The 71,882-nt window shown below is 44.3% G+C and overlaps 1 protein-coding gene across 5 annotated transcripts; it reads left to right on the top strand.

The window, feature by feature from the left end:
* Positions 1-17,127: 17,127 nt before the first annotated feature.
* Positions 17,128-68,686, top strand: Slc17a5 (solute carrier family 17 (anion/sugar transporter), member 5). 5 transcript variants are annotated; one of them, NM_001276452.1, is made up of 11 exons: positions 17,128-17,299; positions 26,466-26,662; positions 27,988-28,143; positions 30,436-30,523; positions 34,065-34,151; positions 44,367-44,485; positions 46,004-46,162; positions 47,584-47,716; positions 52,092-52,239; positions 64,184-64,274; positions 66,874-68,686. In NM_001276452.1, exons 1-11 carry the CDS (start codon positions 17,206-17,208, stop codon positions 67,009-67,011), a joined length of 1,410 nt encoding a protein of 469 aa, NP_001263381.1. In that variant the 5' UTR covers positions 17,128-17,205; the 3' UTR covers positions 67,012-68,686. The 5 variants fall into 5 exon arrangements, with proteins under 5 accessions (NP_001263381.1, NP_766361.1, XP_011241039.1 ...); NM_172773.3 differs by having other exon boundaries at positions 27,910-28,143; XM_011242737.3 differs by having other exon boundaries at positions 17,133-17,299; positions 27,910-28,143; positions 30,401-30,523.
* Positions 68,687-71,882: the final 3,196 nt, after the last annotated feature.

Here is a 71,882-nt window from a genome sequence, read left to right as displayed (position 1 = left end):
GGTCCAACATCCTAGATTCTCCTTAGGCTTCTCCTTAGATCACTCGGGGTAGAATTGATTCCATAGCCCAGTGGTTCTTAACCTGTGGCTCTCTCCACCCCTTTGGGGGTTGAATGACCTTTTACAGGGGTTGCCTAAGGCCAGCAGAAAAAACAGATATTTGCATTATGATTCATAACAGTAGCAAAATTACAGTTATGAAGTAGCAATAAAATAATTTGGGGGGGGGAGAGGTAACCACAACATGAACTGTATTAAAGGGTCGCAGCATTAGGAAGGTTGAGAATCACTGCTGTAGACCATAGTTGCAGCAGCCTGTGCATATTGACCCCTGGAAAACACTTTTTGAGCAGGGAAACTTCCCGTGATGGTCTCATTTCAGGCTCCTGAATTTGCATTGTCACAAAATGGAGCCTCTCATGATTGGAATCTTTCTCTCGTAACACCTTTCCTGTCATCCTTGTGTAGTGTAGAGCACCAAATTTCTCTTTAATGGTGATAATCTAATAGTTACCACTGCTTTCAAGGCTGCCTGGTGTGAGGTTGAACGCCTTTACACACGTTTCCTTTCCAAACTGCACAGCTTTTCATGTCTTTCTGCTCACTTTTGGCTCTTCCACTGCAGACCTGACTGAGAGCAGCAGGCAGGCCCCACGCCACAGCCTTAAGTCTGTTATGCCTGTATTCAACTTTGCTCAAATTCTCGAGACATGGGCATGTAACAAAACCTTAGAGGCCCCCACACTTTAGCACAACTGGTTCCATGATAGGCCCCCACTCAGGCCATAAAACTGACCACGTAGACAACAGACACCTGCCAAAAGGAAAACAAAGACCTAATCCATCAAAGTCCACAGTTCTGGGAAAGTCTACCTAGATAGAAGCTTCTATAGTTCGGCTTCTGGCTAACTGTTCCTGTTAACTGTCAATTTTTGTGATACATTTCCTGATGTATATTTTGATATAGTTTTTGTGCTTAAAAGCTCACCATGAGAAAGGCTTGGGATTACAGAGGGATCCCACACACCCAGTGTAGTCACTGGCAGGCTAATAAAGACTTTTTATTGGTTTAAACCCATATCAGCGTGGTGGTCTTCTCTGGTGGATACCCCACAACAGGCAGAAATCCAACAGATTCTTCCCCAGTATATCATACAAATGACCTCTAGCCTAGTTCCTAATACAGTTATTACTCCCCTCTAAAACCTCATGAGAGAAGTTTCCACTGTCTATATTTCTCTCAGCATTCTGGACTTCTGAACTCACAATAGAATGGCCTGTTGTGGTGGTTTGAATATGCCTGGCCCAGGGAGTGCCATTATTAGGAAGTGTGGCCTTGCTGGAGGAAGTGTGGGGTGAGCTTGAGTCCCTCTCCCAGCTGCCTGAAAGCAATCTGCTCCTGGTTCCTTTAATGAAAATGTAGAACTCTCAGTTCCTCCTGTTACATGCCTGTCTGGATACTGCCATACTCCCACCTTGATGATAATGGACTGAACCTCTGAACCTGTAAGCCAGCCCCAATTAAATGTCAAGAGTTGCCTTGGTCATGGTGTCTGTTCACAGCAGTAAAGCCCTAACTCTAAGATACCCATTAAGCTCTATATACAGCATCCTTGGGCTTTCTAATCTCTAATTCCAAACTCCTCCACATCCTTTCTGAAAACAATTTCAAAACCCTTTAAGCCATATAGTACAGTTAACCCAGCAGCCGCCACACCTTTCGGTACCATTCTTTTAGTTAGTTGTCTTGTTGTTGTAAAAATAAAAACAAGAATTCAAAGCTGACAGAAGCAACGTAAGGAAGGAAGACTTGTTCTAGCTCACAGTTTGAGGGTGTCGTCCATAAAAGCATGGGTGTCATGGGGACTGGAGTAGGAAGCCGGTGGTCACACTGCATCGGTCGTCAAGAAGCAGCTACCCAGTCAAAGAGCATGTGCTCAGTCCAATCCTTCCATTTGTGATTTTATTTTTATTTATGTGTGTGCCCTTGTGCCCACAGAGTTCTGAAAATGGCATCAGATTCTCTGCTGCTGGAGTTACAGGCAGTTGTGAGCACCTATGTAAGCACCAAATATAGGTGCTGGGAACCAAATGCTGGTTCTCCTAACTACTGGGCCATTTCTCTGGTCCTGTTTCTCTTTTATTCAGTCTGGGACCTTGGCCCATGGAACGGTGCCACTCCGTGTTTAGGGTGTGTCTTCCCACTGTGATTGACATAATCTAGAAACCTCTTGTAATGACTGCTTTTTTGTCAAGTGGACACAAGCTAGAATCATCTGATGGGAGGGAGCCTCAACTGATAAATTGCCTCCATAAAACTGACCTGTTGGCAAGCCTGTAGCGCATCTTTCTTAGTTAATGGTTGACGTAAAAAGGTCTGGCCAATTGTGGGTAGGTGGTGGTACCTCTGTGCAGGCAGGCAATCACGACTTGTACAAGAAAGCAAACTGAGCAAGCAGTGTTACTCCATGGCCTCTGCTCCAGTTCCTGCCTTCAGGTTTTTCGCATTTGGCTTCCCCCAGTGCACTGTGAGCAGGCATAGTCATTTAAATAAGAATGGCTCCCATAGGTTGATGATATATTTGAATACTTGGTTCCCAGCTGGTGATGCTGTTTGGGAAGGGTTAGGAGGAGTGGCTTTGTTGGAAGAGGTGTGTCACTGGAACTGGGTTTGAGTTTTTAAAAACCTCCAGCCGTCACCAGTACTCTCCTGCCTCAGACTTCAAGGTGGCCGTCACTAGCCATCCTGCTGTACTCTAAGCCTCTGAAACAACAAGCCCAATTAAAGGCTTCCTTGTGTGTGTTGCCTTGATCCTGGTGACTTATCCCAGCAACAGAAAAGTAACCAAGACACCCAGTATTACACCCTGTATGACCTTTGCTCCCCAAGTGTCTTCTGGTCATGGCCTTTATCACAGCAGCAGAAACCAAACTAAGGCAGCTCTCTTACAGCTACATCCAGAGGTGAGTCTCCTGGGTGGTTCTCAATCCTGTCAGGTTGGCAGTCAATACCAACTGTCACATTTTGACAGAATTTCACATTCTTCCCAAGGGTGCAAGACTAAGGATGCAGGCGGATTTCTGAGTCCGAGGCCAGCCTGGTCTACAAAGTGAGTTCCAGGACAGCCAGGGCTACACAGAGAAACCCTGTCTCGAGAAACAAACAAACAAACAAAGACTAGGGATGCTGTCACCATGAAGTGTAGGAACTTAGAAGTGAACTTGGGAAACTTGGAATGTGAACATTTTCCCTAAATTCTATTCCTTAAAATTAAACTTCACACGATATTCTGCTGATAAAATATGTACCTACTGGGGCTGGAGAGATGGCTCAGCTGTTAAGAGCACTCACTGACTGCTCTTCCAGAGGTCCTGAGTTCAATTCCCAGCAACCCCATGGTGACTCACAACCATCAGTAACAGGACCCGATGTACTCCTCTGGTGTGTGTCTGAAGACAGCTGCAGTGTACTCATATACATAAAAATAAATAATTTTTTTAAATATGGGTATTTATTAGACTAATGCTGTCTGAAGTTTCTCACCAACCCTGGTCTGCTTTGTTTTGTGATGGAGATTCATTTCCAGAGCTCTGGACCGGAGCCTAATTGTGCTTGCTCACTTAGCGCCCTCTGGCTGCTGCTCTCCCTCCTGGGTTCTGCTCTGCCCACAAAGCACACCAGCCACTGTTCTTGTAGTGTGCCACAGGCACAGTAAGGACACCATGGATTGCTAGATGATCTGTCATCCCACTGCTCCACCAAACTAGTCTTCTATATAGTGTCTGACACAGAGATGCCATTCTTACGTTAGACAAGTTTAAAGGTGGATATTAATGACTACTTCATGATACATGCTGCTCTCAGTGCCTGAAATAATATATTAGTGTACACTAACATCTGTCTTTTTTTTTTTTTTCAGAAAATTATTTATGTCCAACCCATGAATCAGATACCACGGGATGTTTTTCAAATTCCTAGCCCAGGATGACATCTAAGAAGGAAGGGAGGGAAGGAGGGAGGGGGGAGAGGAGAGGAGGGAAAGAGGAGAGAGAGAGGGGAGGGGAGGAGAAGAGAGGAGGGGAGAGGAGAGAGGGGAGAGAGAAGGGGAGAAGGGGAGGGGAGAAGGGGAGAGGAGAGAGGGGAAGGGAGGGGAGGGGAGGGGAGGGGAGGGGAGGGGAGGGGAGGGGAGGGGAGGGGAGAAGCTAGGACCCTAGAGGCTATCATGTTCAAAGCCAAGATGCAATCCCTAAGCTTCCTCTCACAGAGATGCGAGAGCAGAGAGAACTATGGAGTAGGAAGTGGGCCACGTTCCTCAGTAGTGCTTGGAAAAGCAAGGCAAGCATAGGCCTTAGGGAGAAAAGGCATCACAGCTCTTCTGGCCGGCCCTTCTTTGCGCTGGTGCAGATAGGGGCTTGTTGCTAAGGAGATCTCAGGGAGCCTGTCCGTGAGGGTGGGGACGTCTTGAAGAGAGGGCTTTACAGTCTATATCGTTTCCTTCCTTCATTGTTTTAAACTTAAACACTAGGAGCCACGTAACAGGTTGACCTCCTCTTTGTAACTTCCCTCACTAGATATTTGGTATTGTCCGTGGAAGCAACATGTAATTTGTTATTGATCTTTACAGTTAATGTTTTCACTCTCTTTTTATTTTATTTTTATTTCATGTGCATTGGTGTGTTGTCTGCATGTGTGTCTGCGTGAGGGTGTTGGAACCCATGGAACCTGAGTTACAGACAGTTGTGAGCTGTCATATGGGTGCTGAAGATTGCACCTGGTCCTCTGGAAGAACAGTCAGTGCTCTGAACTGCTGAGCCATCTCTCTGGCCCCCAGTGTTTTTTCTATTAAAGCTGGGTGTATTTTCATGTCTTGACTGCCGTTCTGTTGCAGGAGTGAGGAGGCACAGTGTTTGTTTTTCAGACAGTGTTATTTATGTATCCCAGGCTGGTCTCACACTTGCTATCGCTGAAGATAGCCTTGGACCTCTGATCCTGCTACATTTGGAGTGATGGATTTACGGGATTGCATGTGCTACCATGCCTGGTTTTATATGGTCCTGGACTTTGTACAACATAGACAAGCACATAGACAAAGAGAGCTTTGGCCCCAGCCCCGCCATTCTGCCTTCATCTCTCACGAATGACCTGGGGAATCTTGCATCCAGTTTATAATAGGTTGTCTCTTTCTCATGAATTTTTCAAAGATTGTATATTCTAGATTTTCAAATGTTATTAAGATATGTTACAAATGTCCAGTGCCTTGTTTTTGTTAATTCTGTCCCTTGTGGTACAGAAGTTTTAAATTATTTCTTAAGCATCAAATTCATCAAATTTTAGCTTAATGGGTCCATACTTTATATGTCTTCTTGGAAAAAAAAAAAACCTACAAGCACATCAAAATGTGTTCTCTATATTTCTATCAGTCTAAAACTGTTTTTTACATTTAATTTTTTGTTGTTGTTTTGGTTGGTTGTTTGTTTGTTTATCGTTTTTGGATGGAGCCTCACTGGCCCAGAACTTACTATGTAGACCATACTGTCCTCAAACTCAGAGAGATCCTCCTGCCCCTGCCACCTGAGTGCTGGGATAAAAGGTTAGCATGCCATGGGAGAATGTGCCCTGAAATTGTGGAGACACACATGGAGGCAAATAAATAAAATAAACACTTTTAAAAATAATAACAATAAAGCAAGTCTGGGCTCCTGGTATTCTCTGGAACTTTAGGTGAAAGAAACTAATAACTCATGTCATTGACTGCTATTTTAAGTTTTCTGTTTCTGAAAGAAAAAAAAAATGTGATTTCCATACTGCACTTATACTAATTTTCTATGTATAACCTCCCTTTTCTCTTTTGTTGACCTGTCATGAAACAAGGACATACTTTAATTCAAATGATTCCATTTTGTTTTTGTTTTCTTTTTTTAATTTTGGATTTGGATTTTTTTCTTGTTTTTTGTTTTGTTTGTTTTGTTTTGTTTTGTTTTGTTTTGTTTTGTTTTGTTTTGTTTTTTGAGACAGGGTTTCTCTGTATAGCCCTGGCTATACTGGAACTCACTTTGTAGACCAGGCTGCCTCAAACTCAGAAATCCGCCTGCCTCTGCTTCCCAAGTGCTGGGATTAAAGGCATGTGCCACCATGCCCGGCGTTTCATTTTGTTTTGATTTGATTTGTTTTTGTATTTCTACACAAGGTTTCTCTATGTAGCCTTGGCTTTCCTGGAACTTCCATAGAGATCTCCCAGCCTCTGGCTTCCACTGCCTGGTAAACGATTCAGTATTAAGTTTGGTATCTAATAAGGAAATCCTTCTGCCAATTTTGTTTTGGTCACTTGGTCAGTTGGTTGGTTGTTTGCTTGAGACATTGTCTGTCTGTCTGTCTGTCTGTCTGTCTGTCTCTCTCAGTCAGGGTTTCTATTCCTGCACAAACATCATGACCAAGAAAAGCAAGTTGAGAAGGAAAAGATTTATTCAGCTTACACTTCCATACTGCTGTTCATCACTAAAGGAAGTCAGGACTGGAACTCAGGCAGGTCAGGAAGCAGGAGCTGATGCAGAGGCCATGGAGGGATGTTACTTCCACTGGCTTGCTCAGCCTGCTCTCTTATAGAACCCAAGACTACCAGCCCAGAGATGGTCCCACCCACAATGGGCCCTGCCCTCTTGATCACTAATTGAGAAAATGCCTTACAGTTGGATCTCATGGAGGCATTTCCTCAACTGAAGCTTCTTTCTCTGTGATAACTCCAGCTTGTGTCAAGTTGACACAAAACCAGCCAGTACACTGTCTCACTTCGTAGCCCTGGCTAGCCTGGAACTCACTATGAAGACCAGGCTGGTCTTGAACTCACAGAAATCTACCCTCTTCTGTCTCCCAAGTGTTGGGGTCAAAGACATGCTTGACCACATGTGTCTTCTAGCAATTCTTTCTCAAAATTGTTTTCAGAGCAGGAGAGATGACTCAGTGGTTAAGAGCACTGGCTGCTCTTACAGAGGACCCAGGCTTAACTCCCAGCACCCACATGGCATATGTAACTCTAGTTCCAGAGCACATGACAGCTGTCTCTTTTCTAGCCTCTGGCCACCAGGCATAAATGTAGTGATACACATACACTCAGACAAAATATCACATGCATAAGTCAGTCTAAAATAATAAAATTTAAACTTCAACTCTCTTTTTTTAAAGTAAGCAGTTTGGGCCTTAGGTGCTGGTATTGGAGCCTAACGTGAAACATAGAAACAACACTAACAAAGAAAGCAAAGTTATCATTTCAACAAGGTTACAACCCAGCACAGGGTGGGGCAGAAGGAGGAGGAGAATAGAGGGCACATGGGCTAGGGTGGCAACAAATGAATGGACTCTCCAGGAAGCATCAGCGACAGTAACTAAATGATAGATACATCAGTCCTATGGCAATCATTTGGGGCAAAGCAATTTGTGCCAAAAGTGTACTTTTGGCCAATCCAAAAGTTGTTTTCTTTGGGTTGAGATGTTGGACTTCAGGAATGGAAGCAAAGCAGAAAGGAGGAAGACAAAGAGACAACTGGGTCTGAGTTCTCACGGGCTTGGAAGCCAATTTAGGCTGAACCCACCTGACAGTGAAGAAGAGAAGACTTTTGTATTCTCCAGGAGCCATCAATATCACACTCCTATATCACATTATGATTTTTAATCACCACTCACAGAATCTCTGGTGGTTTTGTTTGGTTGGGTGAGTTTTTTACTTTCATTAAGTGATCAGAGTTAGATTTCAGAGAGTGTTTGGTCTCTGAAAAATACTCAGACTTTCAGCAGGAGGATTTTCTTAGCAGGCTCCAAACTTTATACTGAATCATTTACTCTCACTCACTCTTTATGAGTACTCGTTATAGTGTGATCTCTTTAAGTTCTAGTTGTCAGTCCAGGAGCCTGAGCTCTAACGTTAAGGAAGGAAACAGTTCTTTTATCGACAGTCAGATCTGTAGTCTGTATTTGAATGTCTAGAAGCAGAAATTAGAAGAAATTTGGAATGTAAGCCCAAATGAAATGACAAACACTTGAATTCACCCAAACTTTACATTCCAGATCTGGTGAAAACAAGCAGGTGATTTCAGCCAGCGGATCATTCTGCACCAACCTGCCACCTAGTGCTCACAGGAGTTAGTGCAGCATTTTATCAGCATCGACAAACTGCAATAGAGCATCGTCCTTTTCTATACCTGAGTCCTGCTTACTGGGAAAAAAATCAAGGAGGAGGGGAAACACTCTGTTACAATGTAGCTTGAGCCATTCCAGATGCTGTAACAGACTTCATGGCATAAAAACCTGGAAATTTATTTCGCACAGGTCTGGAGATTGGGAAATCCAAGATCAAGGATGTGTGAGGTTCTGGGTCCCATGCTTAGAAGGAGAAAAAAAAAACTACTCTTTATAAGTTTATTCTCCCAGTAATTATAATAATGGAAACGTAGATAGCACGATCCCTCTACATGTGGGCTGGAACTGTATTTTGGTTCCCAGCATTTGGTATTTTTAAAAACACAATGTTGCTGGGAGGTGGTGGCACACGCCTTTAATCCCAGCACTTGGGAGGCAGAAGCAGAATTTCTGAGTTCAAGGCCAGCCTGGTCTACAGAGTTCCAGGACAGCCAGGGCTACACAGAGAAACCCTGTCTCAAAAAAAAAAAGTTACCAAAAGATTTATTTTTAAAAAATTATGTGTGTGCACATTAGTGTACTTACAGAGGCCAAAAGATTTATAGAAGCTGGAGTTATAGGTCTGCAGGGCACAAGGCTTGCTACATACATGAGTGCTACGATCCAAACGCCCAGTCCTCGTAACTACACAGTAAGCAGTCATAACCACTGAGCCATCTCACCAGCCTGCCTGGCTTCTACTTTCTTGCGGTCCCATTGACTCTGTGTCAGCCCAGAGGACTTAACAATAGAAGCTGCCCTGCTTAGTTGTAGCCTAATGTACTCTCTAGCCCATCATTGAGTCTTCATCCTGAAACTCTTCCCACTGACAGCAGGTTTAAGTGATAGACCAGCAAACTCCTTAGCTCCTTGCGCATGGAGATTCGTAGACTGGAACACAACTTGGAAAGAACATGGAATTACAAGTCAAAGAGACACAGATTTGGCTTCGGTGCTCGAGTGATCTCCCCTCAATGACACTGGGTTTCCTCAGCTACAAAATAAGAATGAGGAGCTAAAGAGATGACTCAGCAGTTAAGCGTGCAGGCTGCTCTTGCAGAGGACAGGTTCAATTCCCACAAACATGTAAGGTGACTCACAACTGCCTGTAACTCCAGCTTCAGGGACTCCAACGCCCTCTTCTCGCCTCACTGTATGTGTACCACACTCACATGCATGCACGCACGTGTGCGCGCGCGCACACACACGCACACATTTTTAAATAATAATATTCTTTTAAAAATAAAAATTAATCTAAACCTATGAATATTTGGAGAAGTGACTAGCATGTCCGACACATATATTACATGGAATGAATGCATGCTTTTACTGTGAGTTAAAGCTGTTGGCTCAGCTGCTTTAAGAAATTAATAACATCAAATTTTAGCCGTAATATGGTTGTTTCTTCTCCATCAGGTAGAAATCTCCCCACATGGTGCTTTTGCTAGGGGAAAATCTATAGCGAACAAAAAGGAGCTATTTTTCCTTATCATCTCACTGAGGGTTTTCAGAAAGATGTTGTACTGGGTGTGTCTCTGCTGACGTCACAATGAAGCAACAGGACTACTAGGCAGTTTTTCCAGATAAGCATAGACCTATGTAGAGGAACATGCAAAATCTAACAGATTAAATAATTTTGATTGCTCTATCCTTCAAAATATTTTTGGAACTTACCCCCCAGAACTGTGCTCAAAACTTGGAAAGCTCTTTTACTGTCTTATGCCTACATATTGTAAGTTCAGAGATTACATGATATGCTTTCCTTTATGGGAAATGGTGTCCCCACACACACCATCACTACTTATGCACGTCACCATTGATAGTTCAACTGAAGGCTAGGAAGAGTAGATCAACTAAACATGCTCTCTAAACTACATTCTGAGTTTTGTTGTCAAGTTCTTTTTACGTTTATTTTATTATCCATAGTGATAGAGATTTGAGTCTGACAGAACTTTTTAAAATAGGAAGAAGTGAGTTGGAGGGTTGGGGGGCGGGCTGGATTTGAGACAGGGTTTCTCAGTGTACCCTTGGCTGTCCTGGAACATTCTCTGTAGACCATGCTAGCCTCAGAAATCCACCTACCTTTGCCTCCTGAGTGCTGGGTGTGTGTAAAGGTGTGTGCCACCATCACCTGGCAAAAGAAGTGAATTTTAGTATCCTGATTTAGTAGTAGAACAACATTATTAATTGGCACTAGATTTATAAGATTGCAATTTTTATTCCTAAAAAATGTAATTTAAAACATTACAGTATATGGGGGGACGGTGCATGCCTTTAATGCCAGCACTCAGGAGGCAGAGGCAGGAGGATCTCTATGAGTTCAAGGCCATTCTAGACTACAGAGTGAGTTCTAGGACAGCCAGGGCTGCACAAAGAACTAAGTCTCAAAAAATAAGTAGGTAGGTAGGTAGATAGATAGATAGATAGATAGATAGATAGATAGATAGATAGATAGATAGATAAAATTTCAATTAAACAATACCAGTAAGTTCTTGAACATACTGTACAGCATGGTTAGATATGGTGAGCTAGCTACTATACAGCATGGTTAGATATGGTGAGCTATCTACTGTACAGCATGGTTAGATATGGTGAGCTAGCTACTGTACAGCATGGCTAGATATGGTGAGCTATCTACTGTACAAGCATGGTTAGATATGGTGAGCTATCTACTGTACAGCATGGTTAGATATGGTGAGCTATCTATCGGTTTAAAAATGCAGATCCCTGGGCGTCAGAGATGGTTCAGAGATCAAGAGCAATGGCTGCTCTTCCAGAGGTCCTGAGTTCAATTCCCAGCAACCATATCGTGGCTTACCACCATCTATGATGAGATCTGGTACCCTCTTATGGCCTGCAGGCAAACATGTAGGCAGAATACTCTATACATAATAAGTAAATAAATATTAAAAAAAAAAAAAAGATCCCATCTTAAGTGTTCTGGCCACAGTGGCACTGAGAAATTTATGGATGTTACTTTGACTGTGAATGGTTTCATGGCTACTGGCATCTATCTACCAAACCCCATCAAACTGTATTCACTAAATATGTGAAGTTTGGGGTATAGCTCCGTGGTAGACTGTGCAGTCTGGTAGACTGCCGCCTAGCGTGCCAGAGGTTACGGCTTCCAGCTCAAGCACAAGGAGGAAAAAAGGGGGGGGGGGGAGGGAGACACAGAGGGACAAAGGAAATGTTTTTATATGTGGATTGTATTAAACAGCAGTGTTTTCCAGATTATATGATTTTTTTCCTTTCTGTTATATAAGTAATAACAATTAATTTATGAGCCACTACACTTTTCACTGAGAGGAAATTATGAATGTTGGTAGCTGTGAGGTTTTTCTACCTGGCCTTTTTTTCCCAGAATAATGACTCTTGAGACAATTAATAAATGTAGAGGCCATAAACTTTGGCTTGCTTCCCCCAATTAGCTTGTAAGTTACATAACCAGTTTAAACTATTCTATGTCTTCCACAGAGTTAGTTACCTCTCCTCAGTTTCATTCATCCATCTCCTCTAGAGTTTAGAACAAATCTCCTATGCGACTCTTTCCCAGAATTCTCTCATGGCAGAACTCCCACCTCCTATTTCCTGCCTAAGCTAATTGGCCATAGGTTTTTGATTGACAGGTGATGCTTCCACATAGTACATAATAGATTCTCTCTACAGAATGTAGATGTAGAGAGAATTCTGACCAAAATGGAAAGGCTGACACAGCAGGACTGTGGTTTGACACCTACCCAGAACACAGTTTACCCTTAATTATCTCATCTGCCAGAGTCTCTTAATTTTGAGTTGTTTTGTATGCACTTTTAGTTCACTTTTCAAACTCATTCTGTTTCTCCTATTTCCTGGGTGAGTCTCCCAACAGTTGTACTGTGTTCTCCACTGATTTTTACAAGATTTGCAGATTTTGATTTATTTTAATTTCTCTGAATTAGATAAAATTATATGTATTCTGAAATTTTTCATTCTAGTTAATTTTCTTAATGTGAATGAGTGTTTTGCCTGCATGTATATCTTTCTGTGCATCTTGAGTGCATCTAGTGACAGAAAGGCTAGAAGAAGGTGGGAAACTGTGTGGAGTCCTGATCTCCAGGTAAAATCCTGTGTGCTCCTGGACTCACAGGGCTGTGAGTACTTACACAGGAAATATATATATATATATGAATGTGTATATGTATGTGCATATATATGTATATATGCATGTATAAATGTGTATGTGTGTGTATGCACACACATATACATATACACAAACATAAACACATACTGTTTGTGTTCTCTGATGCCTCTAACCTTAGCACTTGAGAGGCAGAAGCAGGAGTATTCTGAGTTTGAGGCCACCCCGAGCTACATAAGACACTGTCTCAAAAAAATCAAAAGCAACAGAAAAAGGGACACAAAGCCATCTTATATTAAAATAAAAATAAATCAAAATCTGAGTATGGTATTACATCCTATATGATGGTTCAGAACCATAGGATGTGGTGGTGTGTGCTTGAGGTAAGCCCATGCTAGTGGTGGAGAAGAGAAGATTTGTCAAATCATCATTGGCTACAAACAAAGTTAGACCAGCCCGGGTTACACGAGACCTTGGTTTTTGTTTATTATTTTTTTACTTTTGGTTGGTTTTTGGTTTTTGGTTTTTTTGTTGTTGTTGTTTTTGCTTTTTGGGTTTTTTTTGTTTGTTTGTTTTTGTTTTGTTTTGTTTTTGGTTTTTCGAGACAGGGTTTCTCTGTGTAGCCCTGGCTGTCCTGGAACTCACTGTGTAGACCAGGCTGGCCTCGAACTCAGAGATTTGCCTACCTCTGCCTCCCGAGTTCTGGGATTAAAGGCGTGCACCACCACGCCCGGCTGTTTTTTTGTTTTGTTTTGTTTTTTGATTTTTGGGTTTCTTTGGGGGGTGTTTGTTTGTTTTAGGGAGTTGCCTCTTGAAAACATTCTAAAATGAACAAGTAAAAATGAAACTACAAAGTACTTACTTTAGGCCAGAATCAACTACAGTAGGGAGAAATAAACTCAGATTCTAGATCATTTTCCTTGGAGAAAAATGGGAGAATCTGAGAACATATGAAAGAAACCTAACCATGTATGCTTTTTTTTTTTTTCCTACCTTCTGTGGTGACATGGAGGCTTGTAAAACAAACAAAGGAACTAAGTTGCTGCCCACTGGCTTATATAGAACTCACATTATCTATGGTCTTTTTACACTATGACCTTTTAAAAAGATGTTTCCTCAGAACATGTGCGATGCTATGTTCTGCTAATGATTTCAGACTTATCATTAGCTTGGGAAAGAAAAAGTGTTGCTCAGAAATCACAACAATAAGCCTGCTGCCATGGTGATCACCTATCATCCCGTCACTTGGGAGGCCAAGGCAGGCATATTGCTCAAATTCAAGGACATCCTGTGCTTCATCATGAATAGCAACCCAGCCAGAGACTCTGCCTCAAAACAAACGATGGGAAACAATTAGCAATGGGAACAGGTAAAAGACTTACAGCCAAACTGAAAGAGCTCCCCATTACCAAAACTGTAGCAATCTGATCATCAAAATAAATAACATGGCTGATAATCTAATCAACAGAATAAGTAATGTGTTAGATTCTGAAATGAAGTATATAATAGCCAGGGGTTCATACTAGTATAAAAAGAGAAATCGGCGGAGAGGAGACAAATCTGCCTTATGAAAGAACTGCTCTTCAAAGTGTGCCCCTAACTCCTTGACCCGTAAGAGTAGGATGAACATGCTGGCTTTCTTCCAAAAATAAAAGCATAGAAAGAGGTAAAAATATAAATAAATAAATAAATAAATAAATAAATAAATAAATAAAAGACAAACTCTAAGACAGGCATCCAATGATGCCTACTGTCACCACCAGTACTAACCACCAATCACAAATTACACCATATCCAGCCCATCCCCTGGAGGCTAATGACAAGAAAGGCTCCCTACTCTGGGCTGTCTCCAAGACAATCCGTATCTTTATCTGGTTGGTTGGTTGGTTGTTGTTGTTGTTTGGTTGGTTTTGGGCTTTTTGGCTCTTAGAAACATTCTAAAACAAAATGAAAATGAAAACTGCCGGGCAGTGGCAGCGCATGCCTTTAATCCCAGCACTTAGGAGGCAGAGGCAGGCGGATTTCTGAGTTCGAGGCCAGCCTGGTCTACAGAGTGAGTTTCAGACATAGAGAAACCCTGTCTCAAATTTTTTTTTAAAAAATGAAAATGAAAACTACAAAGTACTGGTTTAATTACAAGGAAAACATTAGACAAACTCAGGTTGAGAGAATGTCCAGAAAAGCATCAGTATTCTATAAAACTGATGAGGTCAGCAAAAAGGAAGAACATCTGTGAGAGCCTAAGGAGATACAATAATGGAACTTAATATGTATCCTAAATAAACCCTGGAAGGGGGAGGAGGGTACAGGGAGGAAGACAGGTAAAAGGGAAAGAAGTCCAAATAAAGTATGATGCTCATTAAGTACCAAAATGCTTCCATAGCTGAAATAAATGTGTCATACTCTCTTAGATCTTGAAAAGGGGTCAAAGTTGGCACACTGTATAGAGAGCTTGTCAGGAGCCAGTGCTTATAGGCCAGGGCAGATCCATAACCCACATTGTCTGTCATCTATAGCAACCTGAGCTCTCAATCAGATAAACCCAGGATCTTGACTTCACTGCAGAAAAGAATTTCAGCATAGCCAGGATGGACAGGGCCCACATTTATTTTGAAAAGACTGTAAGCAAGATTTAAGCATTGCCATTAGGGAGAATGACTGGTGTTTGGGAAAAGAATAATACTCACCAAAGAAGTGTATTAGCAAAGGTGTGGTGTTCTCAAAGCTAAGTGAGAATTGCACCCAAGTGTCTCAGCAGCTACTATATATATGATTTTGGTGGCCTTTAAGTAACAGCTTAAAGTGTTGTTAAGAATCGCCCCACATACACACACACAAGCAGGGCAGGATTGATACTTGCCTTTAATCCCTGCACTGGGGTGACAGAGGCAGTCCTGGTCTACATAGTGAGTTCCAGAACAGCTAGGGCCTCACAGTGAAACCCTGTCTCACCACACACACACACACACACACACACACACACACACACACACACCCTTCAGTAAATGATGACAGGGTGCCTGTCAGTGCCGTGGATAAGACTGCCAGCTGATCCAGTAAAACCATGGATCATAAAGTTGCACAAGAGTGTACCCTAAGTGGGGCTTCTTGTCAAAGTCTTAGAAATCTCCCCAGGTTTACAAGTCTGGGAAAGGAGAAAGGTCATTCTGGAAGGATGCTTGGGCCTTACATATGGTCCTTCACAGCAAATCATGTTAATTGTGCAGAAATTCTTAGCTCAGCTGGCAGGATATGTCCCCCAGACCCGGGAGTGAGGGACTCCTTTCCCATGTCCCCACAAAGCCAGCCTTCCTATCCTACCTCGAACTCTGCGTACTGACTTTGCAACTTTTCTGTAACCTGAACCTTCTCAGGTAATAAGTGTACTTAAACATGGTGCTGCTGATTTCAAACTCCCCAAGGCTGTTGGAATCTGATTCCCTATGTTGGAAGATTCCCTTGGCTGTCCCTGCCAAAAAGGATGATCTTAGCAATAAAGGAGAGGAGATACAGTGTTGAACAAACCTATTGGCTCACACAGGATAGCAGAGGTGCAGAAAGATGAGAACCCCGAGGCTAATGAAATCTGAAGCCGTCTGTTGGAGGAGTTCAGGGGTGGGGGGGTGGGTACAAGGGGATGAGTTAGGGAAGCTGGGTTTGTTTGTTTGTTTGTTTTTGTTTTTTTGAGACAGGGTTTCTCTGTGTAGCCCTGGCTGTCCTAGAACTCACTCTGTAGACCAGGCTGGCCTCGAACTCAGAAATCTGCCTGCCTCTGCCTCCCGAGTGCTGGGATTAAAGGTGTCGCCACCACGCCCGGCTTGAAGCTGATCTTTTTGTTCTAATCAAACCTTCAAACAAATTGAAATCCACTCACATGGAGGACAAGCAAACTGACACATCAAATTAACCACACCAGAAGTGCTGTTTGTACATACATTTTATAAGAATTTGCCAGGCGGGTATGCACAAACTCAAGGGCTTTATCTCTACAGCTGTCTTTTTGAAAACTTGCCCATCAGCATTTACTGGCCCAAGAGTTAGGGATATCTTTAGTAAATCTCAGTCAGCCCTTCTTCTAGACAGGGGCCTCACCTGACTTTCTGAGCCTCTGCTCTTCCTTGGTCTGCGTGGAAATCTCTAAGGGCGTCTACCACATCTGTCTTTTCCATCGGTCTGCAGATATGGCTTTTATTACTCAGAGGCCCGATGGCCCCACCAAGGCTGACTGAAGCATTTTCCTAGTTCCTCTTTCTTAGAGTCAGCAGTAGGGAAAATCTGTCCAAATTAGATTTACAGAGAAAACTCCCCCACGCTCATACATCACGTGGCCTGCCCGCTGGGGATGTAGGTCAATGGTATGTATCAGCGTTAGTCTAATATGTGTGAGGCCCTGGGTACAATCAACAGTATCTTCCTAAAGAGAAAAGGCAGCTGCCTACATTGGGGTTCACCTCTGAAACAGTCAATTTCGTCGGACAAAACATGATTTCCTTTGCTACTTTTCAAAAGCCATATGCTGTCACAAAACGGACAAAGACTGAAAACTATTATAGACATTTAGAAGGCAAATAGTCCCTGCCCATTTCCCTAGCTCCCTATCACTGCGAGATGCAAACCCCATCGCCGCCTTCAGGCTGTCCAATGCCCGGGCTTTTACTAGTGTAACAGAGTCCTGGGCTCCCTACCGCTGGTGACACACATCTTGCACAGCGCAAACGCCACGCCCAACCCAACCCTGCCCACAGCGGGAAATTGCCCGAAACTAAAATGGCGCCTTAGGAACAGGCAACCAGATATGGGCGTGTCCTGGGGCGGGGCAATATCCTGCCCCGCCCAGCCAGCACGGCGAAGGGCTGTCCTGCCGAGAGCTAGGTTGGCCAAGCAACGACGCCGGCACATCTGCTCTCCAGGCGTTATGAGGCCCCTGCTTCGGGGTCCGGCGGGAAACGACGATGAGGAGAGCTCGGACAGCACCCCGCTCCTGCCGGGCGCCCGGCAGACCGAAGCGGGTGAGCTGCGGGACCACCGAGTGATTGCTAGTGGCAGCGTTCCTGGCGGGCGGGTGGTTCCCGGCCGTGGGCGCCTTGAAGGAGTGGCTGCGGGGTCGGGGGGACAGGTAGCCGCTGTAGTGCTGTGGGTCGGGACGGAGGTGCCTGTGGCGCTGGCGGGACTGAAGCAATTCAGGGTCGGAGGGGTACCCGATCCGAGTCAATAAGCAAAGGGGCCAAAGTGCTTCTTGCTCCCCTCCAGCGGCCGCCAGGTTTCCGCTTATGCCGGCCTGTAAACATGTGATCTGGTAGCGCCTTGTTGGGGAGGAGAGACAAAAACAAAACAACAACAAAGAAGAGTTAACAGCTGTTGAGTGTGCGGGGGACAGTTGCATAATCCCGCGAATATCTTGTGCTGTAAGACACCAAAATATTGCAGACATTTCTATTTTTTCCTTGTCTATCAGACTGCAATTTAAGTTAGGAAACAGGTTATTCTCAAGATAAGATATCTTTAGCACTCTAAGACAATATGCCGTACTAGAGGTCTTGCAGGTGCTACTTCAAAAAGCATCTTCATTGCGGGGGGGGGGGGGGGGGGCGCATGTTGCACAGAGGTATAGTCCTTGCCTGACAAGGTTCTAGTCTCCATACCCACCATCCCCCAAAACACAAGTATGTGTCTTCACTGGATTTCGCTACACTTTTGTAATGTAGCTTCCTGAAGCTACAGAAAACTAAAGGACAAATCGGCTTGGACACATTCAAGGATATAGGTGTGAGAAAGAATTGAACTGGAAATTTGCCTTTGTTGGCCCGGAACAGTCTTCTGTCGGTATGTCTTTTGTTGACATTACCAAAGAATTCTTTCGTAACTGTTTTAACCATCCTTCCCACTTGTGTGGGTAACTACCCTACTTTCTGACTTTATTCAGACTACTTCTGTTGGCTTTTGGGTGATCTGTTTTGGTTTTGTTTTTATTTTTAGAATAGTTTGTTAGGGAACTGGAAAGATGGCTCAGCAGTTAGAGCACTGGTTGCTCTTCCAGGGGACGAGGGTTCAGTTCCCAGCACCCACATGGAAGCTTACAACCATCCATAACTCCAGCTCAAGAGAGCCAACACCCTCCCTACTCAGACACACCTGTGGTACACAGACATACATACAGGCAAACATTCGTACATAGAACAGATTTTTTTTTTAAAATCTAAAATAGAATGTTTTATTTTGAAAAGTGTAAGGCATCAGTAGGTCAAACCTAGGACTTGCATTTTTTTGGTTGGTTGCTTGGTTTTCTTTGAGACAGGGTCTCATGTAGCCCCAGCTGGCCTCTATTTTGTAGCTGCAGGTGACTTAGTTCTCCTGACCTTCCTGCCTCCACCTCCTGAATGCGTGGTAAGCAAGCATTCTGTCCACTGATTCACACCTCCTGCCCCCTTGGCTTCCCTCTTGGGTTAGAATCGAAGTTTGACACTTTGCCACTGCTCTGGATTCCCTGTCCCTGTCCTCCGTCATCACATCCTCCTTGGTGCCACAGACACGTGGCACCGGAAGTTGCACGCAAGGCCGATTGCTCCGCCAGTTTGGTAGGGATATCTACCTTCCCGGCCGTCCTGTCTGTTCCACTAGGAGCCTCGTGCCCCACAAAGCTTAATTTCCCACAAATGAGAAATACACTTCTTAACACGTGAGCTCGATCTCCAGGATCCAGAGAAGGCAGTGATAGCAATTCAGTTCCTGAAGTTTCTGTGTGCTGAGTAGTGTTCTGTGTACTTTGCGGTTCATCTTCATCGTTCTGTAACAGGAGCTCAATACAGTAAGCGCTCGACGGTAATGTGAACTATTTGTTAGTAAACCAGCTCGGGGGAAGGAAGGTCCTATGTTCTCCCTGTGCCTCTCTCACATCCCTACTTCTGCAGGCCCTGGTCCTGCTTTTGCTAGAATGGCTGTGCTCACACCCACCCCACCCCCGCAGCTACCTGGCAACTTCTGCCCGTTGAGGAAGCCTCTGTTAAATATCCCTCTTCCAAAAAAGACCTTTCCTGGCTCGTCTCCCGAGATTCTCAGGCCTCCTTTCTCCCTTACATAGGTACGTAGCACTTTATTTGATTAGAAATGCTTTCTCAGAGCCAGCCAATGATGGCACTCGCCTCTCATCCCAGAACTTGGAAAGCAGAGGCAGGCGGATTGCTGAGTTCAGGACCAGCCTGGCCTAGAGCAAGAGTTCCAGGATAGACAAGGCTACACAGAGAGACCCTGTCTTGAACCCCCTCCCCCAAGCAAACAAACAAACAAACAAACAGAAAGTGCTTTCTCAGGTATGGAGATGGGGACTATGTGAATGGACACTGTGAGTCCCTGTGGTTTTTAATCCCCACAGCTCGGCTGATATGGATAGTCTCAGGGAAGCCTGCAATGTTAAACAGGCAGGGTTGTCTCGACAACAGAAGATGTGTATAACCTGTTTTCCACCCAGAAGGTTGGGAGTGGGTGTGGTTAATAGTCTAGTGACCTGTGCTATCTGTAGGGCCAGGCCACACCTGACTCCCCCAGACTTTTGTTTATTCCAGACTCTTCCTCTCCAGAGCTTTATCTCGGACATTGTTTCTCAATCGATAAGAATTCATCTTTATGGAAGAGATCACATGTACTTTGTAATGCCATAAGCTTCGTCATGCACACGGGATTGAGTTAATTGTCGCCAGGAAACCTTTTTCCAAAATTGTACTGTACTTAAATGTGCCTAAAGCAAACGGTCCTTCCGGGCGGGGTTTGAACCAACACCAGCTGCTGAACTGCGTGCATTAAGCCAGATTTCCTTCTTGCCTCACTTGTATCAACACTCTGCGGGCTGTGTTGTTGGCAGAGAACCCCACAATCAACGCTCAATATGAGGGGCTCAACCATCAGAGATGGTAAGAAATTTTTCCTTTAAATAGAAGCAGAAGGCAAGAATTCAGTCGTCTTGCCCAAGGAGTCAGGATCTTAAGTGGGAGAGTGCAAAGGATCATGGGTTCTAAAGAGTCCTCTGTGACAGAGAACTTTGTACAATTATTGAAACATTTGCTAAGACCCAGAGGAGGGGATGGAGTCCCACAACCACTCAGGCATCCCAGCCGGGAAGTCACCCATCTCTGTGCATTTGGGGCTCATTCTCCTGAACCGCCTGACTGGAACTCAAAGCCCTCAATCCACAGGCTCCTCCTGCTGCCTGGATCTGGGAGCTCAGAGCTGCTTAGTGTAACACCAGAGTTCCAAGGAAAGGCAGACAGGACTCCGCTGAGGCCATATGAGCTAGGTCTAGGCACCCCCAAGTTTAGCGTGTTTGGAATTTTGTTTGCTTTAGGGTCTCACTATGAAGCCCTGGCTATTCTAGAATTCATTCTGTAGACCAGGGTGGCATTGACCTCAGCTCCTCCTGCCTCTGCCTCCTGGGTGCTGGGATTAAAGCTGTCGTCACCACCTGCCACCATATGGCTTTTGATAAGGACAAGGAGCATATGTTTTATATACAGATTCCACATGCTCCACAAAAAATGATTGTTACCCATCCCTGGTTGTACAGCTCAGTGGTCTGACCTTGCCAATCAGCCAGGTTTTATTAGGTGTTTCTAAGCCATTGAACATTTTTAACTGACCTATTATATAAGTTAGCACATGATGGACAGAAATGCACCGTGAGTAGAAATCCGCCTACTTGAAAAGAAATGTTGCAGAAGGATTGTGAATGTACGGGGAGTGTAAGGGAAAGATGGAAACCTTTGGAATGGGGCCCTCCAAGGTGGAGTCTCAGAGAGTGGGAACAGATGGGACAAGAGCAACTCGGGGACAGAAATGGAAGAGAGAGACAGAAATGCAAAAAGGTTCCGTGGGCTCCTTCAGCTAAGTTCCCTTCCTTTGAAAATAAAACATAAATAAAAAAAGAAAAATCAATTCTTTTGAAACACAACAGTGATACTGAACTGCTGGCACCTCTGTCTCTAGAGAAAACAAGCAGCCAGGGGCACCCATGGCTGTTGCTGCTAGCAGGGTTGATGTGGTGTGTGCCTGTGACTGAGACTACAGGCGCAGACTCTGCTGATTCCCAGACACAGCGAGAAGCCATCCAGTGACTCAGCGCATCAGCAAAATAAGAAATTCAATCAATGGAGACTTTCTCTTTCTTTCTTTTTTCTCTATGTAGCCTTGGCTGTCCTGGAACTCAATCTGTAGACCAGGCTGGCTTTGAACTCAGAGAGTTGCCTGCCCATGACTCCCCAAGTGCTGGGACTAGGATCTCGAACCACTACGAACCCGGCTCAAAATGTTCAACACATTGTGGTGTGGTTTTGTTTAGTTGGTTGCTTGCTTTTTGCTTAAGATGTATATATTTTTATGTACAATGGTGTTTTGCCTGTATGTATGTCTGTGATCCTTTGGAACGTATGCCAGCTTCCCTAGAACTGAACAGACAGCTGTAAGCTGCTGTGTGGGTGCTGCGACCCGGGTCCTCTGGAAGAGCAGCTAATGCTCTTAATAGCTGAGCCATCTCTCCTGCCCTGGGTACATAGCCATGGCTGTCCCTGAACTCAGAGATCCTCCTGTCTCTGTCTCCCAAGTGCTGGGATTAAAGGCGTGCGCCACCACGCCCGGCTTTTTTTTTTTTTAATTTGTATTTTTGTACATTACAAAAATTTCTAAAATAACTATGTAAATAGGCTTGGGATGGATTTAAGAAGGAAAATAGTACATTGGAATAAAGTTTTTAAAAATATCCTATATAATACAGTGGCCAAGAAATGCAAACATAATTACATGTTTCTCAAACCTACATGTTTCTCAAACCTCCGTGGAGGCCAGAAGGGATTAAACCAAAAGTCCAATCAATAGCAATGAATAAAAGTTGGATTATTTTGAATTTTTCACCTAAAACTATTTTTGGTACAGCCTGAGAACTCCATTACATCATACTGTCTATAAAATGTAATAGAAACTAAAGCCTGCCATCAAGTTCTTCCTCCATGAGACTGTTGCGCTTGGGTAGGGTTCACAGTTGTATTTCGTTCACAGTGTCAGTTGTACTAATCTCTGCTTTCCTTGCCTAGGAAAACCCAATGGCTTTCTTCCTCAGAATTTCCTGTGATTAGTTCCCAGGTGCTGCTGAAAACCCTGTTACCTAGCAGGAGAGTCTTAAGCTCAAAATTAAAATGGACTTAAATTTTAAAGATCCTCTTTAGCTGGAACATTTGCCTTTGATCCCAGCACTCAGTCAAATCTCTGAATTCAAGGCCAGTCTGGTCTGCGAATGAGTTCCAGGATAGCTAGAGCTACACAGAGAAACCCCGCCTCAGAGAATGAATGAATGAATGAATTCCAAATCTTAAATTTAGCTTTAAATCTTTAAAACATAAAATCCATTGTTAATTAAGTGGATTTTGTTTGTTTTTTAGTTTTATGCTTGCCCTTGGTCTAATAAGTGGTCAGACCCTGGCAAGGGAGTTAGCAGAGGCTCACAAGAGCCTATCCTCTACAGAAGCCACTGTTTTGCACAGTATTGCGAGTTTCTGGTGCATAATTAGTAGTGAGTGTCTATCAGCTTGGCATTTGAAGCTACAGCTGTCTGTCTGGGACCCTCCCTGCTGTCAGGTGTGTAGAGAACTATGCTGGAATGTACTTCGGGCGTACACAGTACACACCAGGCATGCATTGGGCTCCTCCTCATGTTGTCCTATGATCTCTGGGATGCTGTCCTGTTCATATGCATCAAAGTGAGAGCCATCTGGGACTTTGTTCATTTTCTGGAAAGACATAAACATAACCTGTGACCTCATCAGTCACAGAATGCAGCCCGTGGTGAGACACAGGAAGCTAGGAGCTGCAAGGAGAGTCTCTAAGCCACATGTGGACTACTCTTTTGTTTGTTTATTTTTTTATTGTTGTTACTTTTTGGTTTTTTGTGGGCTTTTGTTTTTGTGTTTGCTTGCTTGCTTGCTTGCTTGTTTTTGAGGCAGGGTTTCTCTGTGTAGCCTTGACTGACCTGTAAATAACTCTGTATACCAGGTTGAACTCAAACTCAGAGATCTGCCTGCCTCTGCCTCCCGAGTGATGGGATTAAAGGTGTGTGCTGCCACCACCCAGCATCAATTAACTACACATGTTCTTTCTAGGACTCATTACAACTAAGAAATGATAATGGTCATGCTTACATTAGCAAACATTTTAAAGAATTTTACAGTTTCTGTAATATTAATCATGTTACTAAAACCCTTACAATCCACAGGGTTAAGCTGTGGAATGGCTCCATTAAATTCTTAATTGGCAAAAATTAGAAATAAAAGGGGCACACACACCCAATTCCCATAGACTGTGCTACAGCTAACTATGCTGACATCACTTTAGAGGATAATGCTTGTTCTACTGCCCAAAAATATTTTGCCCTAAAAGAAGACACAGCCTAAAGTAAGTGTGTGTGTGTGTGTGTGTGTGTGTGTGTGTGTGTGTGTGTGTGCACATGTGCAAATAGTTCTAGAAACTAATCAATAGTAAGGGCCCAATGTTGTTCTAACATCGGGTTCGGATCCAGGGTCCCAGATGGCTCCCACTTTGGTGCATATGAACAAGACAGCATCCCGGAGACCATAGGACAAATGAATCATCTAAAGATAGGTAACAAACCTATCAAGACGAGGAGTAAGCCAAAAGCTTGGGAAAACATCAAGATGTTAGCTCATCAAGTCTAGACTGGGGAAACGACAAGGATCCAGTACAACCAACCCCAAAACGCCGCTGCCTACATGCCCATTCTCCCGTGCTAGTGCAGCATCCAAATGCCTTTTGGTCACGGGATAAAAGACACACCTGCATTAGGAGACAGTGTGATGTTACGCGGTCATGCTAAAAACTGGTTTTAGGCTTTTTTATTGCCAGTCCCAGGAATAGTTACTGATACACAAAGAGAGGTCTCAAAGATGGTCTGTGTGATTAGCAAAACTACTAATATTACAGCAAAAAATCCTAGCAAAAATGAATCAAGGCCGGGCGTGGTGACGCACGCCTTTAATCCCAGCACTTGGGAGGCAGAGGCAGGCGGATTTCTGAGTTCGAGGCCAGCCTGGTCTACAAAGTGAGTTCCAGGACAGCCAGGGCTATACAGAGAAACCCTATCTCGAAAAACCAAAAAAAAAAAAAGAATCAAGAGATGGGTGGTTTGAGGAGCACAGTTTTACAAAATAGAGCTACTATAAATGATATGTTGCTCAAACATAAGCTTGGTTACCAACAGCTTCCTGGTATGCGTTGCTTTAATGTGTCATATTTTTCTCATAGTATTGATGGTCATATTAATGACTTACATAAAGAGATGCATGAGCGAAATCTCTCAAGTGACTTTTGAATGGTTACCATGGTTAAGGAGGCCTTCTCATTTGGTTCTCCGTTCACTAGTCTTGAAGTCCTCTTATGCTTGCCTATATTAATTAGACTAGCCACGGAGCCAATGTATTCAGCCACGGCCCCTGTTACAGCCACTGTTTTTTCCTTAAAATATTAGAAATGGGAAGATGTAGAGAGAACAAGGCCCTTGTGCTCAGAGACAAGCACGAGGGAAACCAGGAATGTTAAACACACGCAGGGTTGTCTCTTCAGCGGAAGGGGTGTATACCTGTTTTCCACCCAGAAGGCTGGGAGTGGGTGTGGTTAATAGCCTGGTGACCTGTGCTGTCTGTAGGGCCAGGCCACACCTGACTCCCAAGACTTGTTTATTCCAGACTCTTCCTCTCCAGACCTTTATCATGGGCATTGTTTCTCTGTCAATAGCAACTGTGCTCATGGGAGCTGTCATATGTACTTTATAAATGGAGCAAAACACACAGAGAGAGAGAGAGAGAGAGAGCTCACATTTTAGAACTGAAAACCTTGAGGATGAAAAGATTGTTATCTTCATTTATTTCATCTAAGTCACTCTAAACACAGATGCCCAGAGCTAAGAGTGGGCCCTGGGCCTCGCTCCCTCTCTACACGTTTGTTTGCTGTCACACCCACTCTACATTCCTGTGTGGATAAAGCACATTTCAGAGGCTGGCGCTTGTTTTGATGAGTGCTTTGTTCCGTCACGCAAGCTTGATCTTGCTTTGAACTCAGTGTGGTGGGTATCCAGTGGGCCGGCTCTCTGCCATGCAAACTTGTTTTACCTCGGATCACTTTCAAAGAGTATTCTAATTAATTCATAGGCACATTTTCTTTCCTTCCTAAAAGTATTTCTGGCTAAATGGGTTTACAGTCACAACCATTTTCATAAACCTGGCATCGATTTATTTTTCCTGTATCTTTTAAAACTTTGTAGTCTTGTATTTTCTGATTATTGATAGTACCTTAGAAAGGTAAGTTGCCTGACCGATATTTTTTAAATGATTGTCATTAATATTTTGAAACACTTTGCTCACCTTTACATTTTTTTAATTATTTGTTTTTGTGTGTATGAGTTTTGCCTGTGTGTATGTCTGTTCTCTGAGTGCATACAGTGACCATGGACGGGAGAAGAAGGCAGTGGGTTCTCCAGAACTGGAGTTTCAGACTGTTATGAGCCACACTCTGTGGACACTGCTCAGCTAACCCCGTCCAGTTTCAGACTGTTAAGGGCAGTCAGTGCTCTTATCCACTGAGCCATCCCTACAGCCCCTTGCTCACCTTTTAAAAACCCTTTATTTATTTAGTGTTGGGGATGGGAGTCAGAGGACAACTTTCAGAAGTCAGTTCCCCTCATCATGCTGCTCTCAGTGACTGTCAAGCAAGCACCTTGCCACTGAGTCATCTTGCCTGCGCTTTCTCCACCTTCCTTCCTCAGCCTCCAGACCCACATCTAGCTCACATGATAAAGGACTTATAAAGCCACAGCAACCAGGGCGTGAGGAGAAACGAACAACGTGCAATAAAAGGGGAACTATAAAAAAAATATTGCGATGGGAAAATACGATAAAGTAGCCAGGCAGTGGTGGCTACTTTAATCTCAGCACTCGGAAGGCAGAGGCAGGTGGATCTGAGTTCAAGGCCAGCCTGGTCTACAGAGTGAGTTCCAGGACAGCCAGGGCTACACAGAGAAACCCTGTCTTGAAAAACCAAACAAATGAACAAACAAATCTTTTTTTTTAAAATTCCTCTCATGATTTAGAGATCATATAATTTAAAGTTTTCTCTCCATCTTAATTTCAGCTCCAGTGTGCTGCTCTGCTCGGTACAACTTAGCGATTTTGGCGTTCTGTGGTTTCTTCGTTCTCTATGCCTTACGGGTGAACCTGAGTGTTGCGTTAGTGGACATGGTAGATTCAAATACAACTCTGACTGATAATAGAACGTCTAAGGAGTGTGCGGAACATTCTGCCCCCATAAAAGTTCACCACAATCACACAGTAAGTGCTGTTTTTAAACAAAAATGGGATATACTTAAAAACTGAAATACTTAAAAATAATGACAAATATCTGCCTTTATCAGAAAGATACCAAAATATTGGAGTTTTTGGTTTGGTTTGGTTTGGTTTGGTTTGGTTTGGTTTGGTAGTCTTCCCAGGTCAGGATCTTTTTCTGTCTTCTTGGGAGTTAATTGAACAATTAACTTAATTATAACTCATGCCCCCACATCTCTTGATCTGTTTGGAAAGTAATGTTTCAGGTTCCTGAGGAGAACTTGAAGACATTTCATTGGTACATCACAAGATTTGGTTGTTTTAAATTATTTTGGCTATCCCAGAACTCACTATGTAGACCAGACATACCACGGAGAAAAGTCTGTCCCTGCCTCCCCGAGTGCTTGCATTAAAGGCATGCGCGCCACCACAGTCCAGCCCAAGCCTGTGGCTCTATTTTGAACCTTCAGAGTCAAGGTTGTTCCACCTCCACAGTTCCTCCCATAGAACAGCATCCTAGACTGGCACACTTGCTGAATTTTATGGCTTTCGGTTCTTTATCCACTCGCTTCTGGAAGCTACGTGTGGTGGCGACTCTCCTACCTTCTAGCAAGCTTGTCTCAGGTCTTTGTGATGAAGCACCAGAACCGAAAACAACTTGGGAGGAAAGATTGTACTGTCTCTTGCTGCTTACAGTGCCTCATGAAGGGACATCAGTGCAGGAAGCTGGAGGCAGGAGCTGAGGCAGAGACCGCGGAGGAGCACAGCTTGCTGGACTCTATCCCGTAACCTGTGCAGCTTGCTTTTCATAACCCAGGGCCATCTTTCCACAGTAGCCTAGGCCCTCCCACATCCATCATCAATCAAGAAAATGCCATGCAGACTGGCCTGTGAGCCCATCTGATGGTGGCGTTTCCTTCATTGACGTTCCCTCTTCCCAGATGACTGTAGCCTAGGTCAAGTTGGGGGGCGCAACCAGCACAGTTTGCGTGCTTTGCAGTCCAAATCAGCAATTCAAAACTTTAAAGTCAGGTGCTGGAGAGATGGCTCAGCATTAAGAGCACTGACTGTTCTTCTGGAGGTCCTGAGTTCAAATCCCAGCAGCCACATGGTGGCTCACAACCATCTGTAATGAGATCTGATGCCCTCTTCTGGTGTGTCTGAAGATAGCTACAGTGTACTTACATACATTAAATAAATAAATAAATCTTTAAAAACTTTAAAGTCAAAGGATTCTTTCTACTGCTTTACAGGGTAAAAAGTACAAGTGGGATGCAGAAACTCAAGGGTGGATTCTCGGCTCTTTTTTTTACGGCTACATCGTCACCCAGATTCCCGGTGGGTACATTGCCAGCAGGGTCGGAGGGAAGCTGCTGCTGGGCCTGGGCATCTTAGGCACCTCCGTCTTCACCCTGTTCACACCGCTGGCCGCAGACTTAGGCGTGGTGACTCTCGTTGTGCTTAGAGCGCTGGAAGGACTGGGAGAGGTAAAACTTTGCGTTCTTGTTTTACTTCTTTTTTTTTTTAAGATTTATTTATGTTATGTGAAGCTACCTTCAGACAAACCAGAAAAGGGCACCAGATCCCATTACAGGTGGTTGTGAGCCACCTTGTGGTTGGTGGGATTTGAACTCAGGACCTTTGGAAGAGCAGCCAGTGCTCTTAACCACTGAACCATCTCTCCAGTCCTTACTTCTTATTCTTTATCTCATCTTCCCTCCTGTTCTAAGTGTTCTTTTAAAAATTTATTTTTATTTGATATGTATGTACGTGTATACACACACACACACATGCGTACGCATGTATGATGTGAGTGCAGTTTCCTACACAAGCCAGAAGAGGGCGTCAGATCTCCCAGAACTGGGTTAACAATGGTTATGAGCATCCAAGTGAGTGTTAGAAAGCAAACCTGTGTCCTTAACCACTGAGCCATCTTCTCCAGCCCAGAAAACATCTTCTAACGGAGACAGTACCTCATGCTTCAGAAGACAAGAGAAATAACCCTCTGTCACAGTGGCTAAGATGGCCCATACTTACCATACATACATACATTTTGGCTTGTGAGCCGTCACCATATGGATGCTGGAACTGAATCCAAGTCCTGGAAGAGTAGCCAGTGTCTTAACTTCTGAGCCATCTCTCCAGCTGCTCTGTTGGCACATTTTGCAAAACATGTTAAATTGCCTTATTTTACTAAGTTTGTTATTATGTATGGAACTTCCTCTTTATCATTAGTTCATAGTTTTCTAGTCTTCTAACCTAGAATTTATGATTCTATCTAACTATAACATATGATTTTATCTAACTATACCAACTTACTTCTAGATTTTTTTTTTAATGTTGATGGAAATAAGTCAATGAAAAACCAACTTGCAGAGTTCCGAGTTCTTTTACTTTTTACTTATTTTTTTTATTTTTATTTTATGGACATTGGTGATTTGACTGCATATATATCTGTGTGAGGGCATCAGATTACCTGAAACGGGAGTTACAGACAGTTGTGAGCTGCCATGTGGGTGCTGAGAATTGTACCTAGGCCCTCTAGAAGAGCAGCCAGTGCTCTTAACCGCCGAGCCATCTCTCCAGGCCCCTAGAATTCTTCTAAGCTTTTATACCATGAGAAATATTACTATTTCTTTTTATGCCCTTCATCATTTTTTCTCTTACTTAATTTTGTTTCTGTGCTGGGAATCAAACCCAGGGCCCTGCACACACTGCAAATGTTCTCTAAGACTAACCCACAGCCTATTTAGAAATCACTTCATTTTTCTCTTTTTTTTTCCTCTTCATGCCTCTTCTGTATCTCTCCATCATAAATGAATGGATGATGGTCTTAGTGAATGGTCTCCAGGCTAGAGTGATGGATGCTCAGTGATTAAGAGCCTTCAACTCGAGCACACGGTAGCCACTGGGTCTGGCCCAGCTTATGGAGCTCTGGTAGGTAGCGTCATACAGTAGTGCACTGGAAAGAACACTGGCGTGAAGACATTAGCTTCTGACCAGCAGTGCCACTGTCACAGAAAAGCATTAGGTAAACCCTGACAGCTCGGCCTCGGTTTCTTGGTTTTAATAACTGAGACTTAAGTACCTGTGCGCCCTTAGTCACAGGAATCGTACACTTTATATGTGGTGAGATTTGCTAGAAGGCTTGAGAGATTCCAAGACTTTATTTTATTTTATTTTATTTCATTTCATTTCATTTCATTTTATGAGACAAGATCTCTCTGTGTAGCCCTGGCTGTCCTGGAACTCACTCTGTAGACCAGGCTGACCTCGAACTCAAAGATCCACCTGCCTCCCAAGTGCTGGGATTAAAGGCGTGCACCACCACCTTCCAACTTAAAGTTTTGTTAGTAGTTTGTGTGTTCTTATTCCATCCATATCCAAGGAGTAGTCCTCACAGAAGTCTATTAAATAATTCCTTCCAGGTTATAAAATAAGTACTATGGGCCCCTCTGTCCCCAATTCTTCATTTTCTTCTTACCTAAATACAGTATATTGATTTGTTGTTGTTATTGTATCCCTTTGCTGAGCTATTCTCATGGGGTAGTCCTTGTCTGTAGATGTTTAACGTTGTAGTCTGTTGTTCCTACTGCTGTCACAGAGGGCCACTGCACTTTTTAATAGAATTTAAATTGTGTTTATACTTAGTCTCTCATCTTCCACCATGTTTTCTGTGCATACCACACACCCCGTCCATAAAAATAGGTCAGCAACTTTTATCTTTTCTGTCTGATTTTGAAGCTGCCTTGTATTTCATCAGAAATATCCACCCCCAGGGTGTTACGTTTCCAGCTATGCACGCCATGTGGTCTTCCTGGGCTCCCCCTCTGGAAAGAAGCAAGCTTCTTACCATTTCCTATGCGGGTAAGATAACGATCCTTATAAAACTTTGGTATAATTCAATACATGTGCCCCAGCCTTGGGAAGCATGCCTGAGTGCCAGAGTCACACGGGGTAGATAGTGTGGGTGCCTCTTCCTGGGAGAAAGAATCTTTTAAGGGGGTATCTTTACCATCACTTTTCCTCTTTGGCTCCAAAACAGAATCATGTGCAGTGATTGGTGAATGCTGTTTTCTCTTGCTGCTGTCATTTATCTCAAAATATGCTGTCTTTTCAAATGTCACTATTTATAAAATAGTTCAGTAGCTGGAAAAAAATGATTGGTTTTGTTTTTTTTGTGATTTGTTGTTGTTTGGTTGGTTGGTTTGGTTTTTTGTTGTTGTTGTTGGCCTTTGTGGAACTTGCTATGTAAACCAAGCTACCCTTGATCTCAGAGGAATCTGCCTGATTCTGTCTCCCAAGTCCTGGGACTAAAGGCATGTACCCCCATGCCCAGCAGAGTTTATTTTATTAATTTTGGGTATGTGCGTGTGTTTGTGTATGTGTGTGTGCATGAGTCACAAGCAGTTTTGAGCTGCCTGATGTAGACACTAGGAGTTCAACAGTATGTGATCTTAAGTGTGTGTGTGTGTGTGTGTGTGTGTGTGTGTGTGTGTGTGTGTCTGAGTGTGTGTGCTGTTGCATGCATGGAGACACCCCTAGAGGACAGACGAGAATGTGGGATCTCCTGGGGCTAATCTACAAGTGGATGTGAGCCATCTGACGTGGAGGCGGAAGGGGTTGGGACTTGGCTCAAGACACCTGAGATCACGTTCTTAGCACGAAGGAGATTTATTTACCCTAGAGGGGAGGGAATAAGAGACAAAGACAGGAGATAGAGGATGAGGGAGAAAGGGAAAGGAACAGGAGGATGAAGGGATATTTGTCCTGGAGAACAAAGCACTGCCCCTAGATAGAGAGGAGACAGAGGTGGCACATTAGGCAAATGGTGGTTTATAAAGGTACAGAGGAACCCCGAGTTAGGATGAGGTCTTTTGGTTTGGCTGGACAGGTTAAAGTGGCCAAAGGGAGCTTTTGATGGCTGAACTTCAATAGTTTGATAGCTAGAACTTGGCAGTCGGCCTCAGGAGGAGGAAGTGGCCAAAGAAGGGAACGGACCTTGGTGGGTACCTTTAGGAATAATCTAACAGGGTTTAGCAAGGCAGAGGGAATGGGGGAAGGACCCAGAACTGTGTTTGCCATGCTCAGGTGCTGAGAAGCAAATCTGGGCCTCCGCAAGAGCGACAGCAAGTGCTCTTAAGTGCCGAGCCATCTCTCCAGCCCCTTTAATCGTGATTTCTAGCTTGACTGTGCAATAGACACATTATTACTTTCAGCTCTTCCCTCCGTGAGTCTCTGTCCTGTGCATTTGTTCTCATTTAGAACTGCAAGGGAGATAACATGAGCTTTTTGTGTAAATTATAATTTTACTAGATTGTGTAAGAAATACTTGCTTGATTTCCATTGACTGAGTGGGAAATTTTCCACCTGACTAATCTTAAATACAGTGGTTATTTTTTTTTTTCAAGACAGTGTTTCTCTTTGTAGCCCTGTCTGTCCTGGGACACTCTATAGACCAGGGTGGCCTCAAACTCAGAGATCCACCTGCCTCTGCCTCTCTGCCTCTGCCTCCCAAGTGCTGGGATTAAAGGCGTGCACCACCACCGCCTGGTACAGTGTTTAAAAAGAAATTTCTCTGAGGTGATTTTTTAAGCCAGAATCAGAAGGGTAACTAGCCGTGGAGTGGGGGTGTAACTCCACTGGGTGACCACTTGCCAGACGTGAGGCCCTGGGTTCGATCCCAGGCACAGCACAAACCAGGCATCAGTGATGCACGCACGCCTGTGAGCCCAGCCCTTGGGAGGCCAAGGCAAGAGGATGTGTAATTGGCTTAGCAGCAGCTACATAGTGAGTTTGAGGGCAAAGGTTACAAGATCTTAGAGGGTCCCCATTACAGTTCCCGTTAGTGGCTGCTGGGAATTGAACTCAGAACCTCTGGAAGAGTCAGTGCTCTTAATCCCTGAGCCATCTCTCCAGCCCAGGTTACAGGTTCTTAACCAAGTGAGAGACATTCCGTTTATAATCTAAAGGCCTCTCTTTTCTGGCAGTACTGAGAGTGACGCGAAAAGTCTGACAGGAAACTCAAGACTAGGTGCTGCTCACAGGGCTGCCTCTCCCGGGTCGGATGCTGGCGCTCTTGACAGCCCTGCTCCATCTCGGCCCTGGCACACAGCGCCTTCCATACTTCTCAGGCTTTATCTCTGGTCCTTCCTTTTACCTCAGTGAAGCTCCCGGACCCATTGTCCGCTTTCCTGTTTTCAGCCCTTGGTCCTTCCTCTCACTGCTTCCTGCTCTGGCTTTGTTTGGCTTTGTTTTTGCACTTGGTTTTTGGTTGGTTGGTTGTTGTTGTTGTTGTTGTTGTTGTTGTTGTTGTTGTTGTTGTTGCTGTTGTTGTTGTTGTTGTTGAGACACCACTGCCCCTGATTCCTGGGTGCTGGGAATGATGATATCCAACCCCTCACCCAGCTACCCTACTTCCTCATTGTCTTTCTTTCTTAGCCACTGAGACTGAATCCTGACCATCTTTTCAAAATCCATACATCTTGCCTTTGCTTGGGGAGGTCAGAAGTAACTCTCATATTTGAGCTCTGGGTGGATCTGTGGTTCTTCCTAATTTGGAATAGCCATTGGTTTACATCTGTCTCCTGCGTATGACACGGGATCAGAAATAGTGTCTAAGCCAGGTTACGGTAATGTGAATCTGTAATTCCAGTACTTCAGAACTGGAGGCAGGAAGATTAGGAGTTCAAGGTCATCCTTAGCTACATATGGAGATCAGGGCTACCCTAGGTCATGAGACCCATCTTAAAAAGTAAATACTATCTAGCCAAGCAGGGTAGTCTGAGCCTGTAATCCCAGCACCTGGAAAACAGATTCTGTAAATCTGAGGAAAGCCTGAGCTACATAGTGAGTTCAGGACCACCGGGGCTACAGGGTATAATCCTGTCCCGACTAAAAAGAGAAAAAATATATATACAGAGTATCATTTAGCTCTCACTCATTTAATTAAAATGTCTTACATGGTTAAAATGTATTGTTTTATTTATAAAACAATTGTTTATAATATATAAAATTATGAAAAGCCTCATTCTTATTTCAACAAGCATGCCCATACCCGCTGGCCTCCTGCATCAGCCTCTCTAGTGCTGGGATTCCAGCATGCACCACATACTTGGCTCTCATACCAAGTGGCATCTTATATTCCTCAGTATCTGCATAGTTGTAACTGTGTATGTGTATGTATATGTATATGTATATGTATATGATGTATATGTTTTACATTGTCTAGAACATGATCCTATAGGCGTGCTGGACTGTCTATTCACATGTAGCTGCTTCTGATTTCATAGCTCCTTCTGGTCTGTGTCCACCGTTTCCGTCCTCCTTAAATGGTAGCCCTCCCCACCCCACCCCACCCCGGGTTCACCTTTCCCCAAGGCTGACAGAGTCTTCTGTGTTGATCTAGGAGCACAGCTTGGGACAGTGATCTCACTTCCTCTTTCCGGAATAATATGCTACTATATGAACTGGACTTACGTCTTCTATCTTTTTGGTAAGTAAATAAATCTTCAAATCATAACATAAATTTAAAATGTAACAGTAGTTGGTTGCATTTAAATGTGATTCTGTCTCCCAGCTTCCTAACTAAAAGAATTTCATAACTGAGCATGGGGGGGGGGGGGGTTGTAAAACTTTAGTAAAAGGTTTCTGAACACACACTGACTAAACAGTAATTCAGAGTCAAGCACGTAAGGAGTCTGTGGTCCTCTGGCAGCGCCAGCCCAGGGTGTGACATGTGACTTCGCTGCAGCCTGGGTGCTGACTGCATGCACTTTGAATTCACATGCTGCCACAGAAGCCCAAAACACATCAGGTCAGAGTCAAGAGCATCGTGTGCTATAAACTGAAATGTGTTCACCATACGTGCAAAGTGTTCTGCTGTTCTAGAAACAGAATCGTTTTACTATAGAAAGCGAAAGACAGTATCCCCTACTGTCATTCTTCAGCTTGTCAACATCAAATTAGTGTATCTTTGGGTTGGATCGGAGTGTGTGACTTTAAAACTTAGTGTTTGAGCTGGGCGGTGGTGGTGCACGCCTTTAATCCCGGCACTGGGGTGGTAGAGACAGATGGATCTCTGAGTTTGAGGACAGCCTGGTCTACACTTTCAGGACAGCCACAACTACCCAGAGAAACCCTATCTCGGAAAAAAGAATTTACTGATTGAATTACTAGGTTGGGATTCATAAGAAAGAATCTTTCGCTGAGTTTTTGGCTCAGGCTGAAAGGAGAATTTCCGAGAATTGAAATGACCCTAAACACGTTCTGCCGTTTTGTACCACCCATGCATACAAAGTGCTGTTCTCAGAACAAACCGTCACAAGACGAAAGTCAACCCTGAAAAGGCTTGAGAATGCTCTGCGCATTGCAAGTGGGAAGCAGTCATGCGGTATTTAAAGTTCTATGTAAGAACAAACACATCTGTCTCAGTATGCAGATCGGGTTCTGGCTCTCATAAGTAGGCAAATCCTTGTATATATGAATAACAAAGAACTTAAAATAAGTTTCTTCCATTTGTTGCTAGTAAATATTTGATTGTCCTTATGATTTTATGTACCTATATACACAGAGTTGTGTAAAAATTTCTCGATAGAAAAGGCTTAAGAAAAACTTCAAATCTCTGAAGAAAGAAATTAAAGAAGATCTCAGAAGATGGAAAGATCTCCCATGCTCATGGATTGGCAGGATCAACATTGTAAAAATGGCTATCTTGCCAAAAGCAATCTACAGATTCAATGCAATCCCCATCAAAATTCCAACTCAATTCTTCAACGAATTAGAAGGAGCAATTTGCAAATTCATCTGGAATAACAAAAAACCTAGGATAGCAAAAAGTCTTCTCAAGGATAAAAGAACTTCTGGTGGAATCACTATGCCGGACCTAAAGCTTTACTACAGAGCAATTGTGATAAAAACTGCATGGTACTGGTATAGAGACAGACAAGTAGACCAATGGAATAGAATTGAAGATCCAGAAATGAACCCACACACCTATGGTCACTTGATCTTCGACAAGGGAGCTAAAACCATCCAGTGGAAGAAAGACAGCATTTTCAACAATTGGTGCTGGCACAACTGGTTGTTATCATGTAGAAGAATGCGAATCGATCCATACTTATCTCCTTGTACTAAAGTCAAATCTAAGTGGATCAAGGAACTTCACATAAAACCAGAGACACTGAAACTTATAGAGGAGAAAGTGGGGAAAAGCCTTGAAGATATGGGCACAGGGGAAAAATTCCTGAACAGAACAGCAATGGCTTGTGCTGTAAGATCGAGAATTGACAAATGGGGCCTAATGAAACTCCAAAGTTTCTGCAAGGCAAAAGACACCGTCAATAAGACAAAAAGACCACCAACAGATTGGGAAAGGATCTTTACCTATCCTAAATCAGATAGGGGACTAATATCCAACATATATAAAGAACTCAAGAAGGTGGACTTCAGAAAATCAAATAACCCCATTAAAAAATGGGGCTCAGAACTGAACAAAGAATTCTCACCTGAGGAATACCGAATGGCAGAGAAGCACCTGAAAAAATGTTCAACATCCTTAATCATCAGGGAAATTCAAATCAAAACAACCCTGAGATTCCACCTCACACCAGTCAGAATGGCTAAGATCAAAAATTCAGGTGACAGCAGATGCTGGCGTGGATGTGGAGAAAGAGGAACACTCCTCCATTGTTGGTGGGATTGCAGGCTTGTACAACCACTCTGGAAATCAGTCTGGCGGTTCCTCAGGAAATTGGACATAGTACTACCGGAGGATCCAGCAATACCTCTCCTGGGCATATATCCAGAAGATGCCCCAACTGGTAAGAAGGACACATGCTCCACTATGTTCATAGCAACCTTATTTATAATAGCCAGAAGCTGGAAAGAACCCAGATGCCCCTCAACAGAGGAATGGATACAGAAAATGTGGTACATCTACACAATGGAGTACTACTCAGCTATTAAAAAGAATGAATTGGGCTGGTGAGATGGCTCAGTGGGTTAGAGCACCCGACTGCTCTTCCGAAGGTGCAGAGTTCAAATCCCAGCAACCACATGGTGGCTCACAACCATCCGTAACAAGATCTGACCCCCTCTTCTGGAGTGTCTGAAGACAGCTACAATGTACTTACATATAATAAATAAATAAATAAATCTTAAAAAAAAAAGAATGAATTTATGAAATTCCTAGCCAAATGGATGGACCTGGAGGGCATCATCCTGAGTGAGGTAACACATTCACAAAGAAACTCACACAATATGTACTCACTGATAAGTGGATATTAGCCCCAAACCTAGGATACCCAAGATATAAGATACAATTTCCTAAACACATGAAACTAATGAAGACTGAAGTGTGGACACTATGCCCCTCCTTAGAATTGGGAACAAAACACCCATGGAAGGAGTTACAAAGACAAAGTTTGGAGCTGAGATGAAAGGATGGACCATGTAGAGACTGCCATATCCAGGGATCCACCCCATAATCAGCATCCAAACGCTGACACCATTGTGTTGGGAGCCGCGCCCACATTCGCCGTTACAAGATGGCGCTGACAGCTGTGTTCTAAGTGGTAAACAAATAATCTGCGCATGTGCCGAGGGTGGTTCTTCACTCCATGTGCTCTGCCTTCCTCGTGACGTCAACTCGGCCGATGGGCTGCAGCCAATCAGGGAGTGACACGTCCTAGGCGAAGGAGAATTCTCCTTAATAGGGACGGGGTTTCGTTTTCTCTCTCTCTTGCTTCTTGCACTCTGGCTCCTGAAGATGTAAGCAATAAAGCTTTGCCGCAGAAGATTCTGGTCTGTTGCGTCTTTCCTGGCCGGTCGTGAGAACGCGTCTAATAACAATTGGTGCCGAATTCCGGGACGAGAAAAAACTCGGGACTGGCGCAAGGAAGATCCCTCATTCCAGAACCAGAACTGCGGGTCGCGGTAATAAAGGTTCCCGTAAAGCAGACTGTTAAGAAGGATTCAACTGTATGAATTCAGAACTTTTCAGCTGGGGAACGAGAGTACCAGTGAGTACAGCTTTACGAGGTAAGCCTGGTCTTGAACTTTCTAAGGAAATTCAAGACAGTCTATCAGAAGTAAAGTGGAAAATGTTTGGCCTTGGATTTTTTCTAGTGTTAGAAGCCCTTTTGTTCCTTTTCACATGTTATCAAGTGGTTAAGGCAGGGCGGATTCTAGATGAAATTCAGGACAAGCTATCAGAAGTAAAGCGGGGAGAGAGAGTAGGAACAAAGAGGAAATATGGTACACAAAATAAGTATACAGGCCTTTCCAAGGGTCTTGAACCCGAGGAAAAGTTAAGGTTAGGTAGGAATACCTGGAGAGAGATTAGAAGAAAAAGAGGAAAAAGGGAAAAGAAGAAAGATCAATTAGCGGAGGTCTCTAGGAAAAGGAGCCTGTGCTCATCGCTGGATGGGCTCGGGGAGCCAGCTCTTAGTAGCTCTGAAGCAGATGAAGAATTCTCCTCTGAAGAAACAGACTGGGAGGAAGAAGCAGCTCATTATGAGAAAAAAGGGTACCAGCCAGGTAAAGTGCTAGCTAATCAGTTAAGGAAGCCAAAAGCGGCTGGCGAAGGCCAGTTTGCTGATTGGCCTCAGGGCAGTCGGCTTCAAGGTCCGCCCTATGCGGAGTCCCCGCCCTGCGTAGTGCGTCAGCCCTGCGCAGAGAGGCAGTGCGCAGACTCATTCATTCCCAGAGAGGAACAAAGGAAAATACAACAGGCATTTCCGGTCTTTGAAGGAGCCGAGGGTGGGCGTGTCCACGCTCCGGTAGAATACTTACAAATTAAAGAAATTGCCGAGTCGGTCCGTAAATACGGAACCAATGCTAATTTTACCTTGGTGCAGTTAGACAGGCTTGCCGGCATGGCACTAACTCCTGCCGACTGGCAAACGGTTGTAAAAGCCGCTCTCCCTAGTATGGGCAAATATATGGAATGGAGAGCGCTTTGGCACGAAGCTGCACAAGCGCAGGCCCGAGCAAACGCAGCTGCTTTGACTCCAGAGCAGAGAGATTGGACTTTTGACTTGTTAACGGGTCAGGGAGCTTATTCTGCTGATCAAACAAACTACCATTGGGGAGCTTATGCCCAGATTTCTTCCACGGCTATTAGGGCCTGGAAGGCGCTCTCTCGAGCAGGTGAAACCACTGGTCAATTAACAAAGATAATCCAGGGACCTCAGGAATCCTTCTCAGATTTTGTGGCCAGAATGACAGAGGCAGCAGAGCGTATTTTTGGAGAGTCAGAGCAAGCTGCGCCTCTGATAGAACAGCTAATCTATGAGCAAGCCACAAAGGAGTGCCGAGCGGCCATAGCCCCAAGAAAGAACAAAGGCTTACAAGACTGGCTCAGGGTCTGTCGAGAGCTTGGGGGACCTCTCACCAATGCAGGCTTAGCGGCCGCCATCCTCCAATCTCAGAACCGCTCCATGGGCAGAAATAATCAGAGGACATGTTTTAACTGCGGAAAGCCTGGGCATTTTAAGAAAGATTGCAGAGCTCCAGATAAACAGGGAGGGACTCTCACTCTTTGCTCTAAGTGTGGCAAGGGTTATCATAGAGCTGACCAGTGTCGCTCTGTGAGGGATATAAAGGGCAGAGTCCTTCCCCCACCTGATAGTCAATCAGCTTATGTGCCAAAAAACGGGTCATCGGGCCCTCGGTCCCAGGGCCCTCAAAGATATGGGAACCGGTTTGTCAGGACCCAGGAAGCAGTCAGAGAGGCGACCCAGGAAGACCCACAAGGGTGGACCTGCGTGCCGCCTCCGACTTCCTATTAATGCCTCAAATGAGTATTCAGCCGGTGCCAGTGGAGCCTATACCATCCTTGCCCCCGGGAACCATGGGCCTTATTCTCGGCCGGGGTTCACTCACCTTGCAGGGCTTAGTAGTCCACCCTGGAGTTATGGATTGTCAACATTCCCCTGAAATACAGGTCCTGTGCTCAAGCCCTAAAGGCGTTTTTTCTATTAGTAAAGGAGATAGGATAGCTCAGCTGCTGCTCCTCCCTGATAATACCAGGGAAAAATCTGCAGGACCTGAGATAAAGAAAATGGGCTCCTCAGGAAATGATTCTGCCTATTTGGTTGTATCTTTAAATGATAGACCTAAGCTCCGCCTTAAGATCAACGGAAAAGAGTTTGAAGGCATCCTTGATACCGGAGCAGATAAAAGTATAATTTCTACACATTGGTGGCCCAAAGCATGGCCCACCACAGAGTCATCTCATTCATTACAGGGCCTAGGATATCAATCATGTCCCACTATAAGCTCCATTGCCTTGACGTGGGAATCCTCTGAAGGACAGCAAGGGAAATTCATACCTTATGTGCTCCCACTCCCGGTTAACCTCTGGGGAAGGGATATTATGCAGCATTTGGGCCTTATTTTGTCCAATGAAAACGCCCCATTGGGAGGGTATTCAACTAAAGCAAAAAATATCATGGCAAAGATGGGTTATAAAGAAGGAAAAGGGTTAGGACATCAAGAACAGGGAAGGATAGAGCCCATCTCACCTAATGGAAACCAAGACAGACAGGGTCTGGGTTTTCCTTAGTGGCCATTAGGGCAGCACGACCCATACCATGGAAAACAGGGGACCCAGTGTGGGTTCCTCAATGGCACCTATCCTCTGAAAAACTAGAAGCTGTGATTCAACTGGTAGAGGAACAATTAAAACTAGGCCATATTGAGCCATCTACCTCACCTTGGAATACTCCAATTTTTGTAATTAAGAAAAAGTCAGGAAAGTGGAGACTGCTCCATGACCTCAGAGCCATTAATGAGCAAATGAACTTATTTGGCCCAGTACAGAGGGGTCTCCCTGTACTTTCCGCCTTACCACGTGGCTGGAATTTAATTATTATAGATATTAAAGATTGTTTCTTTTCTATACCTTTGTGTCCAAGAGATAGGCCCAGATTTGCCTTTACCATCCCCTCTATTAATCACATGGAACCTGATAAGAGGTATCAATGGAAGGTCTTACCACAGGGAATGTCCAATAGTCCTACTATGTGTCAACTTTATGTACAAGAAGCTCTTTTGCCAGTTCCTCATGTGGGAATTAACCCACGCGGTATTCGACCTCTACAGGTCTGGCAAATGGATGTTACACATGTTTCTTCCTTTGGTCACCCGAAAAATCCAGACTGACCAAGGGAATACTAATGTCCCTCGTCTTGGTGATGTCCAGGGCGTCAATAATAAAAAGAGAGCAGCGTTGGGGGATAATGTCGACATTTCCACTCCCAATGACGGTGATGTATAATGCTCAAGTATTCTCCTGCTTTTTTACCACTAACTGGGAACTGGGTTTGGCCTTAATTCAGACAGCCTTGGCTCTGTCTGGACAGGTCCAGACGACTGACACCATTAACACTTTGTCAGCCTCAGTGACTACAGTCATAGATAAACAGGCCTCAGCTAATGTCAAGATACAGAGAGGTCTCATGCTGGTTAATCAACTCATAGATCTTGTCCAGATACAACTAGATGTATTATGGCAAATAGCTCAGCTGGGGTGTAAACAAAAGTTTCCGGGATTGTGTGTTACTTCCATTCAGTATGTTAAATTTACTAGGGCAGCTAATTTGTCAAAAAGTCTTTTTCAGTATATGTTACAGAATTGGACGGCTGAATTTGAACAGATCCTTCGGGAATTGAGACTTCAGGTCAACTCCACGCGCTTGGACCTGTCCCTGACCAAAGGATTACCCAATTGGATCTCCTCAGCATTTTCTTTCTTTAAAAAATGGGTGGGATTAATATTATTTGGAGATACACTTTGCTGTGGATTAGTGTTGCTTCTTTGATTGGTCTGTAAGCTTAAGGCCCAAACTAGGAGAGACAAGGTGGTTATTGCCCAGGCGCTTGCAGGACTAGAACATGGAGCTCCCCCTGATATATGGTTATCTATGCCTAGGCAATAGGTCGCTGGCCACTCAGCTCTTACATCTCACGAGGCTAGACTCATTGCATGGGATAGAGTGAGTGTGCTTCAGCAGCCCGAGAGAGTTGCACGGCTAAGCACTGCAATGGAGAGGCTCTGCGGCATATATGAGCCTATTCTAGGGAGACATGTCATCTTTCATGAAGGTTCAGTGTCCTAGTTCCCTTCCCCCAGGCAAAACGACACGGGAGCAGGTCAGGGTTGCTCTGGGTAAAAGCCTGTGAGCCTAAGAGCTAATCCTGTACATGGCTCCTTTACCTACACACTGGGGATTTGACCTCTATCTCCACTCTCATTAATATGGGTGGCCTATTTGCTCTTATTAAAAGGAAAGGGGGAGATGTTGGGAGCCGCGCCCACATTCGCCGTTACAAGATGGCGCTGACAGCTGTGTTCTAAGTGGTAAACAAATAATCTGCGCATGTGCCGAGGGTGGTTCTTCACTCCATGTGCTCTGCCTTCCTCGTGACGTCAACTCGGCCGATGGGCTGCAGCCAATCAGGGAGTGACACGTCCTAGGCGAAGGAGAATTCTCCTTAATAGGGACGGGGTTTCGTTTTCTCTCTCTCTTGCTTCTTGCACTCTGGCTCCTGAAGATGTAAGCAATAAAGCTTTGCCGCAGAAGATTCTGGTCTGTTGCGTCTTTCCTGGCCGGTCGTGAGAACGCGTCTAATAACACCATTGCATATACTAGCAAGATTTTATCGAAAGGACCCAGATGTAGCTGTCTCTTGTGAGACTATGCCGGGGCCTAGCAAACACAGAAGTGGATGCTCACAGTCAGCTAATGGATGGATCACAGGGCTCCCAATGGAGGAGCTAGAGAAAGTAGCCAAGGAGCTAAAGGGATCTGCAACCCTATAGGTGGAACAACATTATGAACTAACCAGTACCCCGGAGCTCTTGACTCTAGCTGCATATGTATCAAAAGATGGCCTAGTCGGCCATCACTGGAAAGAGAGGTCCATTGGACACACAAACTTTATATACCCCAGTACAGGGGAACGCCAGGGCCAAAAAGGGGGAGTGGGCGGGTAGGGGAGTGGGGGTGGGTGGGTATGGGGGACTTTTGGTATAGCATTGGAAATGTAAATGAGCTAAATACCTAATAAAAAATGGAAAAAAAAGAAAAAAAAGAAAAGAAAAGGCTTAAGAAGCGCTACTCTAGGCCAGGCAATGGTGGTACACTCCTTTAATCTCACTGCTTAGGAGGCAGAGGCAGATGGATCTCTAAGTTTGAGGCCAGCCTGGTTTACAGATCAAGTTGCAGGACAACCAAAGGTAAAAAAAGGAAGAAACAAAACAAGCAAAAACAACAGGGAAACCAAAAAAAGCCCTAAGCCCTATTCTAACTCACTGAAGGAAACATTATCAAATCACAGTACAGTGTTCTGAAACGCAGAAAACCTGCTTCCCAGGTTGTTATGGCTGGCAGGATCAGCCCAGTGTGACCTGCTGGACTTTCTCTTAAGCAAAATAGGGAGTTCTCTCTCCCCTGAGGAGATTAATCTTTTTCCTTTCTTTTAGTGTGAAGGCATTCATTTCTTAAATTGATTGTCAGGATCATACATATTCTTAATAAATTACATTACTACACAGGTATTTTCTACAGAAAATGGACCTTCAAAATGAATGAAACAGATATCTGGTTGGATGGCTAGATAGATATAGATATAGATATAGATATAGATATAGATATAGATATAGATATAGATGTGTGTGTATGTTATAGAAATGGGTCCTTTGTTTTGCTGTTTTTGTTTGGTTTGTTTTAAGACAGGGTTTCTCTCCTTGGCACTGGCTGTCCTGGAACTTGCTCCGTAGACCAGGCTGGCCTCAGATTCACAAAGATACACCTCTGTCTCCTGAGTGATGGGATTAAAGGAGTGTGCCACCACCTCCCAGCTAGAAATTCATTCTTAAATTTTTCTTGTCCATAATAGACAATCCATTAGAAACAAAATGAAAATTTAATATTTGGATGTCACAGCATGGGAAGAGATGGAAATTAGGACTACCTATTAATGGTCACAGGTTTTCTTTTCTGGTTATGAATATGTTCAAGGGATTAATTATATTAGTACAATGAAATAAATATTTAAAATTTGTACTGAAGCCGGGCGTGGTGGCGCACGCCTTTAATCCCAGCACTCGGGAGACAGAGGCAGGTGGATTTCTGAGTTCGAGGCCAGCATGGTCTACAAAGTGAGTTCCAGGACAGCCAGGGCTATAGAGAAACCCTGTCTCGAAAAACCAAAAAAAAAGAAGAAAAAAAAAAAAGACAGAAAAAAAATTTGTACTGAGCCAAGATGGCCATGGTGGCACTTGGGAGACTGGGAAACTAAGGGAGGAAGATTTGAACAGAACAAAAATCTGCAGGCCATTATAAATCCGTCTACCTGCAGACTCTGATCAGCTGAGTCTTGGATTCATTTCATTAGAGAGTATTTGAGGCTGTGCATGGTCACACATAATGTGATCCTAACAGTTGAAGCAGGAGAATTACCTAGAGTTTAGTCCGAGCTTCATGTTGAATACCTAGCCAGCCAGAGCGACCTAGCAAAGCCCTGTCTGGAATCTGTCCCCCATGTGCATAGAGAGTAATAGTTACTGTTCCACTAAAGAGCTGAAGCTTGAAATTAAATCTAATTTTACATTACATTTATAGATCTGTAATCTTTTCAAGATGGGTACAAAATGCTGTTGACACATTCAAATTGTATTTAACTGTTATCTTTCTATTTTAAGGTATAGTTGGAATTGTCTGGTTTATTTTATGGATGTGGATAGTCAGTGATACACCAGAAACTCACAAGACAATCTCCCATTATGAAAAAGAATACATTGTTTCATCATTAAAAAATCAGGTAAGGACTCTAGCACATTTTAAAAATTGATATAATGGCTGGAGAGATGGCTCAGCAGTTAAGAACACTGACTGCTCTTCCAAAGGTCCTGAGTTCAATTCCCAGCAACCACATGGTGGCTCACAACCATCTGTAATGGGACCCAATGCCCTCTTCTGGTGTATCTGAAGAGAGTAGCAGTGTACTCATATAAATAAAATAAATAAGTCTTTAAAAAAAAAACTGATATAACAGTTTTTGAAATAGATCTTTCTGTTGTTCATGTCTTAGGCAGTTAGGATGAGTGAAGGAAATGAGGATCTACAGTACTGCTGAGGGAGTGCAGTTCTTTCTGAACTAAACTCTTTTCTTCTCAGGGTCATTCTGGGAACTACGGGTGTGGCTCAGTGAGTGGGCATCAGCACCCAGGAGTCCTTGTGAGTAGTCAGGCACTAACTGAGGACAGCCGGACAGAGAGGGTGCCATTATTAACCCCCTTGAATTGGGGAATTCTACCGCATGTGACAAACTCATACTCTAGGGCCAACCCATTTATTAAATAGTAGTAGTTTAACGTCTATTTTAGAATTTAAATGAGTATAAATAGATATCCTCATGTCTTTTTAAATTAAGAATTATTTTTATATTTCTAAATTATGTATTTTTGTCTGTGTATCGCTATGTGCATGAGAATGGAGTTGCCCTCCAAGGCCAGAGGTGTCAGGTCCCCAGGAGTTACAGAAGGATATAAGCCACCCATTGTGGATTCTGGGGGCCAAACTCAGGTCCTCTGCAAGAGAAGTGTGCACTGTCAACAGCTAAACCTTTTCTCCTGCCTCGTCATGTGGCTTTCTTTGACCCAGCACATTATCTCAGATACCTCTGCTCTGAAGGCCATGTCACCATCACTGGCTGCATTTAAGACCCTCAGCTGGTTTCACTCTCTGTTCCTGCTTCTTTCCCTGAGATGCTGACAGGCTAGACTCAAACTCTGAGCTCACATCACCCTCCAGCTGAAACCCCGTGGTTATCTGAGGCTACATGTGTAGAGCACCACACCCTGCATGCACAGTTCCTATAAACCATTTTAATATAATGGAGACTGGATAATGAAAAACAGATCCTGATAAGTCCTTCCAATCTCTTCACTTTTCCTTCATGTCAGCCTCCAGCTGTGATAATGACACCGTTCTCCATTTTACCGAAGCACTGATGTATCAGGTAGCTCAGACGCGTGTAGCTTTGGTGACATTGATAAGTCTACATACTTATGTTCACATGTAGCTTTGGTGACATTGATAATTCTACTGTACGTATGTTCTCCTCTGATCAGTCAAAGATTTTTTAGTTAATATGTTTAATGAAACAACTAAAACTGGTTAATTATTTTGCTATTTAGCATTTCACAGAGTTGATGTTCAGATCTAGAATGCACAACTGGATTTGGTGTTGTGTGCTCTAGTCTGAGTTTTAGCCAATGGTGTGTGTGGCTAAGTGTTAGCAGAGCTGTAGCGTCTCCTAATTTGACCTTCCCTTCAGCTTTCTTCGCAGAAGGTGGTGCCGTGGGGGTCCATCTTGAAGTCACTGCCACTTTGGGCAATTGTGGTAGCACATTTCTCCTACAACTGGTCTTTTTACACCTTATTGACGCTACTGCCAACTTATATGAAGGAAATCCTAAGGTTCAATGTTCAAGAGGTAAGAGGAAATAACTATCTGCTCTAGAATGCATTTTCAGAGCCACACCCACAATTCCTTTTTACCTTTATCAAATTCAGTCATTTTCTTCTGTGCTGGCTAGATTTGATGTCTGCTTGTCACAAACTAAGTCATTTGAGAGGCGAGAACCTCCATTGAGAGCAACACCCCCCACCACCATGGAGCGGGCCAGTAAGCAGCTCCTGCTTGCAGGGCCCCGCCTGGTTTGAGTCCCTGCCAGAGCTTCCCTGAGTAGACTGTGATTCATGATAAGTAACCAATAAGCCCTGTCCTCTCCGAGTGGCTTCTGGTCTTGGTGCTTCATTCCAGCAGTAGTGAGCCTGACTTAAGACCTTTGTGTCTTCTGTGTTCTGATGAACTAATTTTTTTTTCTGTTGTTTGTTTTTTCTCTTTGTTTTGTTGGGGTTTTTTTTTTTGTTTATTTATTTCTTTTTTGAGAAAGGGTTTCTCTTTGTAGCTCTGGCTCTCCAGGAACTCACTTGGTAGACCAGGATGGCCTTGAACTCCCATCCCCCAACTCTACCCCACCCCATGCCTGTGTGTGTGTGTGTGTGTGTGTGTGTGTGTGTGTGTGTGTGTGTGTGTGTGAGAGAGAGAGACAGAGAGACAGAGAGAGAGAGACAGAGACCCTGAGACCCTATCTCACTGAGTGAGGTTATGATTTGAAAATAAATCTGTAGCTGAATAGAAATGCAGTTGTTCAAGCCGACTCTCTTTTCCTTAAAAGTCAGCGTATTCATGAAACACATGAGCTGTCCTTTGCTCACAGTAGGGCTGATTCTGAGAAGCTTGTGTGTAAAATTGTATTTTAAAACTTTAAAGTAGGACTGGCGAGATGGCTCAGCAGGTAAGAGTACTGACTGCTCTTCCAAAGATCCTGAGTTCAAATCCCAGCAACCACATGGTGGCTCACAACCATTTGTAATGAGATCTGACACCCTTTTCTGGTTTGTCTGAAGACAGCTACAGTGTACTTACATATAATAAATAAATAAATCTTAAAAAAAAAAACTTTACAGTAGCTAGATGTGGTAGCACGTTCCTTTAATCCCAGCACTCAGGAGGTAGGTGGGTCTCTGTGAGTTTGAGGCCAGCCTGGTCTACAGAGTGAGGTCCAGGACAGACAGAGCTACACAGAGAAACCCTGTCTTGAAAAACAAAGACAAACAAAGGTAACACCCAGGAAGACCTGGAGCAGGCAGTATGTTTCCCCATGAGGCCGGCTGTCACAGGGATGAGTCGGACTGGGTGCCATGATTGCAGCTGATGCTAATCATATATGTGTCATATGTGGACATCGCCACATTGCTCCACTAGGTCTGCTATTTTCAAGAAGTCGGGGTTGACTAAGACTCCTGTGTTCTACCATAATTAATCCTGGGTCTCCTTCCCTCTTCCAGAACGGGTTTTTATCTGCATTGCCTTATTTTGGCTGTTGGTTATGCATGATCCTCTGTGGTCAAGCCGCTGACTATTTAAGGGTCAAGTGGAACTTTTCAACTATAAGCGTTCGGAGAATTTTTAGCCTCGTAGGTAAGTGAAATAAACCAAGTTTTCTTTTGTTTCCCAGTTGTACACATAACACTCTAAACCCCTTTGTCTCTGGTCATGAAAATGGGAGATTTTCCCACACACAATCAGCTTTGCAGCACACAAGCTATGTGAAACAGCTAAGTCTCACAAGATTGCCCTCTTCCACCTTAGAGGCTAGTCACAAGAACAGGCTTCTGACCTACACTTTTAACTGGCTAACTATTAATTAGGGTTCCCGTGGCCTGTCCTTGGGCTCAGTTAATTTGCTAGACTGACTCACAGAACTCAGGGCACAGACTTTGTTTCTGACTGTTCATTTATTATAGAGGATGTTACAGGGGGAACAGAGAAATAGCCAGGTAGAAAAATCCTTAGGGCAAGGTCTATAGGAAGGGCAATGGAGCCACCTCCCTCCAGAGGTTGACACCACGAGGAGCTGTGCTGCCCGGAAGCTCACCTAGACCTCACTCACACCCTCTGGGTGTGTTGTTAGTTGGTTATTGGTTGCTTGGTTTGTTGTCACAAAATCTGACCATGTGGCCAGGCTGCTGGGGAACTTGCTGTATAGCTCAGGCAGCCTGGAACCCAAAAGTCATCCTCCTGCCTCACTGCCCTGAGTAACTGAGTTACAAGCATGGCTACTCGGTAGCTCAGTTGCTTGTCTCCAAGACAGATTCTCCATGCTATGCTACCTAGGTTTGGCCTCAAAAATCACCCCTTTCCTGCTCCAACTATCGAGAGCTGGGATTACAGACCCGGACCACTATACCTGTACTGGCTAGTTTTGTGTCAACTTGACACAGCTGGAGTTACCACAGAGAAAGGAGCTTCAGTTGAGGAAATGCCTCCATGAGATCCAGCTGTAAGGCATCTTCTCAATTAGTGATCAAGGGGGAAAGGCCCCTTGTGGGTGGTGCCATCTCTGGGCTGGTAGTCTTGGGATCTATAAGAGGGCAGGCTGAGCAAGCCAGGAGAGGCAAGCCAGTAAAGAACATCCCTCCATGACCTCTGCATCAGCTCCTGCTCCCTGATCTGCTTGAGTTCCAGTCTTGACTTCCTTTGGTGATGAACAGCAGCATGGAAGTGTAAGCCGAATAAACCCTTTCCTCCCCAACTTGCTTCTTGGTCATGATGTTTGTGCAGGAATAGAGACCCTGACTAAGACAAATTGGTACCAGCAGAGTGGGGTATTCCTGTGACAACCTGACCATGTTTTGGGGAGGACTGTGGAAGGACTTTGGAACTTTGGGCTTGAAGATCCATTCGCTGTTAAGAGCTCTGTCAGATGTTGTATAGGAGCTCGGAAGATAATGTTGAGAACAGTGCAGAAGATGGAGGTCTGGTTTGTGAAATTTCAGAGGGAAGATTAAAGACTCTTTTCAGGGCCATTTCTGTTTTGATTATGAAGATTCTGTAGTTCTGGTTAGCTGGGGCTGAAGAATCAGCTGTGATTAACAAGATACCAGAACTACTAAAGCAAAAACTTTGCATTACTGGGACTATTGATGCTGGTTAGCTGGAGCTAAGAAATTAGCGGTGATTAAGAAGAGACCAGCATCGTTGAGGTGACGTCTTCTGGGAAGTGTTTTCTGAAAGCACAAAGAGGCTGTGTTCCAGAGATAGCCAAGTTTGTACTCCTGCTGCAGCGGGACTTGGTAATATGTAAGGGTCACCCAGGTGGTACTGGTTTTGAAGGCATGAAGGGGTCACAAAGAGCAGCTGAGGCTCGACACTGTGAGAGGCCATGGAAGGCCATTGGTGAAGGTGCAGCCGCAGTTGCAATTGAAGGCCCAGGACTGAAGGGGTCATGCAGTGTTTTGGAGATGCCAGTACCATGAGATGACCACCAAGAGCAGCAGCAGCAGTGGAGTACAGGCATCTGGAGCCTAGAGGACGACACGTGTGCTAAAAAGGGCATGGCTGGAGAAGTGACCCAAGCCCTTGGAGGAGTCCAGAAGATTGTGAGTTGGATCCCAGACATTGGACGGTTGGAGATTGATTTTTGCTTTTGATTGTGTCTGTGCCCTGATATTTTCCCTCTTGAAGGTAGAAACTATTTTAGTGGAGCCCACAGTTAAGAGACTTTTAATTGTAAAAAGACTTTGGATTTTAAAAGAGATGGATATTTTAAAGAGATTGAAATTTTAAGAATATGTAAAGACTGTGGGATGTTTAAAGTTGTTTAGACCTTGGGGATGAATAAGAATGTAAGGGTTGAGGCTTACTAGTGATGTGTTTGTGTGTCAAGTTGACAAGGGGTCAATTGTACTGGCTAGTTTTGTGTCAACTTGACACAGCTGGAGTTACCACAGAGAAAGGAGCTTCAGTTGAGGAAATGCCTCCATGAGATCCAGCTGTAAGGCATCTTCTCAATTAGTGATCAAGGGGGAAAGGCCCCTTGTGGGTGGTGCCATCTCTGGGCTGGTAGTCTTGGGATCTATAAGAGGGCAGGCTGAGCAAGCCAGGAGAGGCAAGCCAGTAAAGAACATCCCTCCATGACCTCTGCATCAGCTCCTGCTCCCTGATCTGCTTGAGTTCCAGTCTTGACTTCCTTTGGTGATGAACAGCAGCATGGAAGTGTAAGCCGAATAAACCCTTTCCTCCCCAACTTGCTTCTTGGTCATGATGTTTGTGCAGGAATAGAGACCCTGACTAAGACAATACCCAAGCCAAACCTTTTCCTTTTGAGATGCTCATTATGTCAGCAGGACTGAGTAAATCATTGGTCATTGTGGTCCACTCAACCTTCAGGCCCACCTTTATCTCCTCCGCAGCGACTGGTACCTTTGCCTTTTTGATAGCCAGTCAGCGTAGTACATACTGTATGTAGTCCCGATGCTGGGGAAGCTGAGGCCAGAGAATCATTTGAGGCCTGGAATTTGAAGCCAGGGTAACATGATGAGACTCCATCTACAAAAAGAAAAAGAAATTGAGAGGCAGGCCTGGTGATCCCAGCCCTTGAGAAGTAGAGCCAAGAGCATCAGAAATTCAGATAAATGTAGATTTGGGGCCCAGAGAACTGGCTGCTCTTACAGAGAACACAGGTTCCGTGCCCAGCACCCACACAGCAGCTCACAGCTGTCTGTAACTACAGCTGCTTGGGATCTGATGTCCCCTTCTAGCTGCACAGGCACTAGACATGGGTGTGTGCACAGGCTTACATGCAAGTAAAACACCCATACACGTAAAATAAACCTTTTTTTTAAACTATATGATGAAAAGACCCATTCCAGGTAAAGGCTTCAAACACCTGCCGAGCACCCACTACAGGAGTTCCCATCCCATCCTGTCCAGTTCCTGCCCTGACTTTGGTCATCTGTAAAGGAAATCATTTCTCTTTCAGTTCAATCTGATATGTTTTCTTCCGTGGACCTGCTGTGTGTAATAATATGCATTTTTGTTACCAACTCCTAGAACCAAGATGGATCTGATTTCTAACTACATCCAACAAAGTTTATTATTTGTGTAATATTTGTGTGTCTGTCTGCGTATGTGTGCATGTGTGTGCGTGTGAACATGTGTGCATGTGTGCGTGTGAACATGTGCTCGTGTGTGTGCGTGCGTGCGTGCGTGCGTGTGTGTGTGTGTGTGTGTGTGTGTGTATGTGCGTGTGTGTGTATGTGCGTGTGTGTGTATGTGCGTGCGTGCGTCTGTACATGCGTGTGTGTGTGTGCGTGTGCGTGCGTGCGTGTGTGTGTGTCTGTGTGTATGTGCGTGTGTGTGTATGTGCGTGCGTGCGTCTGTACATGCGTGTGTGTGTGTGTGCGTGTGTGTGCGTGTGCGTGCGTGTGCGTGCGTGTGTGTGTGTGTGTGTGTGTGTGTGTGTGTGTGTGTGTGCCATTGCAGAAGCCACTGGGTCACCCTGGAGCTGGGAGTCACAGATGGTTGTGAGCCACCCAACATGAGTGCTAGGAACCAAACTTAGGTCCTCTGGAAGAGCAGGAAGCACTCTTAGCCACTGAGACCTCTCTCCGGCCTCCAGTGGAGTTTATTGTATAATTTGTATACTTTGATGATATGAATTTTAGTCGCAGTCTGCATCAGCTGTTGCTTCTCCCTTCCGCCCTGCTTTCCAGTCTTTCTGTCTTTGATGATCAGCTCTGTAGATGTAGGCTGAGTTCTCATCACATGCAGATTGAATAGCATGGCGGAGGGAAGGGGGGGGGGGTTCCTTTTCTTATTACAGGAGTTGTATCCTGTATTTCCTGCCAGGCTTTCTTTCTAGTGATGAAAGCAATGAAGATGCTTTGGTCTTCCAGGCAGTTCCGTGTTTGTACAGTAGGTGGCAGCACTGTCCAATTCAGGGTTATACGGTTTTAAATTGAGCAACTACCGTAATGGCGCTTCTTTTTCTCCTACAACTTTGTAACTCCAGGAATGGTTGGCCCTGCGGTTTTCCTAGTCGCGGCTGGATTTATAGGCTGTGACTATTCCTTGGCCGTTGCGTTCCTAACCATATCCACGACGCTGGGAGGCTTCGCCTCTTCTGGATTTAGCATCAACCATCTGGATATCGCTCCTTCGTGAGTACAGATACAGAGGTTTGCTGGGAATGGCTGTGATTTTCGTTTCTTACAGTCATGTAAAACATAGATAACGTAAAACACGCTACTGTTTGCAGCCATTACCACCTGGAGTCTCTCAGCTTTTACATCTTTGCAGTTGGAATTCTGTGTCCCTTGAACCAGCACTAATGCCACCTTTCCCGTTCCCACATCCTGGCAGCCACCATTCTTAGTTCTGCTTTCCGTGACTTTGACTACTAGAGGAATCACTTTAAGTTTTTTGCTGGATTTCAGTTTACACAGCCAGTAAATTTTCAAACCTTGAACTGCCACCATAGGGTTCTCCTGCACACAGAAGTGTGGCTGCCGTGGGTCTGTCCCAGCTGGAATAGGCGCTGTGATAGCCCATCCTCAGGACAGTCACCAAGCTTGGCACCTCGGTGGCCTTACCGCACAGATGAGTAACAGAGCCCTCTTTGTCAGAGACAAAGCTGAGACCTCAGCTCAGCTGCTAGGATGCTTGCCTAGCAATCAGGAAGCTATGGATTCAGTCACCAACACTACATAAGCTGAGCGCTGCAGCACGCACCTGCAACCCCAGAATTTGGAAGATGAAAACAGGAGAATCAGGAGTTCAGGGCCAGTCTAGGACAGAAGAGACCATGTATCAAATAAACAGACAAATAAATAAAATGGAGCCAGCAAGATGGACGCTTTAGGGTAAAATTATTATTATATACATATATGTGTATGTGTATGTATATATTTTTTTTCCTTTATGAATCAAGGAAGTAGAGGCAGGAGGAACAAAATGCCAGGCTTAGCCTCGGCTGCAGCTCAAGGCCAGCTGCACCAATAAGAGACCTTTTCTCAAAAAACAAACCAAACAATTATAAAAGAGTGGAGCCATTGTCTTGCCCAGCTGACATTTATCACGTTACCTGTATGTAAACACGGGTGTCCAGGACGAGGCTGCTTCCAGTCTCTTACATAAACATCCTCTTGTTTGTCCTCAGAGGTCCAGTGAGTTGGGGGGTGGGGCTCTTGACTTACTGTATAGAAACTCAAGTTCAGGGGAATTAAGTGTCTTCCACCACACAGCTAACTAATGCTAGATCCATGATCCATAATCTGAAGCTAAAATTCTTACTTTGAGCCCAGACAGGTTTTTATATCTTCCTCTCTAGAAACATTCTCTGAGCCATGGAGCTCTGTTTTTCCAGCTAGGATAAAGAGAGGGACTAGACTGAGCACCTCTCCTCTGAAGATTTGGGGAACTTAACTTATAGGAAGTAATGGATCTCTATTTAATTTAGGAGGAATTGCGAAGTAGGTTTTTTTTTCTAACCTCTGAAATATCCCAGACTGCACCTAGCCAGATGTTAGAGCCCTCTGACTCCTGTGACACACCAAGACAAGCCCTTGTCCACACCTCTCAGAGAGATCCTGAGCAGGCCTTACTAGGTCTGGTGGCATACTTCTATAATCCTGACATCATGGAGGCTGAGGCAGGAGGATCACAGAAAGTTCAAAGCCGGCCTAGGCTACATATTGATTAAAGAAAGAACCTGAACAGACCTTTGAAATTAACCTGCTCATATGAAAAAAAAATACAAGAATATGAAACAAGCCGTGCAGTGGTGGCACACGCCTTTAATCCCAGCACTCGGGAGGCAGAGGCAGGCGAATTTCTGAGTTCAAGGCCAGCCTGGTCTACAGAGTGAGCTCCAGGACAGCCAGGACTACACAGAGAAACCCTGTCTCGAAAAACAAAAAAAAAGATATGAATCAAGATTGGGGTTTCATCCTGGAGTTCAGCTACTAGAGCAATCCCTGTGCATATGAAGTCCTGAGATCAAGCCCCACAGCTGAAGAAGAGAATAATTTAATCTTTTTTTTTCTTTAAAGATTTATTTATTTATTATATGTAAGTACACTGTAGCTGTCTTCAGACACCCCAGAAGAGGGCATCAGATCTCATTATGAATGGTTGTGAGCCATCGTGTGGTTGCTGGGATTTGAACTCAGAACCTTCGGAAGAACAGTCAGTGCTCTTAACTGTTGAGCCATCTCTCCAGCCCCCTAATTTAATCTTCTTAATAAGGGGCTAAGCTCCTTCCAACTAGACGGCCTTAGAGCTCTACATAGGACCATTCCCAGCAGAAACAGATCACAGAACACCAACTAAGTGTGGGAGATCACATCTCTAATTCCAACACCTGCCTGTTGGTTTTAGTCACAAAAGCATACATAATGTTGGGAGGATTTACCATATACCAGCAACCTTAAAATAGCTGTAAAATGTAAAGGAAGAGGTCGTTGAACTTTACAAACTAGGAGCTGTGTTGAATATACATATCGATAAGGGGTGAACTAAAGGAGTTTAATAGTGAAAGCTAATTGCAAGGAAATTTGGTTAAATTTAGTGATAATTTGAAAGTTATAAACATAACTGTAATAATAAACACTTTGCCAGACAGTGGTGATATACACCTTTAATCTCAGGACTGGGAGGCAGAGGCAGGTGGATCTCTTGAGTTTGAGGCCAGCCTGATTTACAGAGTGAGTTCCAGGACGGCCAGGGCTCCACAGAGAAATCGTGTCTCGGGGGAGGCGGGGACAGAAGGGGTCAGGGGAAACACTTCGAAGCTGAAAGAGTTGAGGCACTAGAAGCTGTTCCATTGGAAACGGAACATAGAGATGCCTGTTTTATTAACAAAGAGCTTCATAGTAACTGGGGCATCCCTGGCTACATACCTAGTGAGTTTACGATTGCCTAGGCAATGAGAGAGCCCTGTCTCAAATAACAAAGTGACAAAGAATAGAGCTATTGATTTTTCCAGTTGTCAATTGCTGTGCTACTTATGTATAAATGCCATTGTCTAGTACTTAATAGCTTAGTAGTCACTTGTACAAACATTTGTTTATCCTGAAAACAGTCTAATGAGGTAGGTAGGTGTTCTTGACCAGTTTCACGGTGGAGGAAATGTTAACATTTATGGAGTCATAACCAAGCCTGATAACCTAAACAGATTCAAGGAGATAAACAGTGATTGTAAATACGAGGGTCTGGAGCCATGGCTCAGTGATAGAGAACTTACTGAAAATGTGTAATGCTGCCATGGGGGAGGGGGGAGGGGGGAGGTTAGCCTCTAGCACTGCAGACAATAAAGTGAAACACAAAGATTAATGCTGCCCCTTAAACCAAAAGAAAAAGAATCTAGAAAACATTGCAGCCGGGTGGTGGTGGCACACGCCTTTGATCCCAGCACTTGGGAGGCAGAGGCAGGCAGATTTCTGAGTTCGAGGCCAGCCTGGTCTACAAAGTGAGTTCCAGGACAGCTAGGGCTATACAGAGAAACCCTGTCTCGAAAAACCAAAAAGAAAAAAAAAAAAAGAGAAAGAAAGAAAGAAAGAAAGAAAGAAAGAAAGAAAGAAAGAAAGAAAGAAAGAAAGAAGAAAACCTTGCAGATGAAACATGTTTTCGATTACATATCTTGCGGGATCCTAGAGTGAAAAGTTGGAAGGGTTTTGAGTAACCCATTCAGTATGCTGTGCACACCGGGGGCATCAGCTGAGAGCTGATGAGCAATGTAAAGTCTTGGGCTGCACCACAGAATCTCCACTTGGAGATCCCTGGGTGAATCTCGCACACATTCAAGTCTGAGGCACTAGTCAAAATCTGTCTTCCCACCCCCTCAGCAAACAGTTCTGAAGTTTACATACTCGCATTTAGAACCCCACAGGACTCTAGGAAAAGATTCGGTGCCTGCTTCTGAGATTAGTCAAAGACAGGAATGAACTACTTTTAAATTAAGCAGTTGTAGTGTAGTATAATTTTTTTTCAACAAATACTAAATATCCGTTGGTACAAGCCCTAACAGACGCAGCCTACTCAACGGTGGGAGACAAGAAAACCATGCAAGTAAAGCGACCTGGTTTTGTTCCAGGCTGAGTAGAACATGTCCATAGTCCTGGTATTCAACAGGATGACAGGTTGAAGCCAGCCTGACCTACACAGTGTAGCCTGTTTCATAAAAGCAAAAAAACTATGGCTGAGACATTTAAATAACACCAAGGCTGAAGAAACAGTGCAAAGAAGTTAGCCAAGCTAAAGAAACAGTGGATCAGATGGGTTTGGTGGCGCACACTTTTAATCCCAGCACTCAGGGGGCAGAGGCAGGTGGATTTCTGAGGTCATGACCAGCTTAGTCTACAGAGTGAGTTCCAGGACAGCCAGGGCTACACAGAGAAACCCTGTCTCAAAGGGGAAAGAAAGAAAGGGAGGGAGGGAGGGGAGGAGAGAGAGAAGAGTGTGTCTAGGAGTTGAGAATATAGTTACGTGGTAGAACACTTTCCTCACCACGAATGAGTCCTAGGGATGTTGGTTCCCAGCACCACAAAATGAGGGAAAGGGCTAGTAGTATAGACAGAGGAATTTGTTGGAGAGGCAAAAAGAAATTGCTGCCTTGGTATGTCATAACAAAAGAGGTTTAAACAAATCAACTTCATATTCCATCTAGTTCTGGGACACGTATTGTGAAAAAAAATTTTTGGCTTTTTGTTTTGTTTTAAGATAAAAGAAACCTGCCGGGCATGGTGGCACATGCCTTTAATCCCAGCACTCAGGGGGCAGAGGCAGGTGGATTTCTGAGTTCGAGGCCAGCCTGGTCTACAGAGTGAGTTCCAGGACAGCCAGAGCTACACAGAGAAACCCTGTCTCAAAACAATAACAACAAAAAGATAAAAGAAACCTAACCCAAGCATGTTAATATGCTCACAAAAGAAAGCCAGTGATATTTTACACGCGCGCGCGCGCGCACTATCCCTTAGCCATAAGAGAAGGAAAAAGAGAATAATCATATCCAGTTCTTCCTCCTCTATGAAGGTGCTAAGGACGCTCAGGATCCCTGCAGCAAAGCCACAGCTCATGCGCCTGTGTGCACCCAGAGGCCAGAAGAGAGCGCCAGAGCACTGGTCCTCTTCCTGTGTGCATCCAGAGGCCAGAAGAGAGCGCCAGAGCACTGGTCCTCTTCCTGGGCCTTTGGAGCTCAAGTCTTAGCTAGGCTGGAGCCAGCAAACCCCAACAGTCTTGCTTAATCCATTTGCTGTAAAGCTGGGGTTATAGGCACTTTCAGGGATGCCTTGCGTGTCTTATCTCACGGGCACTAAGATTCTAATTCTTTTTTTTGGTTTTTCGAGACAGGGTTTCTCTGTGTAGCTCTGGCTGTCCTGGAACTCACTTTGTAGACCAGGCTGGCCTCGAACTCAGAAATCCGCCTGCCTCTGCCTCCTGAGTGCTGGGATTAAAGGCGTGAGCCACCACTGCCCAGCTTAAGATTCTAATTCTCATCCTCACGACAGCCCGGCTTTTCCCCACTGAGCCATCTCGTTAGTCTTCACAGAACTGATCTTACTATTAGATGAGATATGGAAAGTACTTAAAAACCCCTTTCAGTTTTTCCAATGGACAGTCAATATTCCTATCAACATGAAATATGTGTGTGGCATTTTCCAAGCCCTTCCATAAATTGAAATTAAGATTTTTTTTTGTTTGATTTTAAAACAGACTAGCCTCAAACTTGTATCAATCTCCCACCTCAGCATCCTCTTGCTGGGATTACAGGTATGCAGCACTGTGGGTAAAGCCACGGTTTACCTACGTATGGTTTGTTATGGTGCCTGACACACTCCAGTACCAGAAAATACTGACTGAATCTGTGCAGCGTGTTTTCTCATCTGTAGGCGTCCTTCTTCAATGGCACTTCCTGGCCAAGGGGAATATAAATACTTGAATGGGCGTCTTGGTGCTGACACTTAGTATTTCACAGCATCTGTCTGTACTTAGGATCTGTCGGTAGAAAGTCCTGGCAACGTTGCAGCTGGTTCCTCCTCCTGCCAAGGTGCTAATGGTTTAAAAAAAGAGGGGGAGAGAGGTCCTGCCAAGCTTGGTTAATTTAAGCTGTACTCCCTGAGGGGAATGAGCCAAAAAGATCTTGGCTTACTTATTATATGGTTTGTGTATGGGCTTCAAGTATAAAAATATGGATGTTTGTAGATGGCTGAAACAGGCACCGCAGAATTATTTATTATCATCATTATTATTATTGTTGTTGTTCTTTTTATTATTATTACTCAGGGATCTTTTAAAATTAGAAAACAATTTCAGATCAGTAGCTGACAACCTAGATGCCAGATGTTAAGGGTCCTAGTAGAATTTGCAGCATCTCACAGTAGGACTGCATGAAAGCTGGAAACATTTCTTTCATTTGGGCCAGGACTTTGCAGGTGTCTGGGTGAACATCAGGAGGATCCGCTTACAAGGCCGTTTTGGGAGCTGCGGTTAGCTGAAACCCTCCACCTTTATTTCTTTAACAAGGCATCAAACTAAATCAGGAGCTCTAAAATCCAGACTCTAGATCCTACCCTGTGCTTGGGAGGGACATAGAATTAATTATATTAAATGATACATCATCCGGGTAATCTGTAAAAACTAGAGTTTTAAAAGACACACATAGCACCTCAGGAAAGAGAGAGAATAGTTTATAGAATGAACTGATTCATACAACAGTTTGTAGAAAGTCAGCAGCCCTGGTATGTAATCCAAAATGTTACACTTGGTTCCACCTGTACAAAATTCCTGATCTCAAATGGGCAACTTTGGGTCACGTGTGTAAGAGAGGCACTACCCTTTGTGGAACTAGGCTCCCATGGTGGGCATGAGCCAATGGTCCAGGCATGGCTAGCCTGAGATAGCATTGACTAAGGCAAGGTGCCATGCAAAGGCAGTGGACAGAAGAGGGGAAAGTGAAGCCTGAGTTGGCCTTGAGAGCGTGCGCTCGGAGTCAGCAAGCTGGAGACCCAGGACGGTTACCTGTCTTGCTAACCGGGATGACAGTGAAGATTCTGTGACAACTGCTGGAGCGGCACAGAAGGCTCCCCTTCCCAGAAGAGAGGCTAAATGAGTGGTAGGGTGCAGGAAGTGTGGGTGGCAGGATGAATAGTGAGGTAACAGGAACGCTGTGGCAGATGTAAGCACCTGGAGTGAGCACACTGCGGGTCTGAAGGTGTGGGTGTGCCATTCTTGGGAGTAAGGCTCGCCACACAGGCCGCTCAGCTGTTCTTCCTCTTCTTTACGTAGTTAGTTAGCATCTGTAATCTAGGCTGGCCCTGAACACAAAATGTCACCAAGAATTGCCCACACTCCTGATCTCCTGTCTCCCCCTCCCAAGTGCTAGGATTGCAGGCGGGCACCATCATACTGAGCCATTACAGCCTTTTTGAGATAAATGTTAAACTATCCCTGTAGGCTTCTCACTAGGAAAGGAATAGCCTAGCTACGTACATTAAAGTATATACAGTCTAAAAGGTAGGCCAACCATCTTGAAATGTTTGTAGCAGCTGGGTATAGTAACACACATCTATAATCCCAGGATTGGAGAGGGAGAAGCAGAAGAGGCAAAAATTTAAGGGAGAGGCAGGCAGCTGGAAAGGCGGCTCTGCAGAGGATCTGCGTAAGAACACAGCTCTGGCTGCTCCTCCAGGGGGTCTGAGTTTTATTCCCAGCATCCATGTCGGCGGACAGCTCACAACCGCCTGTAATCTAGTTCCAGGGGATCTGACAACCTCTGACCCCACACACGCACACAAACACACACTCACACACACACACACACACTTACCACAAATAAAAATCTTTAAAAGGAGAGTTCAAGGTGAGGACTGAAGAAATGGCTCAGCAGTTAAGAACATGAGCTGCTCTTACAGGTGACCCAAGCTGAAGTCCTAATACCCACATCGGGTGACTCCCAATTGCCAATGATTCCTTGAAGAGGGTGATCTGATACCCTCTTCTAGTCTTTCTCACACACACACACACACACGTATGCATAATTTTAAAATATTTTAAAAAATAAGAGTTTAAGGCCATCTTTAGCTACTTGGTGAGGTTCAAGGCCAGCCTGTGGCTCAGGAAACCCTGTCTCTGAAAGTTTGTAACTGACCCTCTTGCAACATCTAAGCCCATTCTTAGGTATGAACTGTCTTCTCTACGTGCCTCTTTCTCCTCTCTAAAGGCCTGGGCTTAAATCTGTATTAAAGCTTGGCCTCAAAGAGAAATTTATGACTGGGTGTACCTGTAATCCCAGAACTCAGGAGGCAGAAACAGGAATGGAGAGTTCCGGGCCAGCCTGATCCGCCTCCAAATTTAATAATGAGAGGGCTAGAGACCTGGTTCAGTGGCTAAGAATGCTTGTTCTGGGGGCTGGAGAGATGGCTCAGTGGTTAAGAGAACTGATTGTTCTTCCAGAGGACCTGATTTCAATTCCCAGCAACCACATGGTGGCTCACAGCCATCTGTAATGGGATCTGATGCCCTTTCTGGTGCCTGAAAACAACTACAGTGTACTCATATACATAAAATAAATAAATCTATCTTAAAAAAAAAAAAAAAGAATGCTTGTTCTGCAAAGGACCTGGGTTCGGTTCAAAGAACAGTCTATAACTACATTCCATGAGTCTCACAGCTGCCTTTGACCTACAAGGACACGTGGTAGACACATGGTAGACACGTGGAGGCAAAACATTCATACAAAATATAACTTTTTAAAAAGAATTTAATAATAGCCTATCCCTGGAACCATTTCCATAAGTCTCCCTCACTTTTCCAGATGCAGAGGTAGCTTCGTGGTTAAGAACACTTACTGCTCTTACATCAAACCCCAGATTCAGTTCCCATCACCCACATCAGAAGGCTCACAACCAACTGGAACTAGTTCCAGGGGAATCAAGACACTCTGTCCCACATCAGACACCTGTATACATGTGGAACATATAAACTCATACAAGCTCATATGCGTAAATTAAAAATATATATTTTAAAATAATTACATTTGCTCTGCTCAAAATAATAATAGTAAAAATGTTTATAGCAGTAAACTGTTTCTTGATGAAGTACTAGATGCATGGTTTCACTTTGAGAAAATTCAGCGACTTATATGTACTGATAGATTTTATGTTTTTCTTTTTTTTTTTTAAGATTTATTTATTTATTTATTATATGTAAGTACGCTGTAGCTGTCTTCAGATGCACCAGAAGAGGGCATCAGATCTCATTACAGATGGTTGTGAGCCACCATGTGGTTGCTGGGATTTGAACTTCAGACCTTCGGAAGAGCAGTCGGGTGCTCTTACCCACTGAGCCATCTCACCAGCCCCGATTTTATGTTTTTCATATGTCTACTATGTGGTGGTCATCTTTGTCATGGTGGTGGTTGACCTCATTAGCCCATCCTCAGCTTTATGAGGTCCTAGTAATCAAACCCAGCGCTTCCTGCATGCCAGCTAAGCTCTGTACCAACTGAGCTAGGTCGCCTGAGTCACTTGAAAGGGCTTTTTGGGTTTTTTTTTAAGTAGATCTGGTGGAGTAAGAGGTAGAGAACTCAGCAGTTAAGAGCACTGGCTACTCTTCCAGAGCTTATGAGTTCAATTCCCAGCATCCACATAGCAGCTCATACTCTGATGCCCTCTTCTGGTCTGCAGGCATACATGCAGACAAAGAGACTGTATACATAAAACAATAAATCCTTTTAGGAAAAAAATCTGGTGGCATATAAGGGAACAGCCCTGTCCATGAGAACCTGAAGACAATAAAGTCTGCTGTCCGCTGGTCCAGGGACACGTCTCACAATGGTGGAGCTAGCAGGCATCTTTGTCTAAGCCTTTGTTCTTCATAGGATGGGAATCCATGAAGGCCTCGCCATGGGAGCCTTCTTCAGTCCTCATGTTTCTTAAATACGTTACGGCATATTAAACAACAGAACTCAGTTGGTTTTGGGTTGTTTTGGTTTTATTTTGAGACAGAATCCTGGAATTTGCTATGTAGACCAGGCTAGCCTCAAACTCACAGAGCTCCTCCTGCCTCTGCCTTCCAAGTATGATTTGTATCAAAGCATTGATAAAAAAAATATATATCTGATTCCAGGGGAGGAGCTGTGTGAGGGGGAGGACTGGGAGGGAGGACTACAATCAGGATGTAAAGTCAATCAATCAATCAATGGAAATTTTTTTGAAAACAGGAAAAACAACAATAGAAGATATCTGATTCCCTAAGATTTACCCTTAAAATAAATCCGTGCACTTGAGAAACCTTTCCCCAGCTTATTAAGAAAAGTCTTTCTGCCACAAGTACAAAGTAGACCTACCTGTGTACCAGGACAATGTGTGAAGATTTACATGTCAGCAAATATGTAATTAGTGAAACAAGTGAGTTGTGAAATTGTATATTTAATATGATCTCATGTCTAATTACATGTTTGGCAGTATAAGCATACACCAGTAATGAGTATATTTACCAAGGTGCTAATTAGATGATTATCTCTAAGTGAAGGAATTATAGACTTTTACTTTCTTAATTTTTTTCTTGTCTATATAATTTTCAAATTTTTTAATTTAGAGGACTGTTGAAATCGTTCTGTAGCACTGGGCGGTGATGGTGCATGGCTTTAATCCCAGCACTCAGGAAGCAGAGTAGGCGGGTCTCTGTGAGTTTGAGGCCAGCTTGGTCTATAGAGCAAGTTCCACATAGCCAGGACTACATAGAGAAACCCTGTCTCAAAAAACAAAAGAAAATAAAGAAGGAAGGAAGGAGGGGGAGAGAGAAGAAAAGAAATAGTTCTGTGGGTAAATAAGCTTGCCATAGCATGGTGACCTGAATTTGAGCCCTGAAACACACGTGGTGGAAAGAGAGAACCAAGTCCCAAAGTTGTCCTCTGACCCCAGCTAGCATGCCGTGGCACTTGCGCGCGCACGCGCGCACACACACACACACACACACAAAATAAAATATCTATAAATTTAAATTTTTTTAAATTGAGCTTTGTCACCAGGAAGTAGCTTTGTTTCGATGCTAGAGACTGAAAACAACCTCAAGCACACTGGACAAGGGCTCTGCTACTGAGCTACACCCCCAGCCTATAATCTGTTCCTTTCTGGGTTTTGAAGTCGGATGGCAGGCAGCCCAGGCTAACCTCAAACTTGATACATAGCCAAGGCTTGATCCTCCTGATCTTCCTCTCTCTTCGCCTCGATATTGCTGGGGTTAAAGGTGTGCCTCACCGGGCCACACTGCCTGACTGTGCGCCCCCCCCCCCCCGCCACTGCCGCTGCTGCCACACTGCACCCCCCTCCCCATGCCACACCATGCCCTAACACAAGTGTTTTCACTCTTAAGCTCCTGGTAGATCCATGAAACAAAAGTTCTCTAACAAGAGGAATCCCATCTGCAGCCGTGTCACCGTGTGTGCTGTTTTATGGGCCTTTGTGCTCACTTGTTTTTATTTCTAACCCAGTGTAGGCAGTCTTTTTTTTTTTTTTTAATTTCATGTATGAGTATATGTATAGCTGTCTTCAGACACACCAGAAGAGGGCATCAGATCTCATTACAGATGGTAGTGAGCCACCATGTGGTTGCTGGGAATTGAACTCAGGACCACTGGAAGAGCAGTCAGTGCTCTTAACCACTGAGCCATCTCTCCAGCCCCCCAGTGTAAGCAGTCTTACAAAAGGCTCTGCCACTGACCTGCCTGCCCTAGGCTGAACCAACCCACCTTGCCTCCAAGGTTGATTTCTTTGCTCAGGAATAGGTACCCCCTGGACTTTATCATAACTACAAACTACAAGCAGACAGTGGTGATGCACACCTTTAATCCCAGCACTAAGGCAGAGGCAGGCAGATCTCTCTGAGTCTGAGGTTAGCCTGGTTTACAGAGTTGAGTTCCAAGACACAAAAAGACTGTGTCTTGGGAAAAAGTAAAGAAAAGAAAAATATAAATGCAAGGTTTTTACTAAAATATAAAATCCTGGTTCCATAAGTCATTTCATGGAGACAGAATGTCTCAACACAGGGATCTGTCTGTAAAGGAGCTAACCTATGACACAGGTCTCTGTGAAACTCTCTTCCCAGGTATGCTGGCATCCTCTTGGGCATCACAAACACGTTTGCCACTATTCCCGGGATGACGGGACCCATCATTGCTAAAAGTCTGACCCCTGATGTAAGTAAAAATTTGGCTTTTAAACTAAAAATATTTGGAAGTTTCACATCTTTGTCAAATTGAGCTTATTATAATTATGAGTGTTTTTTAATGTTTATATGGATGTTTTGCCTGGATGTTATATCTAAACCAAATACATACAGTGCCCCCCAAAAAAAGAAGGCGGTCTCAGGTTCTGTGGACCTATAGTTACACACAGTTAAGCAACACATGAGTGCTGTTGTCGGCCATTATCTAGGTCCTGGAACCAAACCCAGGTTTGCTACGCAGGAGCAGTAAATGTTCTTAAACACTGAGCCAACTCCCCTGGCTTTTATGAAATTCTTTGTGACAAAAATATAAAGTAAAATAAAGTTTATGTTGAGAGCTGCTGCTTTACTGGGTGGGAATGTGAGTCAGTGAGTGGAAAATGACGCGCCTTAGTGGATGCAGGCGCGTCTGTGTTCAGGCTGGAGGAGGTGTGGCTCAGTTGCTACAATAGAACACTTCGCTGGAATCGATGAAGCCCTGGGTTTGATTCCCAGCAGTAAACTGAGCATAATGGAGCAGTTAGAGTATCTCATATCTTGTAATCTCGGCACAAGAGAAGAAAAAGAAAAAAGTGTACTGTTTCAGAGACCACGCCTTGGGGGTTAGGCAGGATGGTAGAATTCAATGAAAATCTTCAGCCCAGAGCTCAGCACGTTGACCGGGCTGGCTCTAAAAACAGTGCTGGCTCAGCCGGGCGGTGGTGGCACACGCCTTTAATCCCAGCACTTGGGAGGCAGAGGCAGGTGGATCTCTGAGTTCGAGGCCAGCCTGGTCTACAAAGTGAGTTCCAGGACAGCCAAGACTATACAGAGAAACCCTGTCTCGAAAAACCAAAAAAAAAAAAAAAAAAAAAACAGTGCTGGCTCTTCAAGATGGTTCAGTGGGTAGAGGCACCAACGCCTGAGTCCAATGCCCAGGACCCACAAGCATGGTGGAAGGCTAAAACTGACCCATGACCTCGGACCTCCACACATATACTGTAGTATGCGTGCCCACATATTTGCACGCACACACACTCGCAAACAGAAGTGCAGTATAAAACCTTTAAGAGAACAGTGGGGCTGGAGAGTTAGCTCCAAGGTTAAGAGCACCAGCTGCTCTTACAAAGGATGAGTTCAGTTCTAACATCTCCAGAGAGATGATGGATGGCTCACAACCATGTGTAACGCTTGTCCTCTCAGGCACCTGAACACACATGGTATACACTCAGACATAGACACAAATTAAAAAATGAAAAATAAAATCCTAACTTTAAAAAAAAGGCTAAAATGACTTCATCAAAAATTTTAAATGTCACCAGGCCATGGTGGCTCACACCTTTAATCCCAGCACTCAGGAGGCAAAGGCAAGCAGATCTCTGAGTTCAAAGCCAGCCTGGGAGTGAGTTCCAGGACAGCCAGGGCTACAAAGAGAAACCCTGTTAAAAAATAATAATAATAAATATATCTATTCGTCTAAAGACTTAGTTACAAAAAATAATAGGAAAACTAAAAATGTACCTGGGAACATAAAGAAGTCCTGAAACAGAGTGCTGAAATTAAAGGCACGTGCCACAACCCCCTGCTCTTAGAGCCTAGGTGTTTAACAGTCATGATCTTTCACCAAACACAGTGTGTATGTGTTGGCAGGGACATGACTCAGTGGCAAAATGCCACACTCACAAGGCTCTGGGTTCAATCTCAGCAGCAAGAAACACAAAGAGTATAAAATAATAATTGCATGAACTGAATCATCAGGTGAGTGAGGTGTCAAGAAACTGGAGCGAGAGTGAATTGAAAGCAGCCAGAGTCATCATGAACATCTGGAGGACTTATGGTAGGCCAAGTGAAGAGTACTAGCTTAAGCCAGCTAATAGTGTGTGCCTATAGGCCCAGCAGTCAGGAGATGGGAGAGAGAAGGGAGAGGACAGGAATTGTTAGCTCCAGAGCAAGATCAGGGCTAGCCCAGGACACATGGGATCCCTAAAGCAAACAAAGAAGTGAAAAAGCAGGCACAGTGTCACGTGCCTGTAACCCAGCCCTTCGGAAGCGAAGGCTGGGCTGCGTAGTGAAAGCTGGTCTCAGGGAAAAGAGAGAGGGAAGGAAGGAAGAAAGGAGATGGGAGAGAACTTGGTTCTGTAAAGACAGGTGGGGACAAGTTGTAAGAGAGACATTAGGACAATTCACAAAGCCTAAGGAGACAGCTCAATACACATTCAAGACATTGATATGTGTGGGCAGCTGTTGTCCTGTCATGGAGCAGAACACTGCCCCTCAGCAAGGCTGTTCTCTTTTCCTGCCATGCCCCCTCACCACTGAGGGCAACAGCCGTTAGCGTTGTCTGAGCTTTTTATAGAAGCAGAGTGGTCGGTCAGTCTGCTCTGTCTGTCTCTGTCATGTCTACATGAACCGGTTCCCCCTCATGGTCAGTCGGTGCTGGACTGAAGAATCTCTCCTCAGTCCTCCTGCGGTCGGGTATCAGCTTTGCTCAGGCACAGACATCAGTGAACATTTCTGTTCTCACAGCCTTCTGACTGCCGCCTTCTTATACAAACTTTTTTTTTCCCTTTGCCTCTTCCTTCCCTGTCCAGAACACTATTAGGGAATGGCAGACTGTCTTCTGTATCGCTGCTGCTATTAACGTGTTTGGGGCCATTTTCTTCACGCTGTTTGCCAAAGGGGAAGTGCAGAGCTGGGCTCTCAGTGACCACCACGGACACAGAAACTGAAGACAACAAACAATAATTAATGTGTTTTTATTTATCATGGAAACTGAAAGTGCCTTTGGTATTTGAATGTGCAAGCATTCTATGTGAGAGAAAAAAAGTACTTATATTTGTATGGTAATCATGAAATGTTACTAGTTCCAAGATCATATAAAATGAGCTGTTGGGCTGGACAGATGGCTCAGTGGTTACGAGCACTGATTGCTCTTGGAGAGGTCCTGAGTTCAATTCCCAGCAACCACATGGTGGCTCATAACCATCTGTAATGGGATCAGATGCCCTCTTCTGGTGTGTCTGAAGACAGAGACAGTGTACTCACACACATTAAATAAATAAATAAATCTTTAAAAAAAAAGAAGAAGAAGAGGCTGGTCCTCTTTTAAAAAAATAAATAAAAAATAAAATGAGCTGTTTTTAATTATTACTAGTATATCTGCCAGGCCGTATACTGGGTTCACATATCAGGCTGCAGGAAAGGCAGTATGATATAAGGTAAGGGCATAGGAAATGAAGCTGAAATGGACACACACACACACACACACACTGATAAACTTGGTTAATTAAATCAGATAAATCATTTCAGATCTTATTAAAATACCTGCTTTTGTCTACTTCCCTTATAAAAATGCTTGCCAACTCTCCCTGACACCTAGACCTCAATAACGTCTCCAAAGAACTGCCAGCCACAGTAAGAGTCGGCAGCCTGGCAGCGGTACTGGGGGATCCGTGCCCAGGCAGCTGTCAAGCATTCCCTCCCTGGCTGCAGGGCAGGAATGCCCAGCACTTACCAGGGATGGTGGCTTCCAAGTGCAGGGCCAATGACAAGTGTTTGGCTGACACTCTTTCCCCCATGGCTGTTAATGTGCAGATAAAGCTCTAAGTGGACTGGAGCAGTGGGAGCCATAGCTACTGTCTTGACACTGCCAGCCTGCCTCGGCAGCACCCGGGCCCGACTCCTGGCAGGTGATCTACAAAGCAGAAGCGTGGTACCCAGTCAGTCACAGAGAATAGCATCCTTGATTCACATCACTGGCCCATGAATTGGAGAACACATTTTCACATTCAGGTTTTTCTAGCTACATTAGAACTTTTTTAAATGTCTTACATTTCTTCCCTTCAGTCTGTCTTGATTTATGCTTCTGGTTACAGTTTAAAGGGACTTTCAGGGCCAGGGGTTTGGCTCAGTGGTAGAGCATTTACATAGGATTGTGCTCCATTCAACACCAAAATAGAGGTAAAAGGCAGGGCACCCAAAGCTTGTCAGTCCCCTTTACCCTGCTTCCTGACCAGTGTCTCCCAGTGGTTAGGCACACTGTAAGAGGTCCCTAGTCTGTGTGGTGGTACCTTTAATGCCAGCACTTGGGAGGCAGAAGCAGGCAGATCTTTGCGACTTCGAGGCCAGTCTGGTCTGCAAAGGGGCTTCCAGGACAGCCGGGGCTATAACTCAAAAACAAAAACAAAAAGATTATCCAAGGATTGAAAGCCTGCCTTATGTTTTGTTGTATCTGTTCAACACTTATCTATAACATTTTAACTAATGATTGGTTAATGTACTGTTGTGTAAATACAGTTATATAAATTTGTTTTTAATTTGTAAATATAAATTAAGTTGCCATGTGACATTTCTTTTATAAATCATCAAAATCCTTTTGCATTAAATTTTTGTGTTTTTATTTTATTTTATGTGTATGGTGTTTTGCCTGCCTGTACGTTTGTACACCTTCATTCTTTGCTTCCCAAGGAGGCCAGAAGAGGTCGTCAGCTCCCCAAGAACATAGTTATAGTTAGGTGTGGGCTGCCATGTGGGTGCTGGGAATTAAACCCGGTTCCTCTGGTAGACCAGCCAGCGCCCCTAATATCTGAGTCATCAGATCCCGCTGCGTTCATCTTTGTATCTGACTGTTCTGTCCACAGTGACAGGTTTACATCTTTTCTGCATCCTCCAGAAACCATCCTTCCAGCTTCAAATGCATCTCTGCCACCACCCAGTGGGAACTGAGACATCCTCAGAAATCTCCACTCTCCCTGGAGACATAGCACATAGGGCACTAGCTGAGCACTCCTGAGAACCAAGGTTTATTTAGAGAAATGGAGGAAGAGGAGGAGGAGGAGGAGGAAAGAAGAAAGGAGAAATCTCTATTGGCAGCTTTCTGCCCTTCCTAGTTCTAAAAAGGGTCCAATCTTGCCAGCTGCCAGGCTTGGTGGCTCACACATTTAATCCCAGCACCTGGGAGGCATCAATAGGTGGATCTCTGAGTTCAACATCAGCCTGGTATGAGTTGCAAGACAGAAACCCTGTCGAGAGAAAGAGAGAGAGAGAGAGAAAGAGAGAGAGAGAGAGAGACCGAGATGCACACACTAAGGTGACACACCTGAAATTCCAGTATTCTGCAGGTTGGTTGAGGCAAAAGAAATTTGAATTCAAGGCCAGCCTATGGTATATATTGAGGCCCTGTCTCCAAAACAATTTTTTAAATAAAATACATATCTTCCTCACCAATGATCCCACCCCACCCCCCCCCTCACCTAAGGACTTTAGTAATTCTTCTTTAATTTGCTGCTTCTATCACTGACTCATTCTTTTCTATCTATAATAATAATAATAATAATAACAACAGGTCTTCTCTAGACTTCAAATAAAAATAGAATAAAGTGCCCTGGAAATGTAAGAAATCTATACTCAGAATATCTCTAGAATAAGAGGAAAGAGGAAATGATGGCTGCCTGTGTGGAGAGAAGGCAGGCCACCAGACTTCAGACAGACCACATTTAAAAAGCAAATGGTGGGGCTGGAGAGATGGCTCAACAATGAACACTTGCTGCTCTTCCAAAGAACCCATATTCAATCCCCTTATCCACATGGCAACTCACAACCATCTGTAACTCCAGTTCCAGAGGATCTGACACCCAACACAGACATGCGTCCAGGCAAAACACCAATGCGGGGGGGGGGGGGGGGGGTGCAAACCATGTATCTCAAACTACTTTAGGGGCCACCAGATTCTCATTCTCAGCTGCCTGGTGGACATATCAAGTGCTGTCCTCCAGCACCTGGGATGAGTAAAATGCAGCTCTTAGGCCCTTGTCTAGTCACCCATGTGTCCTTCACATTCCACATTGTTCAAGTCTGAAGTTTGAGTTTTGTTTTGTTTTGTTTTTTACCTTTTTGCCAATCCTAAGAATCTTCGGTTAGGGCTGGGGTGTAGCTCACTGGTGGAGCGCTTGCCTTGCATGTATAAGGCCTTTCGTCCATCCCCAGCAACGCAAAAATAAATAACAAAAATGCTGTGACCTTTCTTTCCACTGAAATGGATAAGAACTGGTCCAGCCAGGTGTGTGGAACACAGCTTTCGGTAGGTTATCTCTGTGAGGTCAAGGCTGGCCTGGAACATGGTGAGTAGTTAAGAATGACTTTGCATTCCAGACCTTCCTGACCCTACCTACCAAGTCCTGGGGTTTCCCCAGACGCTGGGATCGCTGGCATGCCATCAGGCTCAATTGGTAAATGGTTCTGAAAATATTTAGGAATAGCTTAGTTCTATGTAAGCAAAATGTTTCACCAAGTACTTAGCCACATTTACTGAGCATTCATGAGGCACCAATCAGTTGTTCTTTGCACAAGGACCTAGCAGAGGGAAAAAAAAAATACAAATTCTTTTTTTTCATGGGGCTTATGTTTTTGTTTATGAAACATTTGGGAAGGGATGTTCATTTCTTTGTGACGGGGTCTTAGTCTGTGTCCCAAAGCGACCTTTAATTCATTATGTAGCCCAGGCTAGCCTTGAACCCTAGGCAATCCTCCTACTCCAGCCACCCAGTTGCTGGTGTTTACAGGCACGGGCCACCACGCCTGGCTTCCAAACTCTTCATGAATTCCAACCTTTGAAAACTTCCATGGAAAACTTTGTTACCCACCCAGCAAAGAAATCCCACGGAGATGAGCTGCCAGGTGACCTTAAAAACCAGGCCTATGAAAACAATGTAGACAAACACCAAAGTCAGCAGCTTGCTTTAGTCCTTGCATCTTTCTCCAGACTTTGGTCATCTCTTGAATTTAGCACCTGTTGCAAAGCAGATTCTCTGACTTGTCTTAGGACCACACCCCACTTTTAGAAGTAAAACCATCCCAAATAGGAAGAAAAGGAAAAAAACAAAAACAAACAACCCACCCTGCTGTCAAATTTAAATTTGAGCCAGGTGAGCGGACTGGTGGTGGCTTCTACCTCTAATCCCAGCCGGTGGGGGCAAGATGATCAGCCCAGCATCAACCTTAGCTATACAACCAGTTCAAGAACAGCCTGGGCTACATCAAACCCAGAAAATAAAAACTGAATAAATCTGAATGCAGGAAGAACACTGGGAAGTCTGCTTCCTCTCAGCAGAAGCATGTCGCAGCCTCGTAGAAGCCGTAAAAAATGCGTCACTTCCGCTGAAGAATTAAACTTTCTGGTGGACATGTGAATCTAGATGCCTGCGCATCTCAGAGCAGCCATGGGCAGTACAGGCAGCTGTAGGTTTTTCCTGTAAGGGAAAACACTGGGAATCTTTCCAAGCCGAGACTTTCCCACCTTGAGGAAGAACACTGGTGATTTTCCAGGTGTCGGTTTGCCCTGAGTTATGTAGAGGCTGGAGAAGAGGAAACAGGTTCCACTGCACCGCCAGCCCAAGCGCAGCAGACCTTGCGCAACAGATGCTGCGCAACAGCATCTAAACATCCGGCCTCGGGCTCGCAGAGACTACCCTCTGGCTCTAGAGGCTGGCAGGTAGAAGTTAACCAATACCCACATACAGACACGGGGTTGCCTTTTTAGGCCCAATAGCTGAAACGTCCTAGCAGTTTTCAACATTGTGGGCATCATGCATGTGTGTTGGTC

This window comes from Mus musculus, chromosome 9, assembly GCF_000001635.26.
Source record: "Mus musculus strain C57BL/6J chromosome 9, GRCm38.p6 C57BL/6J".
NCBI lineage: Eukaryota > Metazoa > Chordata > Mammalia > Rodentia > Muridae > Mus > Mus musculus.
Note: the sequence above shows the minus strand (reverse complement) of the source record. Positions and strands in the feature narration are given on the sequence as shown.

Bases quoted from the DNA above. Each gene is read 5' to 3' on its own strand.
- Slc17a5 (NM_172773.3), top strand. From the start codon at position 17,206: ATGAGGCCCCTGCTTCGGGGTCCGGCGGGAAACGACGATGAGGAGAGC. The intron at 30,524-34,064 runs GTAAGATAACGA...GTGTTGATCTAG, and splicing joins TCTTACCATTTCCTATGCGG to GAGCACAGCTTGGGACAGTG. The intron at 52,240-64,183 runs GTGAGTACAGAT...CTCTCTTCCCAG, and splicing joins CATCTGGATATCGCTCCTTC to GTATGCTGGCATCCTCTTGG.